The 72,089-nt window shown below is 42.3% G+C and overlaps 1 protein-coding gene across 1 annotated transcript; it reads left to right on the top strand.

Annotated features, from left to right (window-relative positions):
• Window positions 1-3,347: 3,347 nt before the first annotated feature.
• Window positions 3,348-52,119, top strand: zbbx (zinc finger, B-box domain containing). Its single transcript, XM_068715554.1, has 21 exons — window positions 3,348-3,501; window positions 4,707-4,864; window positions 5,380-5,493; window positions 13,963-14,065; window positions 14,643-14,694; window positions 15,378-15,472; window positions 19,378-19,473; window positions 24,260-24,397; window positions 26,076-26,253; window positions 27,582-27,741; window positions 31,439-31,539; window positions 35,380-35,501; window positions 35,696-35,754; window positions 36,166-36,368; window positions 36,799-37,473; window positions 39,593-39,819; window positions 42,385-42,550; window positions 46,076-46,237; window positions 48,549-48,707; window positions 48,872-48,941; window positions 51,909-52,119. The coding sequence occupies exons 2-21, from the start codon at window positions 4,800-4,802 to the stop codon at window positions 51,985-51,987; spliced, it is 3,024 nt and encodes a 1,007-aa protein (XP_068571655.1). The 5' UTR covers window positions 3,348-3,501; window positions 4,707-4,799; the 3' UTR covers window positions 51,988-52,119.
• The last annotated feature ends 19,970 nt before the right edge of the window (window positions 52,120-72,089 follow it).

Raw genomic sequence — 72,089 nt, forward strand, 5'->3', positions numbered from 1 at the left:
GCCACTTTCACAGCAGTTATTCTAAATTGTCATATAAAAAGCACTGGTGGAGGTTACTGTTATTGACGACTTTGTTCCATTTTAAGTATTGCAGTTAAGCAAGCGCGAATGCACAATCCTGTTCTTTTACCACTGTCACCTATCCAAATGTCTTCTGTGAAAAAGAACTACTGAACTGGGGTGAAGGCGGAAATCTCTGACATGGACTCAAACTTAAATTTGGATATCATTCCATTATTGGGAATGTATCATAGCTGAAATAGGTGCATTACTGTTGATTGCTAAATCTCGTTAATCTCTTTATTTTCTCACTTTCTTGCCACAGCTCAGCTCCATCCGGTGCCACATTAAAACATCTGAGGCTAGATTGGTTCTATTCCTTGTTTTGATATTTCTGCATCTAATTCTGCATGTCTGTCTTTCTCCTGTTCGTTTTCTTCTTCTTGTTTTTGGTTGGAGTAATGATTTGACTTGCCAGTATCATCACGCAGCCTGTCTTCACTGCAGGTTAGTTGAGTTGACTTCAATTACTACATTGCGCATTCCTTTGGAATTAGGGAAATTTAGTTTGATTTGGTGCGATAATTTCCGGTCAGGATCCAAATAGTATAATGCTAAACGATTTCCCAACCTTTAATTTTAAGTGAGGGGCAGCTAATGGGCTCAGCGGTTAAAGCTGTTACCTGACAGTCAAAGCAAGAAGGTCCTGGATCAATGGCCTGCTGTTTATCTCTCAAAGTCTCCCCCCCCCTCCCCTCTTTTTGTTGCTTGCCCTGGTTTACCCCCAAAGACATGCAGATCAGGTGAGGTAGAAGATTGAATTTGCCTGTATAAATGCATTTGCCTGGTCTTAATCCTATATGATGGACAGGTGACCTGCTTCCCTACCATTTGTGCATGCAGGGATAGTCTTCACCCCACTGAGAGTCTGAGTGGGAATAAGTAAGCATAGAGGATGAACGTGTAAAAGCGCCCGATCACCTTTTCTCAAGGTTATTTAACAATTTCTCCATCATTTGGTCAATATACTCCCAGGATTATCTGCAACCCGCCTGTCCATACCAGAAGTCACACAAATGCTGTTGATTCTGGCTGGCCGACGACTTTCTCTCTCTTTCCTTCCTCTCTGTCCCTGTTGCTACCACTCTGTCATTGCTAAAACGTTTTCCAACCATTGCCAAACAGTCGATATATATCCAGCATTAGGCCACGGAGGAAGGTTTAACCCAGCAGATGACATTCAGAACAACGCCATAATCATTGCCTCCTAATGAATTAAATAGCCCTGACATTTCACAGCACAACGCTTGTCCTTTTCCCGCAACTGCTCTGCTGTTGTACCCCTCTTTTCATGCATTCTGTCGCTCTCTTGTTCCTGTTTTTTCCATTGCATTGCTTTTTCATGTGGCCTCTTGCTGCCCCCCCCCCCCCCCTTCCACCTCCCCACTTTCTTTCTGTATCTCTCGCTCCCTTTCTTACTCCTTCCCTCTCTTCTTCTTACTCGTGCACTCATCGGTATGCTACAGCACGCTCAGCTGTCTATGCGGGCAGAGCTGAGAGAGAGAGAGAGAGCGAGAGAAGGGGGAGGGGAGGGGGGGGGGGGGTCACTGTTTAGCAGCAGAGACAGAATCCAGCTGGAGGGTCACGACCCTAAATGACCATCCACGCTCACACACACGCAGGCACGCTCAATAAGTCATACACTCGCACTTCCCTGATGGCAGGAGCAATAGGTCATATGCCAACAATGTAGAGAGAGAGAGAGAGAGAGAGAGAGAGAGAGAGAGAGAGAGAGAGGTGGAGGTGTGTTCGCTGCTTGCTGAGCCTTAATTGTCCTGTGGTTTGGAGGGGAGGATGGCAAAGAAGAAAAGGCACATAAAAAGTAGCAGTGAAAGGAGCATGGTCGGCTGCTTTTGAACGTTTGTTTTGTCCTGGAATACAGATGAGTGCTGGATGGATAACTGCCTGGCTGCACTGTTTTGGGACAGACAGAGATAGATTCATATAAGCACAAACAGACCTTATGGGTCTGTTCGATTTCCGTCTATTCGGCATATAGGCGTGTATGCAAGGACATCACTAAGACTTTGATTGTAATTAATGGAATAATTATTCCCTATGAAAATTAGTTTTTCGATGTAGTTCCTGTAGCACACTAGTAACATGTCATTTCATATTTCTTGTTGATTTATCAGCGTGTCTATGTAAAATCATTTGCTTTATATACGTGTTCAAGTTAATTCATATTTGTATTACTTCAATAGTTAAAACATTACCTAACTGTATACTTACTAACTGTGAAGGGAAGACATTTATTGTACTGACCCCTTAAAAGAGAGCGCTGTCGCTTTAAGAGAGTTTTCAGAGAATGTGATGTATGCAGGCTGAAGGCAAAATGTGCTTGTGCTTAACCGTGGGATTTGTTAATAAAAGTTGCAAAGCGAAGATGGACGTGTATTTGGACTGTTCATTTTAAGGGTGCAACATTCCCAAAGGTGTCTTGGGGAGGTGTACTTTTAAGAAATGATGTAGGTATAGGTCTTTGTATTAATTGAAAGGAATTTATTTCCAGAGGGAAAATGTTGTATAATAACAGCATTTTGTATAATCAAAAAGTTACTGTAGATATTCACTGCTGGTGTGTTTTTGGTGGACTGGTCAAGGAAGTATATTTACTTTAGGATTTGTTTATATTCTGACAGAGACACTGCTAAAGCGGACCTTTAGTCTGTTTTATGTATGTGACACATTGCATATTTGTAGCCTATTGTAAGGACACAGACAGTGTAAGTAGTCAATTTTAGTCAAACTAAACTATTGAAACATAGTCTTTTTATCTGTCCTTTTTACTGCTGAAGAATTAAGATGTATGTGTATACACCGTTTCCATTTATGTAATAAACAGACACATGGTTGCTCTGCTTTTCTGTACACAAACAAGCACTGTTATGGACTCACACATTTATTCTCTCACGTTGGTCTTGTCAAATTCATTCACATATTTATCTTACGGGCCGAAAGGAAAAATATTTTTCCTCTGATCTCTAAATCCTTGTCATCATGAGAGTCGAGGTTCAAAGCTTTAATCAGCTATAACATGATGCTGTGAGGATTTTAATCAGAGGGGAGTTCCCGCTGCCCATGATTACTGAGGCAATAGGGGACTTGATGACTTTGAATCCGATGTTTATCCCCCCGTAAACCGATACACTGTAGTGTAAACATAGACTGTAAAGGGGGGGGAGGACCAAACCACGTGTGGAACTATCGCGAGAGAGGAGTTGGTTTCCATAGGGACGACAGCCCAACACTAACAAACCCCTCGACTGGAGTGGAGACTGGAGGACGTCGCCGCCGGCGAAAACTTGAAATATTACAATCGTGAATTATTGTAATGTATTTCTCAATTTCATTACAGTAAAGCATGCTGAATTAAAAAAGTTAAAGTTGAATTGTGCCATCACACGGAGGTAAACCAGGGAGAGCACGCGGGAGCGTGAGGTAAGTTAAAGCTAACGTTAGTTGTCTCAGTAGTTAAGGTGAGTAACGTTACAAGGTTAGCGACAACAGTAACGCTAGTTAGCTTCGCGTTTAGCTACTAGCTTTCACTTAAATTCTTGCTGTGTACTTTTCTGTACAGTTGAAGAAACCTATATTAGACCAAACTAAAGTTAGTCCACATTTACCAGTTTGGAACATGGAACGTTATATTACTAACTAGTCAAGAGCAAATAATGACATTCGTTAATGGGCTCGCAATTTATCACTAAATTGTTTTGCTGCTTTAGCGAAGCTAGGTTTGGTTTTGACCAAGACAACTGTGCTACAGGAGTGAACTGGGAACACAAGGACGTACTATCAGCAATATTTTGTCAAAAAGCTGAAGCTGTCCACTGTGGTTGACGGGGGAGGTTGGTCTCTCAGTAAAGCTGCTGCTGTCAGGAAGAACTAAAAACCTCAGTATGCCACAGTGTGTCTGTCACCTGAATCTCAACAATAGACCCACAACTTCATGTCATGGCAGGAAAAGCACAGGTGTGATTAATACCATCAATCAAGGCTGCATCCTTGTGTTTGCCCTGTTATTGTGTATTACTGGATATAGCTTCAAGAGGCTCTTAAATCGAACTGAGCCGTCGTTAATGCACCTGTGCTTTCTCTGCTATGACAAGTAAAAATGTAAGAAAGTCTGTCGCTACCACGCAAGCTCAAGTTCAATAAAAGTTCAGCTTCTCGGCTGTAGGCTACACTGCACTGCTTTACAGTCTCGTGGGTGAAGGTTTCATATAGGGTACCAGCAGGTGAAATGTCAGGGTCTTTTTTTTTTTTTACCCACCTTGAGCGAAACTTACAGTAGCTAATCACCTCCACTTACTGTCACTTTGCAATCTGCTCAGTTCCTTGCAGGTGTGGCCCGCCGTGCCATTACTGTATAACAATATATTACATCTGCCGTACTGGCTAATTTCTTTAATTGGCTTTTACTGCCGAACCAGCCATTTGTCAAGCATATACACGTCTGCCAGATACAATTCAAATGCACACACGACTGCTTGTTTTAACTGCCTCTTTGTACGTTTGAGCAAATCTGTCCCAGCTATTTTGCACATTTCATTACAGCAGTATTCATTTATGGCAGTGTGTGATTTAGCCTAGGCCCAGTGTGATATCCAGTTTAATGCCATTACTGTTGGTTTTTATTGCAGCGGAGACTCTTTGTAAAAAAAAAAAAAAAAAAGAACAACGCAAGACGCAGGAGGAATACCTGAGCCCCCCCCTCCCCCCAAAAAAGAAGAGACATGAATTTAAATGACTTTGTGGTGCTTCCTAACAACAAGGCCAAATCCGTGAAGCTCAATGCCAGGTAAGATGAGATAGGATCAATGATGTGATTTAACACATTTGGTAGAAGCCCATTTGCTGCCGTACTGTTTCCATCTGTTTCCATTTAAATTCTGCCGACAGAACGAGCATTTCACAAAATGCAGTTTCAGGCAAGATAAAACCTTGGGACCTAGTTTCCGATCTGATTTGTTTTTAGTGCGGCGTATTTTGTTTTCCTCATAATACCCGATGCAAAATGAAGTCTGATCTCCTACATAGTTTCTCATTTGCCAAAAGGTAATTGACTAAATTGATGTCTGGCTTTGTTTGGTACCCTGATCCAGTGTCTAATTGATCAAACCATTGATCAGTCATGGCAATGGAGATCTACCAGTGCAGTAGATGATTTGAACATATTGATGAAAGCCAGGCTGTCCGATCTGACGGAGGTCATTTGGATGATTGTTGTTGATTGATTGCACATTATGTGTGTGTGTGTGTGTGTGTGTGTGTGTGTGTGTGTGTGTGTGTGTGTGTGTGTGTGTTGCCATATAGGAACATGCAAGTGCTGCAGATGGAGACGGTGACTCTGGGCCAGGAGAGCACAGAGATGGAGGAGAAACTGCAACAGCTGAAAGAGAGCATGAGTAAAGAGAAGGAGGAGAGAGGGTGAGTATCGGTGTTACTGTTACTGTTGTAGAAAAGGAGGAGAAAGGGGAGGGGAGAGGTGACCAGGAGGAGCAGACTGAGGTGAGAAGGTGAGAATGGAAGTAAGACAGTAGATCGCAGGAGGCAGAAGATGGTGAGTGAAGGAAGTGAGTGAGAGAGGAAGAGAGGATAGCGAGAGAGACACAGGCAGTTTTAGCGCTCCTTGTGTTGCTGCTCTCCATTACATGGAATATCTGTATTATTAGTTTGTTGCGGTTCATCTTGTGTAGCACAACAGGGCTTTAAGGATGAAGGTGTCTGTCTTTCCCACACTGGAGCAAGTTTTGTCCACAACTACACACCTGATTGACATCACATTGAGTACTGGGATATATACAGTATTTGATTTGATATTAGAATTATACCATTATCTTGGTAACGGTGTGTTCTGACTCCACCTTCCTCACACAACATTTCTTTTACTTAAATTCTGCGTCAGAATCTTCATTGAAAACAGACAATGGTGCTTATAACAGAGTTGTGCAACTAAGTTGAGAATGAGTCACTCTTATGAAATATGTTTCTAATGCTTTCCTGTTAACATTTGTTTCAAAACAGAAACAATTGTTTCTAATTCTGTCTTTGCCACCAAAACAGTGATTTCTCCATTGTAGAGCCATAACAAAAATGAGACAGAAATCAATGGCAGATCTAGCCACGCGAACCGGCCTGAAGAGTTGTGACCATCAACAGCCACACAAAAGCAAGAGCATATTTAATTTTGCCCTGTATGATAGTCTATATAAGCAACAATAACTGAGGAATGAATGGAGAGATTTGGGGAGTTAAGAGGCTTAACATATAGATGCTGAAATACATAAAGTCCAAACGGTCACTCGGTCCGCTCCATTACCATGTCGGCGTATATGCCTGTGGTAGGCGGAGTCTGTACACCATTCATAAGGCGTTTTTGTCTCTGTGGCATCGTGATCTCATCAGCGATTAATGACACAATAAACCTTGATCGCTTTGTTTACGGTGACGTCTCCTCCTACCAGCGAATGCTTTACCTTCCGTTCAGGAGACGCGCTCCTCCCTCACCGCTCGTCGTCACTTCTCGTCGGATTGTGTCCCGACTGTAGGAAAAGGAGCGCAGCCACTGAGTGATAGAGATAGATGGAGGACGGGACTAAATGAGAATTCGTGGGAGGTCGATGGCTTCTCTGCCTATAAAGGTCAAGAAAAAAGGTTGCCGTGGAAGTAAAAAGGGAGCAGTCAGAGAGTTGATAAAGACAGCCATAGATGAAGTAGGCTCATGCCCATTTTGTGGACTGCTCTAAAGGTCAGTGAAGCCATACAGAAATTGGTCCTAAAACCTTGTATGCAGCTTCGCTCATAAAAATATGAGTGTAATTTAATGGTAAACTAGGCCTTCAAGTAAACATAATGAAATGACTAGCACATGACCCAAATAGCCCCTTTGTTTTGGGTTTTTCTTACCAAATTTTAACCTAAATTGTACCTGTCTGCAATGTATTTTGCTTGACATGTTTTTGCTTGTCCCCAGTAATTGCTGCTATGTTTTAAAATAGGCTTACATTTGTTTGCAATGTACCATACATTAACTGTTGCAACTCTTTAGAGTAATTGCGGAGGATTTACAGAACCTCATGGATGCTGTGTTGCCCTAAAAATGATATAAAATAATTTAAATCCCTTAAATATATTTACTTCATTTTGAGTTGCTACGGCAAAACAGCTTGCACAGATGAACCATATGTTATACTGACCAGTTTGCAACCCTATCACAAGCAGCTGCCCTTCAGTTGTAAATTGAGTTTTTGGTTTATCATCTGAAAACAAGAAAATAAAACAGAAAAAGACATCAAAAAGTGCTCTTTTGACAAAGAATACAATATTAACTTTATAGAAATTGAACTCGGGAGTCAACTAGGGAGTCCAAACCCGAGCAGCTTGCCTCATATATATATATATATATATATATATATATATATATATATATATATATATATATATATATATATATTGTACATAAAAACATCACACAGAGGCAGTGCTGTTACCATCCAATAAAAACATGACCCTTTATCTTCAGATGAACTGGTATGGCAGCAACAGATATTATATTTCATCCCTGAGACCAAAATTTATCTTCCAAAAGGAGTTACCTCATTTATCACAATGCTACGGAGACATCAGAGCCAGTGGTAAATTACTAAAGGATGACGGCAGACATCGTCCGGCCAGTCATCTCGAGAGTTGGGCCACTAGCTGCCGAGATTACTGGCCGGTCTCCCCGCCTCGCTGGTCCTGACATCTCAAAAATATCTGAGCAAATTCCCAGAAAGTAATTATTTGGACATATTGACCACATATTTAAAATGTCAATGGTTTCTCTTTCATCTAAGAAGTGTCAAAAATGAATAAAGTGACATAATAGGAGTCTTAGAAAGAAAATTACAAAATCTCCTAAAATCTCCCTGATAAAACTGGTGAAACATGCAGACTTTGGTCATTTAGACTGTTCTGGGCTTAATATGGACTCTGAATTGAAACAGTACTCGATCTGTGACTCGTCCACATCACACCATTACAGAAAAGAGCTCAGGGAAAGGCCTCCCGCATTCACTGCACAAACTGATCGTATGCATTTGAAACAGACATGTCTGCTCCTCTCACATTTCATTCTATTTACAAGTTCTCAGTTTGTCAAATGACAAACGATAGGTGTCATCTCGACAAAAGAGATTATGTTTTGGTATGCGTCAGTGTATCAGCTGCCATAGGACCATATCTACTGTAACTGACGCATGGGTATCAAACCTGAATGAGTTACATAGAAAGGCTGTCACACTGAGATGACATCATCGCAATCTGACACCCACGCACTCATCTATTGTGGTTTTGTTTATGATTTGCAATAAAAGAAAACAAGTTGGATTTTAATTGGGCTTTATGGCATTCTTAAAGGGGACAGCAGACACACAGTGAACAGGCACAAAGAGACAAACAAAACACAAGCTACCAAGAAATGATACTGGCCCTAGTGTGTGTGTGTGTGTGTGTGTGTGTGTGTGTGTGTGTGTGTGTGTGTGTGTGTGTGTGTGTGTGTGTGTGTGATTGTTGTTGTGTATACGACTATTAAAAATGCATGCGGATCTTCAAATTCATTTAAAATGGATTGGATAGCTCTCACGCACACACACACACACACACACACACACACACACACACACACACACACACACACACACACATACAAACACGCACACACACACAAAATAGCATTTATTTTCTCCCCGCATGCCATTACAGCGTATGTACCTGGTCCATTACTATGACTATTATCCAACAAATTAAGATTGAGCGGCATCCCGGCCATGCGTGAGCAGGAAATTAATTTGCTGAATGCAAACAAACACTGGTTATTAATGTGATTGTTTTTATTTTCCATTCCCAGTTTACCTCATTTCATCTCAATTCATTAATAACTCGGAGATGTGTTATCCAATGTGAAGTTATGGAGAACAGCGTTAATAGGGGTGTATATCAAAATATATGAGCACATAACTCAGGAACAGCTTTAGGGAGATGCAGAGTACGTACATTACACATGGACCACTTCAAATAGTAAGAGGCAGAAACAAGGTTACACACACACACACACACACACACACACACACGCTTTCACACAAACACATTATCAGTGATTTAGAGCTGAGGTATGCTGAGAGTCACTCTTTCCACATGATTTAGTTCTATTAGTTGAAATATACATCATCAAAAAACAAGGAAATGCTTATTTTTAGATGATAATTGTAGATTAAGTTGTTTTTTTTTTTTTTTAGGGGATGAGTTGTGTGTCTTGTGTATGTTGTTGTACATGAGTACTGCTCTGTTTCTAAGTGAAGCCTATAGCTCTAATTAAGAAGCCATACATCAGTATGTAGGAGAGGGCCGTCTGGTCCAGGCTGCACCAACGATAAGCACATGAACACAGTGTTTCCTGTCACACTGAAGTACTGCAACATTTACCGCTCCACCAGCCCCAAGACACCACAAGGTGTGTGTGCGTCGGGCTGCCTGTGTGTGTTTTTGGATAGCAGTCCTCCATAAATAATGACACTTGTATTTGTGTGTCTTTGCATGTTACAAAGAGTGCCACAGTTTGTTGCTTCTGTTTTGCCTTGTGTTTCCTTAATCAGTAAAGACACACTCAACTGCGCCGCGCGATAGAAATTATGCTTAAACCCTATGTCTTTGAAATATCACCAGCTTTGGAAAATATTTAAGTTTTGCGTGTGTGAGCAGGCTTGAGGTGGACAGATACAGCGAGAGTTGTGTGTGTGTGTGTGTGTGTGTGTGTGTGTGTGTGTGTGTGTGTGTGTGTGTGTGTGTGTAGTGGAAAGACTCAGCTGGCTTAACTACAAAGTGTAAATAGATGAAATAATGTACGCTGGATATGATGTGGCTGAGAGGTCAGAAAAAGTGATGAGGTATTCAGAATTATTCCTTTTTTCCCTTTTTTCGACTTTCTGGTTGAGAATAGAACATGTCAGAAGGGTAGGAAGATGCATTTTGCTACTTTTATATTTTACTACTGCCAAATTCAACATTCTGCCACTCCTTTGCTCGTTCTTCTAAACCCAGTTTGTTTGTATATCTGTATATTTGCTGTTGACATGATAATACAGTCAACACATCGAGCAGAAGACGGTAGAAGAAAAGTTAGTAGGTGATGTGATGAAGGTGAAAACACATGAACTGAGGATCGAAAGGAGGCAGTCATGGAGTAAATTACATCGTTAGGAACTAAAATAAAACGGATACACATGTCCTGTCGGGCTTTTTACAATTGAACCGCACATCAATGTAGTTCCCTCCTAACTTTTATCTGAAGGCTGTTCAGCCATGCGGCCGTCTCTTCGATGTCAATTCCAAAAAATCCCAGTTAATTGGAACACCTCTAATGAAAAAGTTGAAACGGTTTCTCATCAGTTCCTCTCTGATTGACACGGGGAGAAAGCAGGCAAAAAGAGTGCTGGTTTGGCGGGTAATCAGGTGTTGTGGTGTATGATGAGAAGGTTACCTGGATCTTCTCTCAGCGCCCTCCCTGAACCAGCTCTTCCTCTCAGAACACGCCGGCGTCTTTACTGCAGATCTTCCAGCTGTGATTTCTGCTCAGGCTGTGCACTGTGTTCTGCTCCACTCTGTTTTCCTCTCTCTGCTTGTCTCTTAGATCGCTGAGCTCCCGCACTAGATGAATTGTTCATCTTTGTCTTAGAGTCGGGCTACACACACACACACACACACACACACACACACACACACACTAACACAGTTACGTATACACCCAAAGAATAGGCGAACAAATTCGGTTTGCTGAGAGGAGGTGCGGTATAATCAGTTTGGGAAAAGTATACACAGGCGATAATAAAGCTAGACCGGCGACTCGGGCCAAACGCAGTACATCATTCATTGTCTTGGCATGCCCCGAATCACAGATTTAATGCAGCTTTGTCTTAAGGCCTACATATCTTACAGACACTAGCTCCCGCTTTATCTAAAAGCACAGTTGAGGTTCGCTTTTTTTCCTCCTCCGCTGTCTCTCGCCTGTGTTTTCATTTCTACCGGCTCCTTTGCTCCCTCTTTTACTCTTTTACTAGTCTTTGTTTATTGCTATTCTGTGTTTTTTGTTCTCTACTGTATGTGTTGTCACCTGTTTCAGTGTGTGTGTGTGTGTGTGTGTGTGTGTGTGTGTGTGTGTGTGTGTGTGTGTGTGTGTGTGTGTGTGTGTGTGTGTGTGTGTGTGTGTGTGTTGACTCTGTGACCCGACACTGCTCATGCTAGACTGAAATGTGTTAACATTTGTGTTTATGTGATCCTATGTGTCAGTCTGTCTTGCCTTTGGTACAAGTTTATATCCTGTTACAACCCTCAACGTTTTTGCCCTGTCCTCTCGTCTCACAGCGGGGGGGGGGGGGGGGGGATTGGGAGAAGACTGGATTACTTTGGCTTCAGACTTCAGAGTTTGTGTGCATTTGCGCGTGTGTGTGTGTGTGTGAGTGTGTGTGTGTGCGAGGCAGATGTTGTCAGCTCTCCCTCTGGGTGCGACGGGTCAGTTAAAGGTGATAGCCGTGTGTTAGACACGAGTGTTTCGAGGTACGACAGGTGGTGTTTGCCTCGGTCCTCTCCTGTCATCGCAATATATCGGCTCATCATTTAGAAATATGAGCTCGCTCCGAGCTAACGTTGAACTGTGCTCCTCGCTGTGTTTCTCCTGCTTTGACGTTGATGAAGATGTGTTCTTTGATGAGGTGGCATTTGGTGTCGCGTCTGATGTTTGTTTTCAATATGCAAGTTGTGACTCAGAGGTTGTCGTCTGCTATCCATCCACTACACAACGCAGCAACGTGTGATAGGAGTGTGTGTGTGTCTATTTATGTGATGTTCTCTGTGTAACAGGTGTTGTCAGGTCACTTCAAGTCTCTCTCTCTTTCTCGCCCTTCCTCTCTCTCGCCTTGGCCCTCTCTCTCTCTCTCTCTCTCTCTCTCTCTCTCTCTCTCTCTCTCTCTCTCTCTCGCCCTGGCCCTCTCTCTCTCTCTCTCTCTCTCTCTCTCTCTCGCCCTGGCCCTCTCTCTCTCTCTCTCTCTCTCGCCCTGGCCCTCTCTCTCTCTCTCTCTCTCTCGCCCTGGCCCTCTCTCTCTCTCTCTCTCTCTCTCTCTCGCCCTGGCCCTCTCTCTCTCTCTCTCTCTCTCTCTCTCTCGCCTTGGCCCTCTCTCTCTCGCTCTCACCTTCTCTCTCTCTCTCCGTCTGATGGAAGTGTGTGTGTGTGTGTGTGTGTATTTCCGTGTTTGTGAGACAGAGAAACATTAACTATGCTTCTAAGAACAACTTTAAGCCTTTATTATTTAGCATTGTGTGTTTACTCACACACATGTTTGCGTGGGTGTAATTGAATGTGTGCTTGTCTGGATTAGATAATGAGATCTTTGCTAATGCAAATTCGACAGAGACACACACACACACACACACACACACACACACACACACACACGTTATCTCTCCAGGTTGCCTGTCCTGAGGGGACACCCTGTCATCCTGCACCGACAGAGGTGTGCCTCAACTGTCTCCCCCAGCGACAGTCCAGTTGCCAAGGTAATGTCGCCAGGGTGATTACCTGACGCCTACCATCAGTGTCAGCCCAGCACATCGATGGCGTCACACACACACACAACACACAGATGCAGAGAGACACACACTCACACACACAAATAGATTCTGACTTCCTGTGCCTTGACAGGCTGCCAGCTCAATCCAAAATAAACTTCTCTCAAAGACAGCCAGACATCACAATAGCATAAATAGCATAAATAATTCAACAACACAAGCATGAATAACTCTCGTCTAAATGAGGATCCCTCTCCGTTTCTTCACTCTCTGAAACAGGAGTGTCCTGCATGAGAGTGTGTGTATGTACATGTTTGCATTTATGTTCTTGTATCTGTGTGTGTGTGAGTACATATAGTTCCTCTAACCTTTCATGTTCTGTTTTTTGTGGTCGAGGTTGTAGATAATTGCAGATAATTGTCTGCAACATGACAGAAAATGTCCTTTTGGTCTTGGACTGATCTGAAGCTTTAGACCCATGTGACGTTGTATATGTGCTTCATTTATGTTGGTTTGACCAAATTCTTGTATGTAAAGTGGCAAAGTGCTTTTCCTTGCCGTTCTAATTACTCTTAACAACAGAGGGACAATGTTGTGATACATTAAACACTCTTTTTCTATTTAATGGAACAAAGTGATTCTTTAAATGTATTTATTCATCTAATTTTCATGGATTTAGGGATTTAGTTATAAGGTGATGTTGCACCTTTTTCACATTTTATTCTTGACATCAGTGTCTTCTCCTCTACTTAAAGCCTGTTATTAAAGTGCTTCAGTGTACTTAGGTACTTCAGTGGATTAAAAAAACATTAATCCTGAGTTTTGCTAAATCTATCCTGCCTCACTTTCACGCTATTGGTAATACAGGAATGGTAAGGTGCCTGCTTTGTTAACAGCCCTCAAATATGATGAGAATTGTCTCCTCGAAAAATTATTGAAAAACATCTTCTCTGTGTGTTTTGATGTGGGTGTCTGTGCCAGTGTATTATTATTATGTTAATCAAGGAGTCTTATGATTACGCTGCCATACCCAGATCTTCTAATAGAATGAATATCAAAGTTACTGTTCCATTTCTTGGATATGGAAAATATGTCTTGATGAACAAAAAAAGGCATAAACAAATCAAATTAAATAAACAGATGTAAACACTGTTTCTGAAATGTGATAGCAATTAAAACTGGTAGCTATTGGTAGCTATGATACTGTAATTGAGCTATGCGTGTCAAATTCAAAGGGATTGTATTGTTTACAATTGACAAAGACAAACTCTCTCTCCCTTTGTCTTTCACTCTATTTAGGCATTCGGGAGGGTTTAGATGGAAGTCTGGACAGAGTGGTTCTTTAAACAGCAACGCTGTAACAAACGGTGTAAAGAAGAACAAGGAGCACATACTCCAAAAGGTACAGGAGAAAATCAAACTATTCTTCTAAGGATGTGTGTATGGTGTGTGTGTGTGTGTGTGTGTGTGTGTGTGTGTGTGTGTGTGTGTGTGTGTGTGTTTACTTGATTCTTTAAATTCTGAGAAGCTTTGCCTTGCGGGTTGTGACCTTAAGGGTTACCTGCACTGTAGAATATTCTAATTCCTGTTTCCAAATTTGCTGTGGGTGCACCATGTGCCTGCATCCATGAAAATAAGTCCAACCACTCCTTAAGTGCACTGTGCATGGCAGACTTGAGATTGCCCTTAATTTGTTTTTTAATTTAATCTAGTGGCTGATATCTCAGGGGAGAACACTAGAACAAGTAACTCTTTTTCTAAAGTTTACACTTCTTGAGCGTAAAATGAAGAACAATAATAGCTGAATTAAAGAATGGATTAACACGTTATATATTTAAAAACCCTCATGTGTAAACAAGTTTTTAACATTAAAAAAATGCAGCGATATATCGATATAACATGAACACAGAGTGGCTCACATGTATAGAAACATGCTTCCACACAAACAGATGTGTTACGCCCCCCCGTCTCCTCAACAGCTGTCAGCAGGCAAGGTGAAGATCCGAGTGCTGAAGGATGAACCACTGACAGGTGAGTAGTTTACAGCCACAGCATTGGCTTCCTACTGTTAGTGTAGTTACCTGTACCAGGTGGACTTGACACAGATGTGTTCTCAAAGAACATTGGGTCCTTTGATACACTGCCCTGTACTGCAATTCTACTCTCCACGTGGAGGTTTGGCTTTGAAGAGCAGCTAACAGAGCAGAGCCCTGGGAGCTGGTAGAGGTTCAGTGTCTTGCTCACGGTTACTTCAGTGAGGTGGATACTCGGCATCACGGGGGGCCAGACTGTGGAGTTCTCTTGTTAAAGATTAATCTGTGTAACCAGGAGCCAACCTGGGCAGAATTATTAATGTTTCCAACATGCCTGAGGCACAAAAATCACACCTTTTAACCGGAATGTTTCAAAATGAGCTGACACGTGTTAAAGTCAACTTTTTAAGGACCGTCTAAATGATGCAATTTTACAAAAGTGGCTGAAGATTCCAACTACTTGTATAAGCATGCTATTTGTTCATGATTTTTGAATGAAAACCATAAGCAGTGATTCTAGCGAATTTCTGCTGTGTGTACTGTACTGTACTGTGTTTTTCTCTATACGTCTCTACAATATTGTTGGGCTGGGCAGGAAGTCTGTTCCATAAATATAATGTCTAAGATATGAAATGAGATCCCATTGCCAAGCGTTGACAACAGTATAACTGCTCTTTTTAGCCCCACCTCCTCCACCTCCTCCCCCTAGAGAGAGAAGAAGAAACCGTCTGAAGGGAACACACTGTGGACAATGTGAGATCAAGACTGCAGGACTAGTAAGCATAAACACACACAGACGACACTGTATGATGACACCGATTTGGTACTTTTGTATTGCTGGCTGTTGGGCAGTTGGATGATTTCCTCTCTGGATAGAAAGCTCAGTAACTCTCTTCAGACATTCACCTGGCAAGTTTTTCAATCGACAAAAAAAAGACACACACACACACACACACACACACACACACACACACACACACACACACACACACACACACACGCACGCATACATTTACGCACACTTAAATAACAACAGGATCCAGGTGTATACATTGTATGTTTGCACAAAGAACCTGCATATCATACACATGTGAGAATGTGGCATAACCTTTTTGTAAAACCAAGTTTGTTTGGGTTATTTACCAATTTCACTCATTGTGTTACTATTCTTGTCTATCTACACAGCGTTGTGCAAAATGTCAATCAAAGGCGCATTTATAAACTTTATGTTTAAGTATTTATGAGCAAAGAGTATTTAGCAGTCTTTTTATTTACATTTAAGCCATTATTTACCGGTGAATGATGATAAATATGAGTTCTATGAATTATCCATTTAACATCATTCTGATGTTTATTAATGATGATAGAGTAATCACCAAGATGATGGTTTACAGATACATGTGATGAATTAGTGGTTTAGGAGCAATAAAAAGCGCAGCCGTGCACAATGGACCAGCGTAATAACAGCTGTTCAGGCGCTATTGGAGAACCTCTCCAACGTGACACAATCGGTGACAATGCACTTCTTTACCGTTCTTATTGACAAGCCTAATGTCAATAAACTATTGATAAGCAAACAGATGTCTAAGGCATTTCTACATCACTTTATGTGTTAAATCTGTCTGTGGGTGTGGAAATTCCACGATGATTGAGATTAATAAAACAGAGTTATGAAGCTATATAAGTCTGCCAACTTAATGTGAATGCATATTTCTGCATTTTTCCGTACACAGAGTTTTAGTCATGAATCTACAGAGTTTTATGTGTGCGTCCCTGCAGTAGGAGTCACATAACTTGACTTACACTTACAGCTACAACTTGGAAACTCTCATTTTCTTTCTTTCTCTCGCTCTCTTTTCCTACCTGTCCATCACTCTCAATCTGTTCATTTGTTTCTGCTGCTGTACTGTCCCCTCTGCCCTCTGTGTCTTTCTATATTTCAGTTTTTTTTCTTCCTCGTGCATCCTCTGTTATCTTCTCTGCTATCTCCAAATGCCTTCTATCTTCCATCCACATGTTTACCCCTCCTTCTTCTCACACAACACATTTTTCCCCTCTGTCATTCTCACTTCCACATCCCCGCCTCTCCCTCTCTCCCCCTCTCTCTCCCTCTCTACCCCTCGCTGTGCCGCTGCTGTCCTATCTGTTGGTCTATCTGTGTGTTTGTGTTTGCACTGATAACAGTTTAGCTGGATCCATTCATCGATACCTCGAGACCTCTGAGTGCCCCATTGTTTATTCTTTCTCGCTCTTCATCCACTGTTGCTCAGGAGGAGGGACCCTGGCCTGCAACTATATGTGTGAACAAGAGGGAGAGAGAGAGAGAGAGAGAGAGAGAGAGAGAGAGAGAGAGAGAGAGAGAGAGAGAGAGAGATGAAAAGCCATACTGTATGTGTGTTTGTGTATTTATGTCTGTGTAAATTGCCATATTCTAGATCCTCAGCGACTCACTCGAGTAATTCGGCTCCTATTTCCGACTGGGAAGCCGGCAGAGTTTAGTGTTGAATAACTGATGCATCTAAAAGACAGTGAGAGAGAGAACGAGAGGGAGAGAGAGAAAGAGATAGAGAGAGAGAACGAGATAGAGAGAGAGAACGAGAGAGAGATAGAGAACAAGAGAGAGAGATATTGATAGAGGGATTGAGGGAGAGGGAGGAGCTGAATTAATTGAAGTGACAGCCAACATTTGTGTCATAAGTTATTTTAAGTAGACCACACACATGTGGTCAAATGCAATGTGCTAATTTGCTTGATATTGCATTTTATGACGCTGCCACTGAATTGTCCGATGAAGGGCCCGATTCCCCCAAATGCCCCATAGTGATGGCCTTAATGGCAATGCTTATCGTAGTCTGGGCAAGAACACACACACACACACACACACACACACACACACACACACACACACACACACACACACACACACACACACACACACACACACACAATCCACTCACACATACTCACAGCTTTTGTATAGCCCTATAATTATGGCAATAATGAAAAGTGTTACGACTCTGTCCCCGTCATTTTGTCTGAAAATGCACACACTCACACACACACACACACACACACATGCACACATGCACACATGCACACACAAATACACAATCATAAACACATCTGGGTTTATTTTGAACTATGACTCACATACTGGCGCAGACTTCACTAAAATCACACATGCACACGCACACACACTGCACGCCTGGACGTGTGCTGTATTTCAGAGTCATCCAGGCAAAAAAAAGGAGCTCATTTTGTTCTGTGTAGCACAGCAGAGCGCAGTGATATGCTGCTCGCAGCCTGATGGGGATGCCTCGTCCCTGGGGAGTGGCTGTAATTTATCCTCAGGCCTGAGAAGGGAAATGGGGCCCTGCTTTATGGGACCATTAAAGGGCAATGTCGCAGCTGTAGGCTTGCATGTAAACGCACCCACGCCCACACACTATAGGACTAAAATGGGGAGAAGATGAGATAAAAGAGTAAAATAAAATGAAAGGAGCAGGATTAATTGGTTAATCTGCTGGAAGAAAACTGCACAGTAAAACCTCTGTTTATCCACAATGGCTTCATACGGAACAGTGTATTGTTTTGTTTATTGTATTGCATTGTTTTGCTCAAAAACAGAAAGATGGGTCTGCAATATGCTCTTGAAGAATATATCAAGGATGTCAAACGAGCTGGAGCAAAGCCACATAGTTGTGGGACCCTGGTCAAAGCTGGCCGATGCTATGCTATGATTGGCCGGGCTGCGTTTGAGGGCAGGACTTAGTAAAGGGTCAATTATCTATTACAGTAAGCAATGAATAAACAAATAAAGAAGTAGCAAGAGAGGGACTAAGAAGGAAGATTGTAAGTCATTAGATCCAGAAAGACATTACACTGTCCCCAAAAACAGTAAAATGTGTGCTGTTCCTTAATATCAGTGTACATTCAGAATGTGACATGGTATTGATGATGAAACCGTGGCCCATAACAAAAAATACACCTGCATCTTAAATGAAGGGAAACAAACAAATGATGGCAGTTTGTTACTGTTTGTTGTTTATGAATTTTAAGAAGCCTTGGTCTTTTTCTCCCTCCCTTTTCACATATCCTCCTTTCTCATCCGCTGTCTCCTCCTGGCCTTGCCTCTGTGCGCTCCGTCCACCTGGTCTAGACCTTTCTCCCCAACCTGCTGACGCAAGGACTTTTCCCCACTAATAAGACCGGATTCTCATAGAATGAAATGATAATGAGTTCCCTTAAGATGCATTCACTCGCACACACTCACATACCCCCCCCCCCCCCCCCCCCACACACACACACACACACACACACACACACACACACACACACACACACTTAGCACAAAAGCATAGATGTACGCATACTGACAGTCCCTACAATTCCTTCTTTCTCTCATGCACGCACGCACACACACACACACACACACACACACACACACACACACACACACACACACACACACACAGATATGGGTAGTGAAGCATATCTAAGGTCACGTCAGTAACTCAAACGCATACCTGCCTGCTTAACTCTACCTAACCTCCATAGTTAACCTAGTTAGGTGTAGGAGCAGGGATTGTGTTGAGTGAACTTCTAAGGACACACACACACACACACAGACACACACACACACACACACACGCTGACTTCACTGTGTATCTCTGTGTTGTAGATGTGTGCTGAATGCACAGAGCACTACTGCATTGGCTGCTTTACCAAGTTCCACCAGAAGGGGGCACTGAAGCTCCACAGAATGATCCCTATTCAGGTGAGCGTGGTCCCACGGGCGTCAGGTCCATCTCCTCTCCTCTCCTCTCTGTGACGGTCTGTTTCTCTCTGTCTCTCTTCCTCTTTCACAGATACATTCAATGTCTCTCCTCATCCCATTCTCCTCATGCTTCTTCTGCATTTCTTGCATCCCCGACTACCGTATCTACTTATCTCAACCTCTCAACCTCTCCCCCTTTTGTCTTTGCTTCTGCACCCCATCTCACGTATGTATCCGTACACACACACACACACAACACCACACACACACACACACACACACACACACACACACACTGAACTGGAAGGCTGCACTGTACATGCCTGAGTCTGTGGTTTGCAGTGTTGCAAGTTTGCCGCGTCGACCTGATAACAAAATGGATGTCCCTCATTAGCAAATGCCCCTTATCACAAAAGCTTACTATGGTCACTTTATATGCACACACACACACACACACACACACACACACACACACACACACACACACACACACTCTAACAATGAGTTGTTTTAATTAGGCAATATCCTATTAAACCAAATTTGTATTGAAAGCATTTTTTATAGGGGAACTTAATTTAAAAAAAAAGATACCAAATACTCATAAATGATACAGTATGCTGATACATTTGAACTAGAGTGTTAAGCAGGCATTGCTCCTTTCTACTGCGCAGTTTTCGCAGCAGTGTTTGCCTGTCGCTTGAGATTTTTAACCAACTGGTAAACATACTGTCGCCTAAGTTGACATCCAAAGCCCTAATGTGCTCCTTTAAAACAGCTGCTTCTCAAATGAACTCATTCTTCAAACCTTTTCCTTCGCCCGGTCTCGCTGGCCAACGTGTTATCAGGTCCACTGCTGCATATAACTGCGTGACCCAATTGGTTGCGAGACCAAGCCGCTATGGTCGCCATAATTTACCGAGCTAAACTGATTGGATGAGGTCACGCAGGTGACGAGAGAGAAAGCACCTTTTGGAAAAGTCTCGCCACATTCACCTCTACTGACATGTATAATGGAAGTATGCATTTTTCTACACTCCTGTGTTTTTGTACTTTGTTCTTATTATGCTCGGAGGTCATTTCTATGTACATTATGTACGTTTTATGGAGTTACTCCATGTACTCTTGGCTTTTGTCTTGTTTTCTGCTAGCTGTACTGCTTCTTCCCCATGGATGTGTGTGATTTTGCTCGCTTCTCGTCACATGATTGTTTTCTCGGGTTTCTCTTATTTTAATCTCAAAGAACTCACAAAGAGATCGACTCTTCTATGACATGGGCTTTGTGATTTTGCATGGATATGGCGGCACAGCCTATAATTTATATGTGTGATAGTGTGTGCATTCGTGTACAAGTGTACAAGATGTGTACCATGTACTGCAAATTTGTATTGTAAGTATTATTATTATTACATTATGCAGTGTAGCTCTGCTTATGTACACAGGTCATACAGTACTCACTGATAGAGGGAAAAAAAAGCACACGCATTGAAACGGCTCAGTGAAAACAACATGGACACTCTCTATATCTCTGTATATCTCTTCAGTGTTCACCTCTGTTTCTCTCCTCACTCCACGGACTCCGTGACGCTCGGATGGGAGCTCACTCGCAGTTTTGAACGCACACACATATATACTCTTATTCAATCACACATGCAAAACTGTGTTTTGGCAGGACACTAAGACGGGAGATTATACACATGCAGCTGACGCAGGCTTCTCTCTCTCTCTCTCTCTCTCTCTCTCTCTCTCTCTCTCTCTCTCTCTCTCTCTCTCTCTCGCAGCTCTCTCTCTCTCTCTCTCTCTCTCTCTCTCCTCTGTTAATCCTGTTTCATTTGCCTTGGAAAGAACGAGGGCAGGAGGGACAGCGAATGCGAGTCAGAAAGACAAAAAAAAATGAATATTAATTTCATCAGTATGCTGTGTTGGGGTTTTTGTCTGTGCCTCATCAGCTAATGTTTCCAGCCAATACACACACACACACACACACACACACACACACACACACACACACACACACATGTTGGTTCAATTAATGTTTGCAGATCATTCTTGGTATTTCGCCTAACCTGTGCAGAAATGGGTGTGCTATGCTGTATCAAAACAATTCTGATGTCATCATACAGCAATATTTCAAAAATTACATTAGCATACACAATTTATATGATTTAAATGTTTCATTATTTTTTTATTGTTTGATGGCATTGTCTCTTGTTGCCAACACAACCCATCTCTCTCTCTCTCTCTCTCTCTCTCTCTCTCTCTCTCTCTCTCTCTTCGCTCTCTCTCTCTCTCTCTCTCTCTCTCTCGCTCTCTCTCTCTCTCTCGCTCTCTCTCTCTCTCTCTGATGGTCACATGAGAAGCATAAAGCCTGCAATGTTATTTCCCTTTGGGAACATTTTATTTCCCTTTGTCTCCCGTAAAAAGGCAAAAATAACGGTGCTGCTTCAACTGCTGCGCAGCATCCTGGAGCCGGTCTGGCACGGCTAGATTCACTGACTGAAAAATATATATTTTTTGTTGCACAACTTAGATTTGATATGAATGCAGGGAGTGGGGATTTCTTTGCTCATTAGTATGATTATGGTAGCCTTGTCTGAGGTCTGTAATTAATCCAAACGCTCAGATGGGTTTGTGTCCACAATATCAGATATGATAATGTGGCCCACTGTTTCTAGGAACTGTGGGCCTACCAAGTCATGGTAAACGGATAAACACAGACTGATGCCATGTGTAATGTGTCCCATTTGAAGTGTGTTGCAATTGGTTGTACAGACAAAATGTTGTCTGAAGAATGAAAGAACAAGAGCTTTGAGAGAGAAGGTTAAAGCCATTGCCTTCTCTGACACCTTTGTGGAAGGTGGTTTCCGGCACCGTTAGATGATCTGACGCGCTCTTAGTTTGAAGCATCCTGAGGCCTTAAGTGTCCATTGATGTGCACCTGTAAGCACAGTTGGCTGGTGACCAGAAGAGACGGAAAAGAGAGAGGAACAGAGCAAGAGAGAGACGGCTTCAGCAGTCGCACTGTTTAAAAACCTCTTGCGATGCAAAGATTTTCCATCAGAAGTTGTTAAGATGAGGAAAGTAATGTCCCCGGGCTTGAGGGATTGTTTGGAGATAAAGATTTGATTCTTAAAGATTTCACGGCCACGGGCGAGTTCTCTCCCACGAGGCGCTGAATAAACTAATTCAACACAGGGATAGAGTATCATTGAATGAACTACGCTCCGCTTTCATCGCCGAAGAAACCGGAGATATTTCAAACCAATAACGAGTCACTTGTTTTTGCCAGATTGGGCGTCTCCAGATTCATCCACCCTAAGACCAGATGCAGAACACATCACCGGCGTAAACAAAGAGCTCCCCGCCAGGAGACGACGAACATGTGACTGTGCGTCTGTCCTGCAGGAGAAAGACTCTGGTGCAATATGATCTCATGCTGCTAGAGGCCTCCTTTAACGTGGCGTAGTTACAGCGGTGCATATTAGACGGTTATCACACCCACGCGGTAAAAGTTTCATGGGTGAAACAACCAAGGTGACCACAAAGGTCCCTGGGCCGAAGGGGCTCATAAGACCAATCTTTATTGTGTTCCTTGGATTAAATTGATCCTATAAAGTTTCTCTATGCTCAGTAGGCTGCTTGTGTCCTGCAGAAACAGGCTAGATCTCGGCAGACAGCGTGAATCTCCGTGAAGGTGCTACAGGGCCAGCAATAAAAAAAAACACAAAATGAGCAAAATTATACTGTATAGCTTCCTCGCCTATTGTCCGAATTTCTGTCTTTCTCAAGCTCTCTGTGTCTCGGCTCCTCCACGATTCCCCGACACGTTTTCTTTCCGTGTCCCCGTTGGACACCCTCAAGGACAGGATGAAAGTCTGCAGACTGGTTAACCTCAGCAGCCCTACTGGTCCCCGGTGATTAATGGAACCGAATAATGAATTCAGCCTGTGGAATGGAGGAAAATCAATCAACACTCATTCAGCGGCCTTCACATTTACTCGTGTCCAAAAAGTATGGAGATATCTGATCACATTCTGTAAATGCTTTCATTTTATTTCCCCCGAGGTGATAAAAAAAGCGGCTCGGTGTATATGTGACACGTTCCTGGACCAAGTTTGTCAATAGATCCATATTGCTTTGTGGTTAAAATGGGATGTAACGGCAATAAAGTGATACCAGCTTGGATATATTGTGATGCACATTTGTCTTTCTGCACAGACTCTTTGTGGTTTCCTTTACATAAAACAAAAGTGCATACATTAACTAATAAAACTGAGTTCAATTGAGTGATTTTCAAGGTTATGCTAGTGATGTAGCTCTGAGCACTTAAAGTAATTAGGTTGCACCCTTCAAATGGGGTTCATGGCAGCTGTCTATAGCGTCATCTCATTTCCTTCACATCGTTAGTGTAAATGCAGTAGAACTTGCTTAATCGTATGTAAATGTATTTATTTATTGTCTACAGTTTGACGATTGTGTCGCTTTGTCTACCACCTCACTCTTGTTGCGATATTCTCTAACAAAATGCACAGCTTTGATAAAAAACCAACCACTTTCTTATTTTACGCAGTTATTATGTCTTGCTTTTATGTAATGAATGCAAATCGTTATTATCATACTTTTTCCACGCTTGTGATTCAGTTAATTTCCCCGCTATTATGTTTTATGTATTTTATATCAAATGTATCATATCTCTCTCTCAGAAAGTGCCAGCTGCTGCCTTTTCTTTCTTTTTTTTCAGCAACAACAATGTTGATCTAATCTCACACACTCCGGCCTTCTTCTACAGACAGACTTACAGACCCACGTGAGCACAAGAGATGTTGTCAGCTGCTTCCAGAGACGGATTAACCCTCGCTCCTATCCCATTACCTCGACAAGTCATGCTGCGGAAAACCCTATGCAGCTGAACCCTGATCCCAGCCAGGTATGGTGGTAATCTTATTGAGTAATACACACTTCTACAGCTCCTAAATACATGAGAAAGTGCTGAGTTAAGGTGAAAAAATACAATTGTGTTGACATACATTGACTCGCATCATTTAGCATATAGCACGGTCAATTGTATTGACTTTTTGATGAAACAAAAGAAGAAAGTGACAGAAAGAGATGTTGATAAAGGTGAATAATAATATGATGAGTCATTACTGTGACTGAAAGATGTTCTGCAGGGGACAGTCTGCTATCTGGTTATGTGGCCTTTAGTGTGCTTTGTTGTGGACAGGAGCACCGGGTCAAAGCTTTAAATGTAAAAAGGCTTAAATCAGCAGGTCAAGATTACGGATATGCAGTCCAGTGTTTTTTCTTTAACTTCTGGTCCTTTAAGCCAAAGCTTCTATCTTCCAAGACTGCTGTTCCTGCGACTGTCAAATGGATTTCACAATTTATTGTTGACTTTATATTAGAGAACAGTGTGGAATCCTAAATAACAAATTTTACTGGATGGATTTTTTGTCCACACAGTTGTATTTTCAAAACCTTCAAGACAATCCATAAAAAAATGTTGCTTTTACCAACAATTATTTTTGAAAAGAATAGGTGTTTTGTTTTTTTTCAAATGGTTATTGATCCATGAAGGAAATGTCTCTCCATTTATAGTTCACTTGCTGTGACACCACAGCAGAAACATGTCAAACAAGCCTTTGCGCCATGTGAGTTTTACCTTCACACCCTGTGAGTCAATTGAAAAGCCTTCAAACAAACCCTAATTGACGCCATATCCACAGGCCGAATCTACAGGCAGACTTCTGAACTGCACGGACCTTTGGACTAAAAATGGCCCCCCAACAGTATAGCTCTGGCAAAAACAGTTCGATTGACATTCCAGACTCTTTGCACCTCAGAGCTCGGTTGATCTTATTCTCACAGCAGTCATTTTGAACTGTTGGGATCAGAAGATATTGAGAAGATCGGTATATTGTATATATATATATATCTCAAACTGACATATCCAGAGTAGACTTCACTCAGCGACCAAGCGAGACCAAAAAGCCACAAACCTGAGAAACAAATACAACTGACTGACTTAAAAGTTAATATGTTTAGCTACTGAAGAAAAGTGTAAACAGGCTGCAAAATGCAAAAGTGTGTATATATATATATATATATATGCAGAACCACAAGCCCTTGAGCTCAGTCACACCATCCAAACATAAATGTATATTTATTCCAACCAAGCTAGGTTTTAGTGGTTGAAAGATGAAGATGGATATGTTTCCTCCGTCACTTTTTAATGGCGTCTCAACAAAGGTATAGCCAAGGTCACAGCCAAGCTTGTGTAGCTGTAAACTTTAAAGACATACTTTTCCTTGCCCTCGCCAGCAGAATCATCAGGCAGTAGTGCTCCTGCAGCATTCAAAATCTCATTAACTGTCCCTTCCGTTATTTTGCACTCATCAACAAATGAATATTTAGTCATGCGAAAGGGAAAGTACACAGGCATACAGATTAGATTTTTTGTTAGTATATCGGAAAACAAGTTTGTTTTACCGGTGTTCGATTTATGGTAGCGATAACTCTTACTAATGATATGCATATACAGGAGAGAAGCTTATTTTGGCCATCCATTACTAACGAAAGTCAACGGATGTTCTGTTTTTTCACAGGTGTTGACTGAGGATCATGGAGATGAGGAAAAGTCGGAAACGATTGAAGAAGGGCAGAAAATGTCTTTTCTTCAAGGAGACTACAATGAGGTGGAGTCTGCAAGCTCTTTCCAGGAAGCTCTGCGACAATGGAGAGGAGAGAAGAGTGAGGATGCAATGTGGACACCCATCCACCCAGGTGAACTACATACTATATACACGGTGCAAGGCATACACAGACGTACTCACAGGATTAGGCCGAGTGAGGGACTGGGGCGAGCTAAAAGTAGCAAACCCTACTTCATTAAAAGTCAAAGCTCTGCATTAAAAACATACTTTAGTTAAAGTATAAACTGACAACTTTATTCTGATAGGTGGTCCCATTACATATGTGGTGGTGGTCCAAGTTGTGCTTAGTCCAATGCTCTATGTCGTGGCGTATATAGAGTATCATATTTAATGAGTTTCCCTTTCTTTTTCACGTAAAAGCTAATTCTACCAAATAACTTTGGCTGTCAGATGAAAATATGAGTAAAACAGAACTACTTAGGTAAATGTTATTTCTTTCCACCTCTGCCTGTACATCCTCCTCTTCTTGGCTCTCTTCCTCTCTCCCGCTCTCCTCCATCTCTCCCATTTTCACCTCCTCCTCAGCTTCCCTGCTCCCCCTCTCCCTGTCTGTGCTCTGATCTGTTAAGGCCTCATAGAAAGTGCTTACCACTGCAGTCGGAGGGTAATCCACGGCTGTTGCATATTGAGATAATGAGAGGAGTGTTAGGGGTGGCCCTACTCCACACCACAGCACTAACCAACTCAGCTGTGTGTGTGCGAGTACGTGTACAAGGTCCACTGCGTCAGGCAATTTTGATGCCTTTTCCCCAAATACTGTGTTTCTACATGTGTGCATGTGCAACATTGTGTGCGTGTCCAGGTGTATGTGGGTGTGTGTTATTAGTGCTATTATTCCAGCTTCTGTGTGTATGTGGCTAGGTGTTTGTGCTTTTCATTAGGCCTCCTATTTTCTCTGCTTTGCTGCTTGGACAGACTCTGCTCCTCTCTGCCTTCGCTCTGCTCTGCAAATTACTGCTCGCCCCTCCAGCCCTAATTATTTCTGTCAGGCCAATGGCGCCCGGGCCCAATTTAAAGGCACCACTGTGTGGACTGCCAAAGTGTCTGGAGCACAATCATAAATTTCTCTTTCTTACCTCCATCTCTTCTTTTCTCTCATGCACTTACTATGTTCCTTTTGTATTGTGTACATCTCTTTCTTATTCCCAGGGGGCTCTCTCTTGTCTGCTTGTGTTTTGGCACTCTTGGCGTGGTGACAAGGTGTTTTCTCACTTCATGAGGGGAGGTGTTTTGAGAAAGGTGTTGAGAAGCTGGCGAGTGATGTATTCCTGCTCCTTTTTCTACCTCTGTTTGGCTCCTTCTTTCTGTTTAGCTGCATTTTCCTCCTCCCTCTCTTAGCTCTCCCTTCCCTTATAACTCTATTTTCTGTGCGATCTCCCCTTCCCCATACTTCTCCAGTATCTGTGTCAGCTATGGCGACCCAGGCTGACCTCTCTCCAGACAGAGGAGCTGTAGGACGAGGAAGCGGAGGGGGAGAAGAGAGGGTACCTGTCAGGGTGGAGTTCACAGAAAACGGCCTCACCTACGTGGACAGATTGCTTCTCAAGAAGCACCGCAGGTACACAGACGGAGAGAAAAGTGTGCATGCAACACACATACAGTACATGTTCTGAAGCACGCAAAGGCTTTTTCAGGCAATCTGACCCATGAGAGATGTACAGCAACTCACAGTTGTATACAATTATGTGCCTTTAAAGCAAAACCATGTGTTTGCTAAGCAACGTATAACAGTCATGTTTAGAGACATGTACGTATGTGTTCATCATGCATTTTACACAACTCATCCAAACTAAAGACTGTGACTATTCCTTTAATAATGACTTATAGTCATTGTTCCACTTTCACTTAGATGGTGTAGGTTTGTCACTGCTGTGTCAGAATGATCATATGTAAATCATTTTACATTCTTCACGTATGTACTAAATACTACATACTGTCCGTACTCAGTATGCAGTATGCATTGACAGCTTCTCTAAAAGTGTCTACACTGGATCCATTCAGACAGTGTCTACCAATAAATAAAGAGGTATTTTTGTCTTAACTCAAAAGTTAGTTGTGCCAGTCGCCTTTCTACCCATCAAGAGATCATGAACAGCTCCTCAGTGGCTCCCTGCTCTTCCATTACCTCGGTTTCTTCCTGTTCCCTTCCTGGTGCCAACTGATGCTTCTAAGCCGCTGCAATTGCTTCTTCACAAAATGGGTTGATTTCTAAGTATTGTAGGAAGGATTTCTTTTATTAGAGGGTTTAAAGGTAATAAACTTACTGTTTTCATGATTAGTCAGGCTAAAGGGTCCTATAGACAATGGCGAGTTCAGACTGTGATGTGGTATATTATGTCATTTTAGTGCCAAAAGCAGTTTCGTTGTTGACATGTACAACTTGTAGAACTTGAATCAGTTGTGAATTGTGAGTAATACAGTATTTGTTCCTGTGCTATTTACAACTATAACACCCCACATACAGTATGTTACTGAGAAGCTTTGGGTGGACTTAACATAATGCAAGATTGTGATTTCAATTCAACCGTTCTGTGACATTTATCATTTAATAAGAAAAACACCAATGCATGTAAGGATTTGTATTGTTTTACTTTTTTATTTCCATTCATTTTGTTTTCTACATTTTTTCAGACAATACACCATTGTGTTCTGTTTTTACAATTTGTTAAATCATCTCTAACATCAGACCATTATAGCATACATGCCATAACTTAATGAGGTCGCTCTGCAGCTGGGGACTTTGATACAACCACATGCACAAACAGCTTTCACAAGCTCTCCTTCTCACTTCACACATATCTGCTCTTTGTTTCCACTTCCTTTACGGTGGGACACAAATACATCCACATGTGCGCACACACAGTTTTGACATCACACATGCCGTCTCTTGCCACCACACATCTCCTCTCCTGGCGCTCTGTAGTCAGCCTACATAAGCCACCGGTGTACAAAGCAGTTTCTCAGCACTTATTGTGCCGTAGACTGCCTGAGGGCCTGGCTTCAGCAGGTCCCATTATTACAGCCCTTTATTTAAGCGGCTCCTTTTGGGCTGAGTTGCCCACTGGAGAGCAGGCCATGAGGAGAGGAGAGCAGAGTGCAGTTTTAGGCCCGTTGACTGCCTGGGCTGGAATGCTCTTAGTCCCCCGCTGTAGCAGCCTTTAACTTTGCAATAGACTCGAGAGCCAATCTAGAGTGCAATAAGCCTGCAGCGGTGATGGTGGCAGAGCTTAATGGAGAGACGGAGAGACTGGCTGGCTGGCAGAAAGAAGTGGGAGGCTGAATTTTAACAAGCCTCTATAATGATGGGGGAGAAAAAGTGAGGGAAGGAGGGAGTGTAAGACGAGGGGTATTTTTTTTGTCCCAGAACTTGAAGAATTTGCTAAAAGGGCTCGGCGATATTAGAGTCATAAACTCTATCACCTGGTTGGGTTTTTGGGTGGCCTACATGCTCCAGAAGGCAGGATTGTGACCAGGGGGGGCATCAATCTGATTTCTGAGCTGGCTGGGCAGCGTGGGTCGGCCCTTCCATCAACTGCCAGAGTCAAAGTATCTGCGATCAAAGCACTGAACCCTGAAATAGAAGTCTGCATGGGCATAGAACGGAGATCTGAACTGGCCCATATCCACGTCTGTAAGAAATGACCTGACTGCACCCGACTTGTACTGCCAAATTTAAAACCCAGACCTGGTCCAGTGTGGTTTTAGTTATTTCTCATCCAAGGAAAAAGATGCTTATTTTTTATTTTGTATTATCACTTCAAGGTACAGGTCGTCTACAAAGCATATACATTTACTTTTGAATCATGAAAAGGCTTTCTTAATGTAAAAATAACTAATCTTGTAGCCACCCTATTAGGCCTACACAAGACAGGTCTGACTGATCTGAAGCAGATCATTTGATCTGTGCCATACGGTTACATGGAGCCAAAGTTTTAGCTTTGAGGACAAAAAATAGAAGCTCAGCTGGTTGGAGTAATGGCCAAAATATCACCTCTAATAGATGTGGTGACTTCCGTGAAGCACTTTTGGAACTTATGTCAAATTTGATGGAGCTAAGCCGCTGTCCGCTGTGCAAATATAGCAGCAATAATGGTCCTCTTAAAGGGCTCATTGCTATCATATCTCTCTGGCTTTAACTTCGCTTCATTGCAGAGGGCATCCAACAAGGGTATTTCCATTAGTCCAAGGGACATTTAGATAATGCTTAAACCAAAATGAAGTATTGTTTCTGATGAAGTATCATAAATAAAATTGACATACTGAGAAACTGCGTCCTATACATCACTTAGCGGTGTCTCACCTCCCGGTCACTCAGTAGTACAGTTCCATAATTTGTCTCTGAATGGCATCGTAGTTATACTGCTCCTTTTTAGAGAGACTTATAAATAATTTGCCACTTTATTAATTACTTGAGGGACACTCTCCTCTCGCTCTTCCTTACAGGATGCAGGCTAATTTGGTAGGGACTCAAGAACACTTCGCCAGGGTTAGTTTTTGCCTCTGTGGATGAGTAAACCTGGCTAAATTGGTTGAAGGTCGCTTTTATCAAACGTGTATCACCAAAGGGAGGTGAAAATGCAAAGCCTAAGACGAACCCAGAAGAGCAACATGTTTCCTCTCCTGCGCTCGGGCAAAAGCCTAAATGCAAACAGCCTGAGGCTAGAGGAGCTACTACATGTAAAGTACTGTATGTAAGGGAAAAGGGAGATGGATAGATAGTGTAAAGGGATGTGAGGGACAGGATTAAATATAACTCTCTAAGTACATTAAAAAGACTGAGAAAAGATAAACCTTGCCAAGTTTGAGGATATGGACTAAGTAAGAGGAAAAGATAGAAGTAACTTTCCCAGTCTCACCTTATGGACAGCCTGGAGCTTCTCATAAAGTCTCTCACGCTGGCCTTGAACTTTGGCTTTTGACTTTTATTAGACCAGGAAGGAGGGAATAGAGGTAAGGAGGGGGAATGAAGAGAGACTGTGTGAAGGACTGTTTAAGTGGGGCTGCAGCAGAATGAACACAACCAGAGACTGTGCATATATCCGTCAATATGTCCATCTATCCATTTAACAATCCAGGTTTCAGGATAAAGGAGTTGAAGAAAGAGTGCATAAGACTGAAAAGAGGAAAATAAGACAATTGTTACTCAGCCAATTACTTTTTGCCTTGGGTCTGGCCCTGAGCGTTTGGGTTTAATGTTTTATTTTTGTTCATTTAGTATTTATTCATTCATTTGTATGTGATTTTTTTATTTCTAGAACACCAGTCGAAACTTACCGTCCATTGTTGGTCTTTGGTACAGATTTAAAATCAATGCCTAAAGCAAACACTGGGGAGGAGACTGCAAGCAGCCTAACAGGTAATACACGAGGACTCACACACACACACACACACACACACACACACACACACACACACACACTCACACACACACTCACACATCCCTGCACACTCTCACACACACACACACACACACACACACATCCCTGCACACCTTTCTGATATACATACCCCAAACAGGCTTTTAGACCAAACAAAGAAATGGCTACGGACAGAGTAGTTGGACAGATCACCTGCACACTCAGACACACACATACAAACACACGATAGCAAAAAGTAAAAAAACCTCTCCCTCTCAGCGGGTCAGACGTATCAGTGCCTGCCCATCCATCCGTGGCGGTGTGATGGGTAATCACTGGCTGTGATTGTGTGGGCAGAGGGCCGTTAGAGGCGGCTCATGCCTGACAGGTTGCACTCTGCCTGGGAAAGGAGTGGAGCAGGGAGAGGGGGGTGGGGGTGGGGGGGTTGGCCTGGCCTGTAGTCTGGAGCTCAGGGCCCGGAGCTCATCAGTCAGGGGATGGTCTGGGCTTTCAGGCCCCCAGCCGAGGCTGTCGGGAGACGGGTAGACCGCGGTTATCGCTCCCCTTCGAAACCTGTGGACCCCGGGGCTTCCAACTGCCTCTCATCACATCAATCAAGATTCACTTCAATCCCAACCTTGTTTGGATCTGCAAGTCCTGGCTTGCCCCCTTCCACATAGCTGTCGATGTCAAATAGATGTTATTTTTTTCAAAATCTTGGAGGTTAAGATGTTTTGCTGTGCTCCCCACAGAAATGTTTGATATGTGACAAGGCAACCACCCAAATTTGAACTCCGACTCTCCGTTGCTAGTTACATTATTAACTGTTACACCGTCAAACAGCACACTGGGTACAGCTCTCAGGCTCAGTGTTCTTTCAAGCTTTTGCCCCCAAATGACACGTATGCTCCAACACAGCTAGGGAGGCAACCGTGTCATGTAAAGTTGTTTGGATGAGCGGTTCTCGGCAAAGCTGCAAGCAGCAATACCGGAGGCCAAACCCGTTCCCAACAGGCACCTTTTGAACGGGCACTGGTATTATGAATTAACAATATCTCTTGTAGCTCTTCACTGTGCCAGATCTAATAAATCAGAGATGCAGTCTTAAAAGTAACACCATACAGCTTGAAAACAGCTCCCGTCTCCTAAGTATTACAACTTTTATAGATAGGCAGCTTTGTACTTTTCTCACTTCTTGTACTCCATGCGTCAGCATCTTTGATAACGCTGACCATCCAACCGTAGGACGCTCTTTTTCACATCCCATTCCAGACGTAGTAATCACTCTCTCTCTGGTTGATGCTTCAAACAAGTTTTCAGGTCCCATAATGACCTAGAACAAAGGACTTGGTTACGCAACAATGACTACGTTGACATGCATACTTACATTCCACTATTATTCTGAATATGACAATATTCTGAATTTCGATACACGTCATGTAAACAGCACATTCTTGGATATCAACAGGTTTTTTTGATATGTGTAAATATCGCAAAGCCGACCTTTTCAAGAAGGTGGTTGAAGGAATGAAAGAGGAAGGCTGAACAAGTCTGCAACAGGTTACATGAATAGTATGCACGGCTGCATGTAAACTGGAATGTTAGTGGTATATTAATTTGCATTAGCCATGCAAACAGCTTAGTAGGATTAGTGTCTTTTTTTTGGGTTGAGGGCAAAAAAAGGAATATTTTGTGCATGTAAATGTAGTCAATGAACTTAAGGTGAATTTCTTGTTTTTCACTTGACACACAAAAACACATGAAATTCCAGAATAACCTCTAGATAATTTACAATGGTTAGAAAGCTACTTAGGGGACCAGACTGTTTCTGTCAGGTATTGGTATTGGAGTCAGAAGGCTGAAGTTCAGTGAGAGTCATTGAGGAGTCATTTTGGATTTGACCATTTGCTGCAAGTGGTTTTATGGTTATAGTTAGTAGAAAATGCTCCTCAAAGGAGGGATCCTCAACCTTCTCTGTTCCAAGACCCAGTTTTCTTAGTTGCAAAAATCTTATTAATCCAGAAAGTTGACAATTTGTTATATACAGTTTTGTCACACATTTTAAAAGGGCATGGAGACACAGACACACACAAACAGACACACACACACACACACACACACACACACACACATATATAGGGCTGGGTATCGTTTAAAAAATGGTGATGCCAGTACCAATACTCTTAAAGTAATACTAATACCACTAGAGTACTTCATTCAATACCCATCATGCTAATGGAAGCTGTGTGTGTCCCACTGGCTAATCACAGCGCTCACACAGCGATCACCGCTGCTGACGCCGTCCCCCGACTCGCGCCGGAGAGACCGTGTCGTCGTCATGCATTTCACTTCTCTGCTCACAGTTTAATAATTAATATTCCATTGGTTCAGCAATATGCAGACGTGAGGAAGACATCAGTGTGTCAGGGAAACGTAGAGCTGCTCAGTGGCTGATAAACTATTCCTTCCACCTGCTTCAAACTTTTCCAGCGCATGCCAATTACAACAGGTTGCAGAGTTTCTCTTCCTCTCCTCTCTGTGAATGTGAAAGAGTGGGCTATGTGTTTGTCTCTGAATTATTAAAGACTGTTTTCCGGCATCATGTGAGACCTCTCGCTTGTTTTAGATTCTCATTTTCCCAAGCTGTCAGACCCATGTGGGGATGCTATAGAAGGATTGTTAGCATGGGAGAGGGAGATAGGGAGGTGGCACAGACAGAGGTAAAACAACGATGGAAAGACACAAAACAAATGAAGGCAAAGAAAATGTCAACATACAGTGTGTTGAAGAACAAATGTCTTAAATATTTTGAATGTTCAATATGTCTTATGTGCCTATCAAGGAAAGAGGAAGCATCCTTATGATGCAAATTGAAAAAATGAACAACAGGAATGTACTGTTTTAGTTTAGTTTTGTTTGTCACATTCCAAATGGGCTACAACTGAATTAAGTTGTGCATCCTTGTATCTCCACATACAATATGTATTGCTGCTTAAATAACCATATGAGCTGAAATTATCCGTAGATATGTGTTCAATATCTATACGTGCACACAGATTACCACATGTCATCAGAAGGGAAACTGCTGTTCATTCCCTGCTGTGTCAGCAACATCTTTCAACTGCAACTAATGATAAATTAGACCCAAGTGTGCAGCTCCGACCCCGACCTCTGATTCCTGGAGGAGGAGGATGTAGGAGAAGGAAATGTCCCTGTTGGTATCAGTGGTCCAGGCTTCTTCACAGGTAGAAAAGTGCTGACAGGTACTGGAAACAAGCGCCTGAGTCAACACTCAGATGCACATGTTTTTCTTTTTATGTTGTTACAGTTTTTCGACTTGGTTTACGCCATTGTAAACAATCACATTTCCCTTTTAATCAACAGTGACAGTGAAGTGCCTCTCTGAAAGTTGAGGTGATTTTAACCTTCAGCGCTGCCAAAGCAGAGCAGAAGCTTGATAGATAAGTTGGCTGGATGCCGAAAGCTGACAGTCGACCCGAGGGTCGGACAGAATGCTGAGGGGTTAGATTTTAAACTGTGATTGATACAGTGACCGGTGTGCATGTTTAATGATAAATGTCAATGCAAACTTTGAAGGATTCTTTGAATCCACGATCATTTCATCATTAAAGAACAAATAAGTGAATGCGTTATATCATTATTTACTGTTCTTCTCACAATAGCAAAAAAATAAAAAAGATTCAGAGCTCTGAAAAAATGCCAGCATCCACAAAAAACAAACAAGATCAAGTGCTCTGAATTCCTCACGTTGAGGCACATTACACAACTCTCCTTCCCTGTTGTCCTGTCTTGATTGTTGTGTTTGTTTGCGTTTACAGCTCAGGAGGAGGATTTTCGTCACTACTGTGCATCATTGTTTGCCGTCCCGGTCAGCAGGGGCTCGACTGAGCCTCAGATTACCACACCTGAGTCGTGTCTTGTCATAGAAGTCCTGGATGAGGTGAGAATGACTGAAGCGTTTTATTTTAACAAACGTGTGCTAACACACAGAGAAACTAGACAGGGCAAATGGGGGAGTAGACACACACACCTGCATACGATGCTTCACAGACTCCAGCGTGTTATTTCTTTCGATTTCTTTTTCTTTGTCTCATTTGTATGTGTGACAACACTGTTCTCTTTTGTTTTCTACAGAGGGACAGAGACATAAATGGAGTTGTTGTTGCTGAACGGAGGACGGACAACAACAGAAAGTGAGCCTAATTTAGAAAAAAGTATTTGTTGTGACTTTCAGGTGCTTACCACATTCACAGGGGCCTGTGTGAAAAAGCTTAACTGGCTACGTCTCTCAAATACATAGACTGTAAGAGAGAACAAGGCTTTTCATCTACAGACAAGGGAATCAGGTGAACACTTGATTTAATTCACTTTCTGTTTCCTTTGAGACAAAGGAAAAGAAGATAATTATCATCACATTCAGCCGCCTCATATTATATGATACATTACTAGCATGCATTCAAATTGATTCAGTATTTAATTAGGAATTTGTTTTATAGAAGTAAAATCTGTTCAAGGTTGCCAATATTTTTTAATTATAACAATGTGCCATGAAGTTCTGTTTAGCCATGGACTCTCTCTTACAAAGCCTTCGATTTCCCACACAGGGTTCCCTCAGTTGAGCCGGTCCTCATTAAGGGAGCACTAGCGCCCCAAACAGCTTTAACCACGGGGTCCTCCAGAGTCAGCTGCTCCTCTCCCGGTCCAGCACAAGCATCCAGGCAGTCTAGACCACCAGCACAACCCGAAGCAGCTCAGAAGCTCCATCTATCTAAGCCTCAGACTTCACAAGCAGAATACTCAATGAAATGTGAGCTTTGTCTTCTGTTTTCGCTACCGAAAGCAGATGTAATGTTAGATATTATCTTATGGCATAAACTCTAAGGACCGGTGGTGGTGTGTGATGACACAATGTGGCCTCAGTTTTGTCACCCAACATCCCAGGTTTTAGAACATTGTTGTCTTCAACACACACAGATCAGTTGCAAAAGGTGATTTGATCATATGTATTGAAAATTGGCCGCACTAAAAAATACAGTGAAGAAATTGGATGTTATTGGTAAATCAGTATTGTGCATTTAAGGCTTGTAGCGAAGCATTAGTCAAGGACAAACTCAATAATCCCTATTCCAGTGAAAAACTCCCTTGTGTGTGTGTGTTTTTTGTTACCGAAAGAAAATGGTGTGACCACATGCCTGCAAAAGCAACTAATATTCGTATTATTGTTTTCTTTTGCACAGCATCGTCCTCTAAAAGTAAGCTTTCAGCATGCCCCGCTGCTGAGACTCCAAGGACTTCAAAGACATCAATCAAGACGCCAACCTCAATGTCACAAAAGCCCAAATGCCCCCCAAATGTCCATAAATCAAACCCTGACCGTGGATCAATACAAGTTTTGTCCTCTCCCTCGTTAGTACATTCCCAAACTGAGAACCCTAAATTCTCACACTCCCCGGACTCATTTCCACCTGATGTTTCTCCTTTGTCTCCTACCAGGCCTACAATCCCAAAAGACCATCTCTCTCCTTCTACATCAATGTCCTTCTCCCTTAGGTCTACATTCACAGTCTCACCATCAAGCTCCACAGAGTCAATCTTATTGCCCAAAGTTTACCAATCAACCCCATTACAAAGAAGCTCAGACTCATCTCTTTTACTAGAACAACCCCAATCTTCCCAGTTATCCCCCGAACCAATTTCGCTGAAGCTCTCTCAATTGCCACCACACAATCTGGAGTCCCCAAGGCAATCCCAACATTCCTGCAGTGACCCAGAGTCTCTCCCATCAGACAATCAACTCCAGCTGCCTCTGTCACCCCTGTCTTCCAGTCCAAACCCACCACCAAAATCTCTGGAACGGAAAAGCAAATCCAGTTTCTCTCTGTTTAACGCGGAGAAAGGGGAGCTATCCATAGGTAAGTGAATTGTAATAATAGCCTCTCTTTGTGCACTGATGGTTACTGATTACTTGTTTTGATCATGAAATGCCTGACAATAAGTTGACTAATCATAGCAGATGGGTAAAGGCAGGGACATACATTACGACTGATGAGCCGGGTATGTGTATATGATTTGGGTTGCCACAATGGAGCCAGGTCACTGTAAAGATGTGGGCCACTCAGTAGTCTTTGACCTTCCATTGGTGGGTTAGCCTGAAGTCTTATTTCAGCCCGACATCAGCCAGGAGCAGGCTGGGTAGTGGAATGGCCTTTGGTCCGATAGCTGGATTAGTTTATCTTCCATCTCTGCTCTCCTCCCTCTCTTCCTGGGGGGCGGTCAACTCTGTTTTGGGTTAGTTTTGGTCCTGCTCGTCTGCCATGGTGGCGGGGAGAAGCAGTGGGCGGTAATTGTCTCGAGCTCTGCTGCACTTTATCCATCACCCACGCTTTGATCAGTGCAGCTCTGTCATATGCCATAAGTGCTCCAGTAAAAAAAGACAACATGAGACCAAATTAAAAAACAAAAATGTAGCAAAGTTCATAAGGAGCTGCTGGCCGCCGCATATGTGCGCCACCTAATTTCGGGGTTTTGGTTTAATTTCACCTACTTGGAAGCGTGTAAACTTAAGCAACTTGTTCTATTGTGAAGAACTTCATTCTCAAGCCTCGTGTTTGGCTGGACTCAGTCACTTAAATTCTTTATTGGAGTGTTTCCTCATGTTATTGTGTATGCATATTCTTCATCATTAAGGCTCTTACCAGGGTGATCTCTAAAGAGGCATGCAGGAATTGTAAACAGCCAGGTTAAATAAGGGTTAAAAACAGCTTACGTTAGTGTATGCTTGTATGGCTAGAGTTAGCTGTATAGTAGCTATATCTTGAAGGCAAATGTACACATCCATCTAAACATCCTTACTTTCCTCTGCACTACTACTATGTGTATTTATCATACAGTCTATACACATTGATTTGATACATTTTGTATATCAAGGCAGTATTATTTGGTGACTTTTCCAGAGACCAAACAATCATTTTCGTGGGACCAAGATTTGGGTAAAAAAAAAAGAAAAGAAGAGAGAAACATATTTATGGCTTTGCAGTAAAGCGATTCCTGATAGGACACTTTGTCATGCAACATTTTGCCTGAACACAATTCTCAATGGCCAGGCAGTTTATATGAATACAATGCCCGTGGATCTCAGCAATAATGGCTTCCTTTTATTCCACTGCGCTGTCAGAGCCAATTTAGATCCAACCATAAAAAGTATTCTTTATTTATTTTTTTTAATATCGATTAGGGATTTAAGTAAATATGTGACATAACGCAACAACAGACAGGAAAGTAATTACACTGTAAAGAATGGCACTTAATTCCCCTTAGTATGGCACACACATTAGGATTCACTGATGCAGATACATGCTTCTTTCACATGCAAACACACACACACACACACACACACACACACACACACACACACACACACACTATTCACACTAGAGTAGTAGATACACATGTGAGCAATTCATTTCAAGTGTTTTTTACACATACATATACATATACATTTATACATCCTGAAGTTTTGACTGTGTATAGGGTGGTTTGGTCAGGGTATTTTTTAATTCTTGTTCTTATTTTATTGCCTTTTAAAATGATAAATTCTGATAAAATACGGGCTTGAGGACTGTAAACCTTTTTTAAATGGCCCCATTCCTTCCCTACTTTGCCTCCTCTTACGTCTCTCAGTCACGATTCACACCCCTCGCTCTCTTACTCTATTCATCCATCATCTTTGTGTTTCCCTTCATCCTTTGCATCCTTCTCACCCTTCACTTCCTACATCTCTCTGACCAGTCTGACACTGAAAGTCTGCTTTATGAGCTTGTTAGAGCTTGATGCACGTGTGGCAATTCCAAGGACATTTACATCACATTTGCATTTTTCACTGAATGTTAGAGATGAAAATGTTGCGTCAGGGATTCAAAGTATGATACATTAACAGTGGTCAATGTCTTCATACTGTTGACCTTTTAAAAGTCAGATATTTGTTTTCAGATTATATATTATTTTGAAAACGTGTCTGTATTTCTCATGAAGACAGTGGAGATGAGATGTCCACTGATAGCCTGGGTCTGGCTCCACACGAGGAAGACTCCTCAGACGAAGAAGCACAGCTACACGGACGCTTAACAAGAGGGGGATCCAGAGACGAGCAGGGGAATCCTGCCATACCTCATTCAGAAGATCCCTTTGTTCCCGCAGATGCAGAAAGAGAAAAAGATTTGCAGACCCATGAGGAAGAGCAACTGTCAAACCCATCCATGGTAACATGTTTCCAAATTCCCAAATGCTTTTTTTTTGTCTTCTTGGAGGAAGAACCTTGTGCTAGAGAGCTGTAATAGCACTATTTTCTGGGGAGCACAAGGAATATTACGCGTTTATAGTGCTCAAATGTAAGTACATTTCACAAGTGGTTGTCAAGCTGACAATCAGGCAAAGATACAAAAGAGGTTTCACTTCAAACCAGTGTTACTAATATAAGCCGAGCACATTTAATCCATTACTTAGTCCATTTGCAACCACTAGGAAGCACTTTCAGAAGAAGATGCCACAAGAAAACGTTTTTTCCTCAGGAGGACATTCACAAAATGAGTTCAGCAGCACAGTAAATGTGTAACACAGAGTTTATTAACAAGCAACATATAACATACATATTTATACTGTGTGGCACATGTGTGCTCTTTCGTGTCCAATTATCATGTGAAAAACAGTGGAGGACTGTGGAAGTGGAAGACGTTGTTGTCAGCCGCCCGGTCGTTACTAGCAGCCTAACGTCAACACGCCTCAATTAGTGCAAAGCCTCGTTAATTGAACCCTGAGAATCCCCTTTGCTGGATTTCTCTGTCTCGTCTCTTTTTACACTCAAAATAAAAGTAAACAGGCTTCATTTTTAGCAATGTTCACACGTATAACATTAACTGGTAGGCTATAACCCCCGATCCTTTTTCCAGTGTTGTTCCCTCTTCTCTCACTGGTCTCACTTGACACTGGCTGCGTCGTCACAGGAACCTCTACTGTGACTGACGCATTGCAGCTCGTGAAGTTGTTGGACTTCTTATTTTTTTATTGCATACAAATTGAATGCCTTTTTTAATTATTGAGGGCTGCAGTAAACTCCTTCACTTGATACAAATATACTTGATACGACAGCGGGGGGACATATTTGATTGCTAACAAATGAATAAAAGAATTACCAAATAGGCTGTAATAGTTACATCCCAATTTGCTAAAGTTTGTCTTTCATGCTGGGTGATAAAATGAATGAATGAGCTATAGTTTTCGAAGTTGAAGAGAACTACATCATTACACTGGACATTATCACTCCATAGAATTAGAAGACTTTCAGTTAGAGTTTCTTATTGTAGCTGACCTGATCCATCAGATAACATTTGTATCGCACTAATTACTTTACATTATTCATCTATAGCGCAGAGACCCCTAAGGCAGTGGTGTTAAAGGTGCACACCATTGTAGGAAGAAAGGAGAAACAGAGTGGATTAAAATGACACTGCTTGAATGGTCCCAAATGACCTATCAGCCATTTAATGGTATGAATCCTTTATACTGTGACAAGGGAATGAATAGAATAAGGGGGCCTGGTGCTTTATTAAAAAGCTGGAGCAAAATGAGCTTCATGATTGTGAAGATGGTGGTTATCTGTGGCCTCTGGACCTGAATCAAACTGCTCCTAAAAATATTTGAGTCATTTTTTTCCCCAGCTCTCTCTCTCTCTCTCTCTCTCTCTCTCTCTCTCTCTCTCTCTCTCTCTCTCTCTCTCTCTGTCTCTCTCTCTCTCTCTCTCCCCCCTCTCTCTTGCCCCCTCTCTCTCTCTCTCTCTCTCTCTCTCTCTCTCTCTCTTTTTTCGGAAACTTTTTCTTTCTTTGGTCCATCTTTTTGTTCTTGTCTATTCTCTGTACCCTTTTCTTCTGCTATTTCCCCATTTTGTTTTACCTTCATGCTATAGTACAGGCAGCAAGTCAACTGTTTGCATCCTTTTTGTTACGAGGAGACATTGGTCTGCATAAACACAGCTGCATTTCTTTCGGCGACGCAGTCCCATTGTGTTTGGTCTCTCGCCGTTTCATTGTTAAGCCTTCTCTTATTTCTTTCGCCCTGTCTCCCTCTTGTCATTCTCCATTCTTGCTCCTTCCTATTTCTTAGCAAAACTATTCCCACATGCATTACTTTCCATTTTCTCCCGGCCCATCGACAGTGTCTCACAAAGCTATACGGCTAGCATGCTAATGCAGCAGATCTAATCTTAACTAAACAGAGCTTCCTTATTTTACCCCCGTCTCACAGGAGGACACTTGCGCGGGAAGAGCGGCTAACCCAACACGCCGTTGTGAGATGCTCTCAACAGCTCCAGGGGTTAATTAAAAATCAATTCATCAAGTGGAAACAGAGGAAACAGGGAGAGAGGGGAATAATCTCCAGTGAAAGACACCGGCTTATTAATATGCATTCACACAGTAGAAAATGGAAAAACACAATTTTGTGCACGCTTACCTGTCTTAATAAAAGTTAAATTGATATTGAATTTCAGTTTGTCCTTTGAACTGATTGTTTTAGGATAGAAATGGAACTGGAGAACAAACTATTAAATCCTTATTCCCTAGCTCTTCACTCTATTCCCATGTCCCCCATGAACCCCTCCCTCCTGTCCCCCTCATCAAGTCCCTTCATAATCTGTTGCTTTGTGCATCGTCTCTCCACGTCATCCTCACATGATCTGTCTTTTATGCCTCACTCTTTTGATTCATTCCTTTTTATACCACTTACCCTCCTCCTTCCCTCCTTCTCCTGCGTCCCTCCATCTGTCTTCATAGATGCACAACCAGAGTGCTGGGCCCAGATCAGAGCAGTTCTGTGATCCGGATGGGTTTCTTCCTCTGGGTTTGGACATGAATCCTGGTCACTCCGACACACCAGAACACCCTCACTGTGACCCTCTGCTCACAGGCCAAACTTCACCGCAGGCTTCAGACCCAACAGGTGGGTTAAAGAAGGGATCTCTTTAAGTCTACATGCGTGTGCATGAATTTTAATGCTCCTATTTTATTGACTTTTTTTGGCTCATGTTTTCCTATAGACTACATCAGAAAGCGCTGTTGCTGTTTTGGTGCTTCAAGAGATTAGATTGTGAAGATTACCTCTGTGTCCAACTTTTGCCTGGAGATACTTTCCAATTTGCAAGCGTTATTCATATCACAAAGGCCTCATAATAGGATTTAGAACAAATATGTAAAAACGAAGAGCTTACAAGAGAGATGAAAATGAGTTTTAAACCCAGAGGAGCGCTGGCTGCTTGGTGGAAAACGAGAGATGGGGGACAACATCGATAATTTACTACTGCTGGGTCCAAGGGGAGCTCTCCTGAGTTGCCTTTTTGTTTTGTGTGGTTATGTGTGTATGTCTCTGCCTGCTTCTTTTTTTAAATTTAGTGCCTCCATTTTATTAAACTGTAGGTGAACACAGTTCACCTGAAACTTCTGAAAGTCCCAACCTGTTCTCACTCTTAACTTCTCAAATACTGAAGCCGGTGTGATGGGAACAAATGCAGGACTTCTACTGCAGTTTGTGTCCAGTGTGAAACCAACTCAACAGTAGTGTTGTTACGTAATGTATATACTCGCCAGTTTAATTTACTTTATATTAACAAACATACTTATTTTCACCCAAACCACGGTAGTTTCCTGAGCAAGTGGGTTTGTGTGGAAGTAAACCTAAAAACAAAGTAAACCTACGCTGGCACTTTGTTTTGAAAAGAGACTGGATGAATGTGAAATGTGATATTGACATGAGGAGTCCAAACCTGAAGCTGGAGGGGAAACCTATAACGTCATGGTGTGAAGCAAAGGGCGATTGACCAAGCTGGGGAGTGTGAATGTTTTGCAACGTCCATATTTACATTACATTACATTACAGTCATTTAGCAGACGCTTTTATCCAAAGCGACTTACAATAAGTGCATTCAACATTGGTAATCAAAAGAACTACTAGTCACCAGAAGTCATAAGTACATTTCCTTTTCCAAACAAGCATCTAAGAGCATGAAGCAGAGCATAACTCAGAGCCAAAGTACAGTGCAGAAACAAGAAAAACAGTTAGTGCTATAAGTTTCACCAAGAAACACTCAACACAGCTTGTTCTTCATGTTTCTTTCCCGGCTGAAGAGTGTAGATAATACTGCCTGTGTCTTTCACATGCCACTCAATATTTACTTTGTCTTTTGAGAGCGATGTTGAAAGGCATGCGTTGTCTTCTGAAAACATATTGTCCCATTAGTCATTATTGCTAGAAAGTACTTATATGTCATTATTATAAAACACAATATATTACTACACTTTGTCTTTGAGAGAATAGTTCATGGTTAGGATTCTTTTTCCTCCTCATTTCACCTTGAACGGCACCAGACAAATCCTGCTGTGACAAGATCTTTTTGTAAAACTTCTGACATTAACTGTGACTCTGGTAGACCATTATATTGCCATAGAGGTTTGTATCCCCATATTTCCTATTTGTAACCACAGCATGTTTCTTGAGAATCATTTTTGAACACTAATGATGTAAACTGGCCATGTCTTCGGGGTGATCAGACTGTCCGACAAGGCTGATGGAAGTCCAGCCTTCACCTCCAAATTGCATCAGAGTTAAAATAATAATACTTGGATTGGATCAGGAGCTATAATTTATCTTGGGGCTCATTACACCTTCAACTCTTGTCCAAGGCTGTTGAATACATGCATTTCAAACAGGGGCCGCTGTTTTGATTCGGCTGGGATATTCCAATTCATACTAAGTGAATCGCTATACGGCTCAAAAATGATCCCATCAACCTTTTTCTCTTCACTGAGGCCTGACGTCCAGCTTTTCACTGTTTCATTGTCAAGCTCGTGTCAAACGAATGAGGTTGACAGGGAGAGACTCCCACAAGGGCACCACTACCTTCCTCGCACCAGGCAGCCAGCCGCTCGTCAAACGCCGCACTGTCTCTGCCACCATCGTTAAAACTCCAAAGTTAATGAGAGAGAAAGGTTAGAGAGGAGGAATATCACCTTGACAACACTCCACACTCATTTATGTCCCTCCATCCCTCCATCTGTCTCCTCTATTTTACTCTTTTTTTTTTTCTCTCCAGCAGGCAGGGCTGAGATCCAACAGGTTTTATATGTCTCCTGCTCTACCTTTCCACCTCTCTCCTTTTTTGCTCCTACTCCCTGTCACCCGGTCAGTCAGAAAATGAGGTTGTTAGAGTGCAGTTTCTGTCTCGTGTGCATCCAGAGAGAGAGAGAGAGAGAGAGAGAGAGAGAGAGAGAGAGAGAGAGAGAGAGAGAGAGAGAGAGAGAGAGAGAGAGAGAGAGAGAGAGAGAGAGAGAGAGAGAGATGCAGCTGTATGGGCACACTAACAGTAAAATGTGCTAAAAAGCAGATGAACAGGTAGAGGAACAAGCAACAAGAAGATCAAAGACGTGCAGACAAATAAAGGTAGAAAGAGGCAGATAGACAGACTGTGTGGAAGCTTTGTATTCATTTCTGAGTATTTTTTTTTGTATTTCAGTCCATCTCTTTTCCTGAGTTTAGAAGCTGGCTGTCTGACTCCTCTCCTCCTTTCCTCTTTTCATTTGCTGCTGATTTGGAGTAGTTAGTAGATTCTCCACCCAGTCAATAGTATTAATTGATTGGCTAACCACTGGGGAGAAAGAAGAAAACAGCAGTAATTGCATTGCAGCTGTCGGGATTGGCTGAACAGGCTTGTTAAGCAATATTGGTTTGCTGCTGCTCAATGGACAAATGGATTATCGCATCACATGTAATTTGATAAATTTGCATGAATTCAATTAGTATTAATAGGCTAATAAATTCCTCCCAACCATGGTTACTTTTTTATTGCTTTATATTGGATGAGTCGGAATTTTCTCTTTAACTCATGACTTTTTTTTACTTTTGCCACTTCAAGTGGATGACTTCAAAAGAGATTAATAACAGTAATATGTTTAAATGATTACAACCATTTGTAACCATGACCGAGTTTTACTTTTCAAATTGATAATCAGCCGTGAAAATGAATAACTGTATCCTATAATTCACACAGCAGCTTTAGACTCTGTGTCTTATTGACACACTGTCATAGCCAAAAAGTTATTCCATGCATTGGATCTATACAAGGTCACACTCCGTTGGAGTTCGATAGCAAAGCAAATGCATTGCTATTTCCATTTGCCAGCCATACATCCAACTGATAGCAGCGTGACATTGCATGATCTGTGTCCTCGGATATTATCTATCTTGAATCCAGATATTGCAAATGTTTTTTAGAGCAGGTAAAGGGCAATACAAGAACGTGAACGTGAATAAAGAGATGGGATGCTTTAAAAAGAAGCATCAGCAGAGACGTTTTGGGGAAATGTAACAGTATACTCTGCAAATGTTGACTTTCTTCTGTATACATAACTTTTTGTTTTTTTTCATAAAGATCTGAATGTGCCCCCTGTCTCAGTTTTTCTCTCACTCTTTTAGTGTCAGAGGGTTATCGGCCAAGCAGCAGCCTTAGTACCCGCACTGGGGAACACCTGGTTTTTAGAATGATGAGCAACAACCGCATGCAGCCAACTGCAAATCAAATTCACTCAGCCAGCACCAGTAGAGGACAAATATCAGTAAATAAACGAGGAACATCTGGTAAGTGTATATATGTGTGTGTGTGTGTGTGTGTGTGTGTGTGTGTGTGTGTGTGTGTGTGTGTGTGTGTGTGTGAACACGATTCAACTGAGTTATTTACTTTCACACACGCAAAACTCTATTTCATACACAAATAATACACCTAACTTGTGCATACAGCAACACTTTCTTGGCACTGAGTATGCAGGTTTCTTATTAAAGAGATTATACTGTATCACTCTCGAACACAAACAGGCACACACACACACGACATACACACGCTGACTGTACACACGCATGCAGGATTGGGACTCGGTCCAGAAATGTGTTCTCGCAATCACTTCCCTCGTTCAGATCCCACAAACACAGCAGTAATCTGTTTATACTGATGCGCACGCGCACACACACACACACACACACACATGCACACCTGAGAGACAAGACGATAATCTGTTTCATGCAGTGATATATTTAATATCCTCCACTCCTCATTAATTCACAGTATTCCCTTCCTCTTATTGACCATCCCTCTGTTCTTTCTACACTTTCAAGCCGTCTAGCCCTGCTGTCTTTAGTTTTCTTCATAAAGTTTTTTCCTGCCAATCCCTTTAACTTTTACACATTTATTGAATTAATTATAATTGTTCTGTTTGATTCCTCTCCTTCACTCAAATCATTCTTACTTTCACATCCAAAGCAAACTGCTTAAAGCTCTGTCAGCACTGTTGCCCCTGGTTGCACTGCTCGTGCTGTTAGCACCATTAGCTGCTAGCGGGCGGGTCAGCTGACGCCGTGTTGAGAACCGTGTGGAGTCAATTTGTCAAACATAAAAAAAAGTTGAATACTTCGAAAGGAGGTCCACACCTCACAAACCTCTCAGGAGCTCAAAAAACCTTTTCAACATATTTCATTACAGCATCAAAAAGACTCGTTGGTGCTCAACATGTTTTCAATATCTTTAATTCCACAGGGGAACCTTAGCACAGATGTTTCGGCAAGTTGCCTCACTCGTGTGCCTCATTGTGCCGTCTTGTAGGCGTGCCGCTCCACTGTGCTGTCTGACAGCACGCAGAAGAAGAAGAGGGCTTCTCGCCGAAACATCTGTGCTTTGGCTTCAATGTGCTATTAATTAATGTCTGGAAATAGCTTTTGTTCCGAAGCATCTTTGTGAGTCGGGACCTCCTTTTCCTGTTCATAGTATTTTTTTTTTTTTTAAGCTACATGTGTGTTGCCTTGATCCCAGTTCATGACATTATAATTCGTCATGTGAAAAAGACACAAATGTCACTGAATGCATCTCAACATGACTTCAATCTAATATGCTGTACACAGAAGTACAAACAACACATGCAAAATAACGAAAGATTGAAATCTGACTTTCCTAAAGAACTTCAGAAAGAGGTCATCTCGAGAGATGAGATTTGAATCTCACTCTCATTTTACCCCAAATATGTTTTAAATCAGACACAGAGCTTTATCGGTAACCACAATCTAGATTCATGTCCCGCCTGCTTTGAAATGGAAGTCAATTGATGTATGTGTATATGTGTGATTGCACATGTGTTAGCAGCGCTGTACTGCATGCATCATTCCTCCCATGCTGCTTAGTTTGACAGTGCAGGTGGTTATGAGGCACTAAGTGGAGGTTCTGTGCCAGTTGAAAGACAGAGCCAGGCGCTGAGGGGGGGGGGGGGGGGGGGGGGGGGGGGGAGAGGTAAGGAGACAATGGAAGATTGAAAGAATGAAAGACTTAACGCTGGAGCTGAAACTGGTTAGACAGCACGCAGCATGAGGAATCAGTGTGCCGCACGCACGCACATGCACGCCCACACCATCATAGCTTCTCAATGGGGGCCTCGATGTAATTTACAGTGAGCAGGTGGGGATGGATGTTCAATCTGATTCAATTTGATGTGGCTCGCGGTGGAGTGGGATGAGACACCACTCATTCCTCTGACTGTTGTGATAGTTTCTCTGTCTCTCACTCTCTTTCCCTGAATCCCCGCACTGCATACCCCCCCCCTTCTTCCTCTTATTTTCTCCTGTCTTCCTCTACATCTCCTCTTATCTCTGTCTTGCACTTACAAGACAGAGATACTTTCTGTAGCTGCTTTTGGAAGATATCAGTATGTCCTCATATCCATCCGTACGTTCAACCATCTATCCTTCTGTACATTGATATATTTATCCTGCCTTATTCAGAGTTAGGGTCTAGCCTGTCTGGCAAGTGTCCACCAACTCTGTTTCATGGTGCAAAGACAAAGCTTTCACCTGTCTCTCCTCCCCTCTCTCACACACTCTACCTGTCTGTCCTGTCCTACATTGGGCTCAGAATTGGGTCCAGGGTTTCGTCCGTTGTCCCGGGCAGCCATGGAGATCATGGAGATCTGTAATGTGGACCACACCGGCTGCGAGGACCCTGACCTGGAGTCTGACACGACTGCACACGCACTCCACGGACTGGAGCAGGAACTCAGAGTCATGGCCAAGGGTACAGACACACACACAGTGCATCCACAAGTCATGTGATCAACATATTACTCTGGATTTGATTGTTTTTTGTGATAACGATGTTTGATGGATTATAAGACACTTTGGTGATGATGGTTTCAAAATAAGGCCATAAGCATTACCCTTCCTCAATATCTACTTCAGAAACATGGAAGCAGGCGTCACTATTTGCTACGGGAGACTGTGGAGGTCAAGATCAGCAACAGGTCACACGGTGGGTAACATAAACACAAACTAAACCCACTCCCACATAAGGGTGAGGAATGTCACTGGTGTTGTGGTCCCCCAAATTTTATAGTGAGGTTCCCGGAAACCAAAAAAGTGTGAATTACCAGGGTCCTCTTTTTGTAGCAACTACTAATCAACTGCTAATTTTGCATGTAAAACAGACAAATCTACAAAATCAGCGCATTTCCGCTGGGTTCACAAACATAAAGCCCCATATAGGTGTTGTTACCGAACCTAAAAAAGTTAATATATTGTGTTCCGCCCTCTTAAAAGTACTAGCTGCAGCATAGGTAGCTGTTCTATTTTGATATCCTAAAAGGCAAATGTGTTTTTTTCTCTCTGTGAGAATGTGAGTGTATCCTCATGACTTCCTGTTTTCCTACTGTTGTCTGTGTCTTTGCGCCATGATCGGCATGTAATCCATTGCTCTCGCTCCCCCTACGCTTCTCGACACTTCTCCACTATTCCAATGGTCGCGATGGGGGGTAATCCCTTTTTTTTGTGCTCCGTCAATCCCTCTTTCTGTCGGATATGTGGTGTGTGTAATGGATCGTTAGCCAGCAGAACGACTTTAGCTTTGACAGCATGTTGGTTATCGGGCCTTAATGTGCTGCTTAATGTGTGTGTGTGTGTGTGTGTGTGTGTGTGAGTGTGAGTGTGAGTGTGAGAGAGAGAGAGAGCATTAATGTATTTTTCTTGTATTCCCAAAAGTCTGTGTGTGGGTGTGTGTGTCTGTATGTTGTTTATTGTGCGTGTGTATGTGTGAGTAGTGGGCATAATCTGCGCTAGAGGCCTTGTGCTGAGCAGAGCACTGTGAATATCACATTGAGACGTGTAATAACCGGATTAGCACATACTACACAGAGGGCTCCCAAAACAGCTCCTTGCATCCTTCAAACACGCACACACACACACACACACACACACACACACACACATTAGGACTGTTCAAATTGGCCAACATGACGTTCAAATGTTTGTTCTTAAAAATCATGTGGGATCACACTTTTCAAATGTCACTTTTTTCCGCTGTTTTTTCAGTGTCCTAAGTGGCGGTGAGCGAAGCAGCACTTTGCATTCATAGAACAAAAAAACAAAGTTATATTCTTCATTCTTTTCACTTTTCCTCTCTAAAAGCAATTTGTACGGTAAGATTTCAAAAGGTTTAACTCAACAACTGCATCTTGCACGTGTGTTTACCGTACCATCCCCATGGGACCTTTGATTGAATCGTATCCTCTCAGCCACCAGGTACTCACAGAGGCATTATTGCTGAACAACATAGACATTTTTTTAGATTATGTTGCATTGCAGAGTAGACGCATGACAATAATGCATGATAATGGAGTTCTACTGTAGAGTGGTCTCTGCTGCCCACCATCATGTAGTGTTATCAGGAAAACTCGAGTGGGTTTATAATTTATTCTTGGATAAAACCTATAAAATATACATTTATTTTGGTGACTTTTCCAGTCATAGGACTCTCTAATGTACGCCTGCTCAACACTCGAGGGGATTCTGTGAGACAGAATGTTACGTGCAGTATGCACGCATCGATCGATGTGCGTGTGTGCTTAGGCCTAACCTATGTTTACCTCAAACGCAGACGGCTTTTCATCATCTATCTCTGACTCAACTGCTTCCAGCTGTCGGGCTGTGCTTTAGTGTTGCCTCAGTCTATTGGCTGTCTTTGAGCTAACCTTTAATCAGTGAGTACTTGCACAGCAGTATCACATTAATATTTGGAGAATGGACGTATTCTGAATTTTCATGTTCAGTTTATACAGTACAATATTAACAAGAAACTTTATATTGGTTTTAAAAAAGCTGAAGTTAGACACCGAGGATTCGCCATCGTACACTGAGAGATTTACTCCTCTATCTGTGTTTGCTTCCCTGGTAGCATAATGTGATTTAAATGCATGCATATATTAGCGCACAGACATCGGCTGAACTGTGCTTTTATTTTGAATACATTTTACAATATGAAAAACGTGGGCTGTAATGGGTTCTTCGTGACTATTTTGACAGACTTCCTGTAAAGCTACTGCTCTCTTGTTGACGGTTACACTCAGGGCTAGAAGCCGAGACACAGCTGTGAATGTGTTAGCAGGTACCACATTGGCATGCAGGCGATTATTTACAATACTGAGGGTTAGGATACAAATGGTGAGTGGGAATGCTGAGTCAGTTGTGGACTTTATCAAAGATCCAGCTGTCAACAAGCTCATTAAAGCAAAGCAAAGGAAACTTTTGTGATGCTTCCAAAGACATACTCGGTAAACTAATGAATATCAACAAGCAAGCAACACATCCTGTTTGGACACCTGTTTTGAACACTATTATAAATTGAATGCTGGAGTCACTCATCAAACATCTGAGGGAAGAAATGTAATGCTTGATTTGCTTGATGACATTAATAGATAGACAAAAAAAAACTGGTTTTATAATTTAATTATATAATCTGTTTGAGGATTAGTATCACTGCAGGCTGAGTTGACACCAGTGTTAGATCAGGTGGTAACTGTGGATGTCATTTGATATGCTGTCTTTATAGAATCCAAATTTAATTTGGCCTTGTCATAGTCGGATGCAAACTGGAAGAGGCATCTCTAAAATGTCTCAATAAAAAAAGTATGCGCGCTCCATTGGTGTGGTTGATTGTACCTCCTCTATGTGAGGGTTTTAAAATGGTCAGTGCACTCTTATTTACAACATTTCCCGCTTCCTGTTCTTTAGTGGCAGAGACATTTCACACACAAATTATATATTAATAATTTATTACTGGAGTCAGTATGCTGTCAAACCACACGCCTGTTGCTGACCACTGCAGGTGTTTCTGGAGCTAAAAATGATCTGAAACTAGTTACAGAAGGACATCTGTGCTTTACCTTTATCTCACTGCTGTGCATGCAGGATGTTCTGCCTTTGATTGGTTGATTTGGTCTTGCAGGGGCAGAGCCAGCGACGAGCAAAAAGATGAGGAGGCCGCTACGCAGAGAGACCGGCAGAGTGTTCTCTTACTGCCCTGAGATATTCACACGCATGCACATAAACACACGCACTTGCTTGTTAATTAAAGAAACATACATGCACACGGATGTAAGAGACTAAAGTGGGAAAGAAACTGTTCATGCGAGGTACAGGCTGGTGCAGATGCCCCTAAAACTAAATCTGTGGGGAACTCATGTGCAAATAGATAACAAAAATGTAACCAATTAAATACAGTTTTGATTTGAGTTATTCATCTTCTCTTTTTTTATGTGTCTGTGTTTTCAATGCACACTTTACAGTATGTTCCACTTATACGTGAAACGTGGCTGTGAGATACATGCTTGTGGATGGATAAGCTGAAGGTATACAGCAAATGGACGTAGACAGGAGGGGGGGGGATGGAAAGATGAATGGCGAGTTACGTTTCATTTTCCGCAGGAGTCTGCCCGGATCCCCTCGTGTGTCTGTCACTGTGTGTGCATGTTTGTGTGTGTGTTAGGTGACAGACGTTGAGGGACAGAGTGCTGCAGTGCCAGCTTGACCCACTGGGATTGAACGCGCTACATTTTTCCCTGTTGTCATCTGTTTGTTTCTTAATAAGGTTAGGGCGCCATTGGATCAGGTCAGACTGTCTACACACACACACACACACACACACACACACACACACACACATACTGAAGACGCTGCTGCAGGTGATGAATTATGTTTGTAAGGGAGGGAACAAGGAGCTGTGCCAATGGCCGCTGTTACCATCTGTCTGTATGTGTGTGCAGGAGCTGGGGAAGATAAACACCAGGCACTGGAACTGGTTTGTCGTCTCTGTGGTGTTTACATGTTGGTGTGGGATTATTATTTTTTCTTTCTCAGCTCTGCTGTTTTGCATTACTCCCAAAAGCCAGGCCTAATCTATCATGGCTGCCACTGTCCTCAACTGAGTTCAAAACCCACCATCCACTGCTTTATCTCTAGCTGATGGGCATGCGAGGACTTAGGTAGATGGATGTCAAGGGTGCCAACATTGTGTGTGTGAATATGAGTGTGAGTGCATTTGGCCCCACTCTACCTCAGTCACTGTGGAGGGATAGAAGGGTGCTTTATTTGTCCCAACGTTAATCGCTAGAAGCGGACAGCAAAAGCCCTGTAATCCAACAGCAATCACCACAAGACTGATTGATAGCACAGCGACAGAGGGAGAACGACAGAGAGACCAAGATACAGACAAGGAGAGAGAGAGAGGTTAAAAGGTAGATCTTTGTTATTGTGTCCTTCACTGAGTTTATCACACACTGTTTAGGAGAGAAAAATAACAGAGACATAAATCTGATGGATATCGAACCACTATGGCTTGGTTTAAACAACTCTGAGATCTTAACTCTCCCTCCGTCTCTCATTCTTTCTCCCTCACCCCCACATTCACCCCCACATGCATACAAACAGGGAGAGAGGACGGCAAAATACAGCTGACCTTTGTTAGATTTGGAGCTGTCTGTGATGTTGTCGATGCTGTCAGAAAGACAGTGAAACTGGAGGAGTTGACATTTAACTGCGCTATATTAACTGACCCTTCGCTGGAACTGGAGTTCAGACTGGGTGTGTTGTGGAAAAAGCAGACAGAAAAAAAAATTCTGCGTTATGAAACTAACTTTTATTATTTATTTTTTTGCTGTTGAGGTGAATTTTGTAAACTTTTTCTTGCAGTAGATACTTTTCAGAAATCTTCATTTCTAAACAGAACACAGTGGACATTGGTGGTAAATCTGATAACAGAATGCAGTTCTCTGCCCCCCCCACTCACTGTGATTTTTTTTTTTACTATATTACTTATTTGGGTTTTCATGGGTTTTGGCATTTTCTTTAACAGCAAGTTGCACAGTGGAAACATTTTGTTTTGCCTTCGGCTACATGTCCATTTAAGTTTCCTCACCCAGAATGCCCTGAGAGGACTCGCTTGCTCACAGTCTCACAAGTCACCTGCTGGGAGCTGCAAGGGACAACAGCTGCGTCCATGTGTGACAATTTGAGTCCACAAATAAACTGTGAAATTGGTGAAATGGAAGAATGAGCAACCCTAATGTAGAAAGGCATTGTTTTCACTATACTTGTGATTTACTTTTTATGAACTCTTAAAGGAATATTTGTGTGAGCAAACTTGTAGTCTATGTTATGCGTTTTCTATAGGAACCCATCACCAAAAAATGATGTGTTTTACTACTAAACGTTTTTTTTGCCAAGTTAGTTTTTGAGAAATTGCTGCATGGATTATGCTTTCTGATAACATGCTTCCACAAATATAGCCTGTTAACCATGAAGTGCAAGACAGGTTGTGGCTCCATCCCACATGTAAGAGGGTTAGCTTACTGAATGTCTTTGATGAAGGTGAGTGAAAGATGGTGGTTTTGGTTAAACATTAAAAAATGGCCGGTCTCTAGGGCTTCAAGTCGGTTATCAGTTGCCACAATGGAGTATTGAATAAAATGTAATGTTTCCTTATTTCGATAGAAAAAACGTGTCTGCATCATATTCATTTCAAACATATTGACTGCTGCAAATTAGTGTTGTAGGCCTACAAACCTAATATTCAGGCAACGGGATATCTGTTGGTTTGGATGTATCGGAAAATGATATATTGTGATATTTCTGACCAAATACATTTCTATAGGCCTACTGTATAATGTGACAATATAATGTAGAGATATTGAATATATTTAGAGTCAAAAGTAATGGCAACGTGTTTTTTTTTAAATATGTTGTCAAAAAAAGTGTGTATATATAACTTTTTTTTTTAAGGAATAAAACAAGTATTTGATTCGTGGAAATGCTCCTTTTCCTCTGAGTCAGCCTGTGTCTGGTAGGCCTACCCGTCTGTGTTTGATTGACTGCAGGTGTCATGCTGCGCTCTGGAAGTGGAACTAAAGACAAAGTAAACGAACTAACGCTGGAGCCAACATGGTGCAGCGCGCCACACGTGGTAGGCTGCTGACGAGTGAGGCCCGCACCTGCAGCTAACCGGACCGAAGCGACACGTGAAGGTAGGTTTACAAGCTGCAGCTGAGCAGCTAATTAGCTAACTTCTCCTCCTGCGACTGTTTGCTTGGTGGCTCGTTCAACACGCTGGGGGTGAAGCGGATGCTTGTAAATTAGATGAGAGGGATGTTTTTGCATTTAAGTTGATGCGGGTTGTTGGTTCAAAGTCCGCGCCTGCTGCCTGGCTCGGTGTGAGAAAGCAGTCTGCTTGCTGTCTATGATAGATATCTGACCTCAGGGGTTGTCCTCAGTGAAACAACTTTTTTTTATTATAGATTTTTTTTTTGTCTTACGGGACAGCAGACTATTCTGTAGCTGAGAAAAAGAGCAATCTAACTCAGTTGGATAGTGTAGCATATTATAAATAAAAATCCAGGTCTGTATTTGAGCTTTGAAGATAAGGGAAAACACACCATGATGATCAAAATAACAGGGGAATACTCTATTGTCAAGTTCTAGTATCACGTGTGTGTGTGTGTGTGTGTGTGTGTGTGTGTGTGTGTGTGTGTGTGTGTGTGTCCGCACGGTGCAGAGAATGCACTTCTGCTTATACTTGTCTTTACTGCTCGACAACAACAAGATTACTCTTGACCCTGACAAAACACCACGAGCCCACGCCATCAGTCTTTTTATATTTTAACCTTTACGCCTCTCCGAGCTCACCATCCACACCTATGAATGACTGCCTTCTTACCCTCTGTGGTTGTCGGGGTTGGAGGCACATTTGCCGTGGATGTGCCATCTAATCGGGTCCCATGTTGTCTATTGTGAGCCCTGCTGCCTCATTACAGGAGACGGAGAATACCTGTTGTGTCTGTCATCTGTGAAACATAAAAAGCCTCCTCGCTACTTATAGTCTGTGCGGGCCGTCGTATGTGTCTTCCCTATTATTCCCAGGCTCCGAATAGAAGGAGCAGCGAAGTGTAACACAGGTGTGAAGACTTTGGCAAACAGCGAACGATAATAAGGGGATATCTCGTTTTGTGCATGTATGAGCGCGGTGTATTTCTATGAGCATGTATGTGGTGTATGTGCTCATAGAAATACACTGGAGGTTTAAGTTCACTAGATGGATGGGTAGATAAAAATGCCTCAAGCCAGCTATCTTAAAGTTTTATTGCACTAGAACCCAACGGATTCCATATATCCTTGACTTTAATCAACACAAATCCCTGTTTGGTGGACATACAGTATTATTATTTCTCTCCTGGTCGTGTCCCTGTGGCGTCCTCGCATGTTGCAGCCTGCACAGCTTTAACTTAGTTGTGGCCTCGAAATTACTTTCAAGGGTATAGCCCCGCCTGTACTTAAATGACCCCCGTATACGCTGGAGATGGAAGTACAGTACGCCCTGGACAGAGAGTTCAGGCGGAGAGAGAGTTATAATGGAGGGGAGAGAGAGAGAGGGGGAGATGGAGTGAGAAAATACTAAGAACAGAGAGGTTGAGGAAGTGGAGGATAGAAATTAAAGAAAGGGGAAGGGTGGACATGAAAGAAATGGGGCGGCACATGGAGGGAGAACGCTCTCTAGTTTGATAAGGACATTCATTTGCCTCTCTTTTTTTCCCCCTCCCTTCCTTTTACAAGTCTATATTTCTCCTCCCCTCCTTCCTTGTCTCTTATTTCCACCCCTTCCTTCTTACACTTACTCTGCCATTCTTCCTTCAACCATTTCCTGCTACCTTCACCACTTCAGTCCTCCCCGCTTTCTCCTTTACGCCCCTTCTTCGTCTTCCCTTCCTTTCTAACGTGCCCTTCCCGATTCCATCTCTCCTTTCCTCATGTCCTCCTCCAATCTCATCTTCCCACCTCTCCATTCCTTTCTCCTTTTAATCCTTCCATTTGTCCCCTCACCCTCCTGTTCGGCGGCGGGGTCCCTGTGCCTTGACTGAGCCACTGGGACCTGCTGACAAATCGATACATCACTGTAATTGATTCTGTCGGGCCTCAAAGTGTTTAATGAGAGCCCCTCCCCCCTCTCCTCCTTCTCTCCCTCCTCCCCACCCTTTTTTTATTTTGGCACGTGGGCTTCGGCACAGTCCAGCTCAATGGTTAATGGAGCGGAGGCATCCATGTGCAGCGAAGTGCTGCCGGTGGGTGAGGGAAGGGCGCTGGGGGGGGTTTGAGGCAGGTGAGGGGGTTTGGGGGGAAGGAAGGCAAGTTGGAGGGTTGAGGGTTAATCAGAGCAGTAACCAAGGTAAAGGATCGGCCCATCTGTTTAATTAGGACAGGTAAAGGCTCGCTGTAGAATGTGTGGACATGGGGGAAAAAAAGAACCGTGTGTGTGTGTGTGTGTGTGTGTGTGTGTGTGTGTGTGTGTGTGTGTGTGTGTGTGTGTAAGCATGCAGTCATATGTGCTTTTAGTTGCTCACAGCTCCTCTTTGACGACATCATGGTGATAACCTGTTGTTTGCAGTTCCATCAATTACAGCCTATTCTATGTTTGACCAACTGCTGCAGGGGATCAACAGATGCACACACGCTCACCCACAGATGGCAGGAATAGCATTAAGCAAGAGTGAACCATAAAAGAGAGGCGGCAGCAGAGAAGAAAGGAGGAAATAATACAGGGGGAAATATGAGGCTAAATTGGAACAAAACAAAAAGCAGAAGCATCCTAGATTAAAAGACATATTTTTTTATTATTATAATTTTTTTTTAGATGCAGCTCAGGAGGTCAGGGAGCGGAGGAGAGAAGAGGGAGAGATAGAGGCTGATATAGAGTGTTTGCAAGCCTGAGCTTGTCTTTCGTGTGTGTGTGTGTGTGTGTGTGTGTGTGTGTGTGTGTGTGTGTGTGTGCGTGTGTGCGTGCGTGCGTGCGTGCGTGCGTGCGTGCGTGCGTGCGTGCGTGCGTGCGTGCGTGTGTGTGCGCGCGCGCGCGTGTGTGTGTGTGTGTGTGCATGTGTGTGTGTGTGCGTGTGTGAGAGGGTGGGGAATCTTATGGACAGTGAATCATTAATATCAGCAGCCTGTAAGACACTAATGAATAACACGGGAATATATCAGCTCATCGTTTGCTTCTCTCCCCTTCGCTCTTCACTCTGCTCTCTCTCTCTCTCTCTCTCTCTCTCTCTCTCTCTCTCTCTCTCTCTCTCTCTCTCTCTCTCTCTCTCTGCACTAGATTCATTTCTTCCAGCTTTAATGAGAAACACCTGTTAGAACTCCTCGTTAGGCATCCCTTGTTTAGGTCCCTTTAGACTTCTAGTCCCTCTTGTCTGTACCGTGTGTGTGTGTGTGTGTGCACCTCCTAGCTTTGGTTCAATATTCCCTTCTGAGGACAACATTTTGCAATCTTCAGGATACAGAAGGTGATGTTTTGGTTTGGAGTTAAAAATGTAGTGGATAGAGAAAGAACTGACTGGTTTTGTCAATGCTGGAAAAGCGAGTATAAAACGAGTATACTGCATTAGAATGTTTTTGCAGTGCAGTCAAATTTATGTGCATACTATGTTGTTTTATTTACATATGATTAATTTGGTTTGGAGTGTGTATGTGGGTAATATTTCACCCCAACGCTGTGTGGCTGATAATTAGCTTGTTTCTGTTCATGTGCCCATGATGTGGGTTCTGAAGTGTCCTTTTTTTCCTATGCAGATTTAAGTATTTTTATTTGCAATAGACACAGGCGATCATCTGCGAAGCAGCACTTTTATGCAACATTTGCTCTTTTGAATGAAAGATATGGGCGTCCTCATGATTACTGTAGAGGGGCGTCCTCAGAATACTGAATGTCCATGTCTATAATAGACCATATCCTGCGATTTCACGATGAGTTAAATGTCCGAGGAGCACATTTCTTTTCCCACCTCTACCTTTTAATACTAATCCTGTCTGAGTGGGGCTTCATTCACACGTGTGTCCTCTTAGCTGGCATGCTAAAAGTGTAGTGAACAGTAATCCTGCTGTCGGGGGTCACTTGGTTTCGGAGGGCCCTGCAGCTTCACTGTGAGGACCGAGTGTTGGTAGTGCTGTGTGCGGTCACTGAGGCCAACATTAAACTAGCTGTTGATGGTCAGTAAATGCCTCTAATGCTGGATGGCTGCTTGTTAAACCCTGAGGTCTTGAGCCCAATATACATGCATGAAGGTGCGTTTCATTAGAAGTGTCAGAGGTAGACAGAAACAGAGGTATGTGTGAGTGAGTGCTATATTGAGAATAATGGTCTATCTACACAGATAAGGATCCTGCTCCTAAACCACTGGGGCTCATTAACTTCCTCATGGTGATGATGATGAATGTTGGTCTATACAACACGAAAAAAAGGCAGCAGCATAACACTAAACTATATTCAATTCTCCTTTTTGTCAGGCTTCTATTTGTTTATATTTATATCTGTTAGATTTCTCTGTTTTCCAGCCCTCTTTCATTGTTCCCTGCTTTTGTTTATTATTTCACTAACCCTCCTTCCCACTAGCAAATGCATTCTCAAGTATGACATGAGAAAAACTGTATGGAAACAGCAAAGTTCGATGCTGACACTTCCTTGTTTGCGCAAAAAACCTTTTTGTGCTCGCTTAAGGTGTTTTTATTTCTCTTTGTCAAAAAGAGTTGTCGTGCTTAATGGGTTATGGAAACGCTTTCGCCAACTATGTTGTGACGCAGCAAACATTTAACTTGCATGACTGATCAGCTGTTTTACATGGCTAGAAGTTCCTCGCTCTATTTTTCTCATGTAGTTGGGATGGATGGCCATGAGACTCATTTGGTTTCCGGCTCACAACCTTTACTTCGTTTACTGAAGCGTAGCCGACACCGCCACCTTCTGACAAAACTACATAACTACGTGACCTAGTTTATTTGTACCAAACAAAGTGATCTAAGCGCACCTAATTCACCTTTCCTTTTAGCAACATTTCAATAATTCCGCTTGACAACAAGGGAAACACGACTGCTGCCTCTCTTAGTCACTACATCACTTGACCTTTCACCGTGCTGCACATTATCCATCTCTTGTTGTCTCTTTTAAATGTGTTCTCTTTCCGTTATGTCACCGTCTTCATCAAGGTTTCTCTCAGAATGCTCTCTTTGTCTTCCTGACTGTTATTCTCACTTTCAGTCGTTGTCCTCACACGCACCCACACACACCTGGCTGCTACTCTGCCTCTTTAATATATGTGTGTATGGGACCGCCAATGAGGTGATTAATGGCTTGTTTGTTTGACTGTGTGACTAAACCCATGGCCCTCATCCTAATTAAAGATATTTCTGCTGATTTGGCTGGGCCCCACCTGTGTAGTGCGGTTTATACAGCTGATTCTTACAATACAGTTCTTGCTTAGGGCTTGCCGATGCTGTACAGTGGTTTGATGAATGTTTCCAAACGTACTTTTTGATGGGGATGGGATGATTATTTTTTTGTGAAGTGTCGACATGCCCAGAGTATTAACGAAGCTCCCCATGAATGTGTTTGTGTGTGAGAAAATGCAAGCGTTTGTATATAAATTCAGTTTGTTGTCCTAATTATCTTTCCCAGAAATGCTTACAGATTTATTTATTGATTCAGTTTTGAATAGTTTTCTTTTCTACTTTACCTAGCCTGGGGGAGCTTTCAGGAAACTCAACAGAAATTGTGACAGTTGACTGGTTGCCACGCAGCAGAAGAAGTGATTAACTCATTCAACACTGCACGTTATTGTTTGTGGTGCAGCATTATACAAAGCTTTGAAAGCGAGCTGCCTGAAATGTTTGGTTTTTTTTGTCCCCCCTGAACCTTTTTAAACCACTTGTCCTGTGTTTTGGGCCTATCTCAGTACGTACTGGGTGAGAAGCAGTGTGCACACTGGAGAGAGTCCTGCGCGCCATTCATGTTGAGATGACCAGTAAGTTCTAGCGGCTGGCGTCTTATTCTAGTACTTACCTTCACTGTAAAGAGCCTGTTTGACAGGCTCTTGTTTGTAACTTTATATGTTTTATCATATTTTATTCATACCATGTAGTGTTTGTCATAATTTAGTAAAAAAGCCTGTAGTCTGATATGCTCCCGTTTACTGTGTAAATTTGTTTGTGCCGCTGTTTGCTGTTAAAGCAAATTTAACACTACGTTCATGTCAAATATTCATCTTTTTGTTTGACAATAGAGTTGTAAGGCTGGGCCTTCTGATAGAGCAAACACAAAAGCTTCACATCTCAAGGTAATTCATATTTTCCAATTTACTTCACCTCCATTTTTTTTTTTCTTGCCCGTGGAAAGAAATCCACAAAAACAAATGTATAACATGCAAAGTACACACAGAAAAAATCCCCAGCCAAGCGATTTGCTGGTAGGCAGCCATGCTAACCACTGATCCACCATACCAACAGCTTCAAAACACAGCAGTGAGAGTGCACCTGAAGGCAGCAATGCAGCTGCATGTTAAACAGAGCACTGTGCGCCTCGCTGACTGAACTCTACTTAAACATAAAAAGACTTTTTCGTGTGTGTGTGTGTGTGTGTGTGTGTGTGTGTGTGTGTGTGTGTGTGTGTGTGTGTGTGTGTGTGTGTGTGTGTGTGTGTGTAAGCCGCCCTGTGCCTCTGTGGGACCACCCTGTGGAATACAGTGTGTGTGTCTGCGAGAGCGCGTGTACAGCAATGTTTGGTGCAGCGCTAAGGCTAAACACACTTAAGGCTAAGCAATCAGCGAGTAAAGTTTCCTCGCCGCTGTCATTAAAGCTCCACATAAAAGCTTAAGCTGCTTTTATCCTTCTAAGGAAGAAAGGGAGAGCACATAATTAAATTAGATGAAAGGAGGGGAATTAGAGGCTTCCTCCTCTTTAAACACAAATGACTTAATCAGAACCTTGGGCTAAATGAGAGACAGACGGCTACATGATCATGGGGAGGATAAACATCCCCCTCCTTGCCTCCATTCTTTTTGCTGTCTCACTTTTCTTCATGTCTTTATTATCTCCCCAAACTGCTGCATACTGTATCTCTTACCGTCTGTCTGTCCGGCCTCTCTGGATCTTGCTTTCTCTTACACGCCTTTGTCTACCCCCACATGTTTACACACTGCGAATATCATTTCCTGTTCACTCAAAATGATGCACAAGCATCCTGTTTTCCACTTTCTTCTTTCTGTTTCCCAATTTTCACTCCTACTCCGATGTCTTTAACTGCATTTTACATTTCACCTCTCAGTGTCACCATTCGCCTCCTCCGACTAACGATGAGTATCTTTAGGATTGTATTGATACTAGTGCTCTTATCGATTCTGCTTATCTGTTCGGTTTCCTATTGATTCTCTTATCGGTTCATTTTGGATTATATTGTGAGAAAAAAAAAAACGATTAAAAGATTTTACATTGCTTCATTTTCATTTTTCTTTTATGTATGTGTGTATATATACAAATAGTCTTTCTTGAGCAGCAATAGAAGAAGTTTCAAAATCCTAAATATACATTGGCAGCTAAACAATTAGCGAAATGATTAGCTTTCATTTATTAGCGTATCCGTATGGCATCGCTAACGTTACCTACAATGGACGAGGATGAATGGCTGCTCGCCAAACGGCTGAAAACTGAACATTTCTGCAGCTTTATTTTTATGCCTGTTTTGATAAATTGCTGTTATTACCTCCCTTACTTGTGAGGGTTTCATTTGGGACAACGAGAGTTGTCAGCATCTACTCGATGTGCGTCTTGCGTTGTACTGAACCAGAGAGTGTGTGTGTGTGTGTGTGTGTGTGTGTGTGTGTGTGTGTGTGTGTGTCTCAGAGTAAAGCACGAGTCCACCCCTCGTGCAAAGACGGGCACAGGTTTGCGACGCTGCCATTTCCCGCAGAGATCTTACTCCGTAACTTCTAAAGTACCGATAGCAGAACTCCGGACCTTATCAATACTCTGGGTTTTTCCTCATTTGGAACTGATTCTGAGTTTCGGGGGGCATCCCTACCTCCAACACTTGATTTCCATGCCACAATTCATTCTCCTAGGGTGAAAACTGTGGCCACCAAAGATTTCTGTGGAGCGGTCGCAGCTAAAAAAGTCAGGAGCTTGAATGCACCACTTGAGAAAATAGAGTTTTAAGTGTTAGAAGCTGTTGTGCCTTGATTTATAAGCCCTTATTGATTCAGAATATGAAGCCTATCATACCTGAGACAATGATCTGTTTCAACATGAGCGCCCTCAGAGAATGGAAGTTTATTTTTTATACGATCTTCATAAACACTGGTTTGAAGGAGGGCATGATGCAAGGGAGCGCATCAAAGGAGGAAAAAAAACAACCTTCTGAGATCTTGTTTGTTAGATTGAGCTCTGCCTTTAATGTCGGGTAAGGGTTCGTTCTGAAATGAGATCCAGCACTGCATCAAGCTGACACTAATAGATGGTAATGAGGTTATTAGTTATCAGAACAAGGTCATACATATTTTAGGATGTGACGGGCTGTAAATACTGAGCTTTTAATAGACTAATAGACAGTGGAATAAGGTGTTTAATTAGTTCAAAGGTTTTTTTTTTAATTCAATTTGATGTATTTTATAGTTTGATGTTTTGGATAATTTGCTGTATTACTAAGATTTAGATGAGGACTTTAATACCACTCATGTCTTTACGGTAAATATGAAGCGAACCCCAGCCTGTTGGCTTAGCATACAGACTAGAAACAGGGAAAACAACAAGCCTGGCTCTGTTATTGCAATCACTTCCTTAAGTCTCAACTGACGAAAAGACGGAAGGAAGTGACTGCGTGCGATTGGCCAAAAAATGGTCTGACTCTGGTCGACATATTTTGCTTTCCTCTCGATGTCTTTATGCTAATCCCAACTAATAGGTGGTTGTCTTAGCGTCATATTTATTGAACTGAAATTAGGATTTTTTTCTTTTTTTCCCCCTAAATATTTGTTCCCTTGTTCCCAAGTATTCAAGCGTGTGTGTGTATATTGATTATACACACACGCCTCAGTTTCACATTCGCACAAAGCTGCATCATAAATAATGAATCATTCCCCAATGCTTATTACTGTTACCGGAGTACTGTAAAATATGTCCCTGGAAACAATTTGCCGTGTTTTTAATTTAGCCCACAGTAGCATGAGAGGTGGAAAAAACAACAAAAACTCAATGCTGTTACAAGAGCAGGAGAGAAGCAGAGTACAGGAGGGGCGAAGAAGAAGAAGAAGAGGAGGGGGATGGAAAGAGGAAAGTGAACTGGGAGTTGTAGAGCGAAAGTGTGTTCAAGGGGAAAGACGAGCAGATGAAGGGAAGCAGCTGCATCATAGAGTGAACCAACAGTGTCTTTTTCTTTCTTTCTTTTTTAGGACATACAGTTTCCATACATTTGCAATTGGAGTTGACTGTTTTCCAGCTTTCTACTCTTACAGAGTGGAAGAAGAAGACATTTGTGTTTTTTAAGTTGATCTCGCATGCTACTCACATGATGGGGAAGCTGTCCTGCTACACCGCACACACCATACTTGAGAAGAATGTGTGTGTCTGTGTGAGAACATATTTGTGTGTATACGTTTGTGCAAGCCAGCTTTTTTCCATGTGTGTGTGTGTGTGTATTTCAGTATGAAAGCCTGTTGTCCCACTAACATCACTAGAGACCCGAGGGAAGCCATGAGACTTCTAATTAGCAGCACAGAGGGAAGCAGGCCGAGCAACCAATCATATCTGCTTTAGAAATCGGTTCCCCGTGAGACACCATGGAAACGGGGCGACTGAGTAACCAAGGCAATGAGATATGATGTCATCTATTTAGTGATCCGGCATTACTGTAATTCATATCTAAAGTGAGATGAAAGAAAGATTTTTTTTTGTGTCTGTGAACATGTTCCACTCACTTTTCTTTCGACGGCTCTTGGCTGTTCTCGACTCATTTGCCCACCGAGTGTTTTCAAAGGGGAAATGTTGAGGGAGGAGAGAGAGAGAGAGAGAGAGAGAGAGAGAGAGAGAGAGAGAGAGAGAGAGAGAGAGAGAGAGAGAGAGAGAGAGAGAGAGAGAGAGAGAGAGAGAGAGAGAGAGAGAGAGAGAGACGGGGTTCATGCAGAGTGCGTATTGTAGATGAATTGTTTGTCGCCACAGACATGTTTTGATTCACGCAGCATAGATGGCAGCAGACAAATCCATGTGATGCTGCGTACATTTGAAGTACACTTAAAGCACTTTACTGTGAGTGCCGACGTTACCTACCTTGGGGGGCTGGGGGTAATGGCAGAAAGAGATATAGTGGTCCTTTTGAGTTTGTAGTCCCGCACACCTTTTGTGCATGTGTGTGCATGGGTTTGTGTGATAATTAACGTGAGGAGTCAGGGAATAGATCATTTCCAAACATAGGATTGAAAGCACTTCGTGGATTTGCTCTCTTATCTATTAATGATAGTACATCTATCTGCCTCTTACAAAGGTCAAGCTGTCCTCATATGTACTGTACGTACACACACACACACACACACACACACACACACACACACACACACACACACACACACACACACACACACACAGAGGGAAACTCATTTATAAGGATTAATGCATTGCTGAATACTGTGTGTGTGTGTGTGTGTGTGTGTGTGTGTGTGTGTGTGTGTGTGTGTGTGTGTGTGTGTGTGTGTGTGTGTGTGTGTGTGTGTGTGTGTGTGTGTGTGTGTGTGTGTGTGTGTGTGTGTGTGTGTGTGTGTGTGTGCGCTCTACAGGCTTCAGTCGCCGGCCAAAGTGGCAAGGTCAAATTAACTTGCATGCTGCGGCCAAAAACAGACTGAGCAGGAAATAATGTCGGCAGGGTTGTTAGCATAAGCTGCAGAAGCTATAGGCATGGCTGTCAGACTCATTTTTTATTATACCATTTTAACGATCTATTGTCAGTGCCCTCATTGTCCTGAAAGATCACAGCCAGCCATGCAGCACTCCTTCTAATACACAGCTTATGATAATATTTAACCATACAGTTATAGACAGTTTTTGAATGACGGCCAGAAGAACCATAATCTCAAATTGGCTGAACATTTTGCAGGTTCATTAGGCTTGACTCTTATCAAGGAAAACAAGGGGAGATGAGCACTTTTTTCACATCGGATGACTTCATAGGTCATCTTTGAGAAATATGCTTCACTTTGTTGCCAACAGTTAGATTGGTCCCCTTCTCATGACTAAACGGTAACGGCAAATAACTCCAACTTTGTACGGTCTGTTTGTGTATCTATGGATTAAACAAACAAGAAAAGAATGTGTTAAACAGGCAATAGACACGTTATTTGCTTTGACTATCATTATGAAGTACACTTTGATTGGACAATGTAGTGGCTATAGAATAATGACACCATCGGCCTTTAGATTAGTTCCCTTTAAGCCTTGATTTTCACTATGCAATATTGGCTGCCAGCGGCTACGATCTGCCAAGAGAATAAAGGCTTGATTTACGCCACAATGCCGCGGCAAACAAAATGCACCGTGTCTTGTGCAGTGTTGACAAGTCGTTGGAATTAGCTAGCAGCAGTTCCAAAAGTTGCCATCATTGCCGCCATTGACTAATTTGCATATTGGCAAAGCTATCACGATTTAATTTGCGTTGGAATTTGTGGTTGTGTTGGTTAAAGCGAGGGAGAGACTGGCTGTGCAAGAGGAGAGGGAGGGACCCTGTGCTGTAGGCAGATGAGCTGTGGACTGCGATTACTCCAAGCAACAGTGGGAATGAATTACAATATGATATATTTGATTGAATATATTTCTTGCTTTTTTTTTTTTCCTGATGGTCAGAATAAGTTGCTGAAAACTTGAAAAGTTGTCCGTTGCGTCTTTAATTTGTGAGCTTTAGAAGTGCTGAACAGAGCCAGACTAGCTGTTTCCCCCTGCTTCCAGTCATTATGGTAAGATAGTCAGCTCCCAGCTCGAGCAAATAACTGTATTTCCATTCATGTCCATGCAAATCTGTCACATTTGTGATCTGTGAAATCCAAATTTGGAGGTATTCCAACACAAATGACCCATTTCACCATCAGCATTTGTCCCTGTGGTCGCGTTCCTTCTTTTTTGACTATCCTTTTCTCTTCCTCGTCTGGTTGAGAATTATGGAGGCTGCAGTGGAAATAATTACGGAGAGCTCTGATAGTATTATAAAAGCAAATTCACGAGGCTCATCCACCCACTCAGCATTTGGAGAAAGAGCGAACTCAAATCCCGGGAAAATGCAAATGATAATGAGATGGACGACATGCATGGCAGCATGCGATAAGGAACATTACATCTTTGAACAGGCTTAAGGCAGAATTCTTAGGGATACTAATTTATTACACTACATTTCAATCACATTTGAAGAAACACTGACTTCTGTTATCTGGTGTGAATGCACTGCATGGATCTAATCACAAGGAGGGTACATTTCTACATCATAAAAGTCACTTGGTGATACAAGTCAAGTGCAAGTTGAGCTTACATTTTTTTTTTTTGCACCAGTCCCCTTTGCGGTAGAGCTGCATTGAATGAGACAGTAGTCTAGGTGTAACTTTGGCCTTGCCAGTTTCTCATTCATCCGCTTTACATTCTGAAAAAGCTGGAGGAAGGATGTCATTTACCACCAAGAGAGAAATTAACCGTCAAATGAAAGGGAAAGAAAAACAAGTAGCTGAGGAAGTCGATAACAATTATTCTGCTTAGGATGTGAATATATTATGAGAGAATGCTGCTTAATTTGAGCTGGTAAACAAACAAGAAATGTAATGAAGTGACAGAGAATTGAGTAATTGGACTGATTCAATAAATGCTGATGTAACAACATAAATAGTTTGATTCTTACAAATAGACATTGTGTTGTTAATTTAAAAATCCAAAAGCCATCAGAGACTTTGTACATGAGTTACAGTTAAGACTGAGTCAGTTGCTGTTAAAGGTTTGCCTGCGATTTAACAAATGAATTATACATAGAGCATATCTTCTCAATATCGCCTGACATCGTTGGCTGGTTCTGTTTTTTTCTCACTCCGCTCCACTCAAATATTTCGTCATCACCTGTGGACTTAAAATGACGTTAGATTCAGGCTGATATGTTGGTCTTCATGGTTAACTATGTCCACCAGCTTTATGTGTGTGTGTGTGTGTGTGTGTGTGTGTGTGTGTGTGTGTGTGTGTGTGTGTGTGTGTGTGTGTGTGTGTGTGTGTGTGTGTGTGTGTGTGTGTGTGTGTGTGTGCTGCTTGGTGATGATCAGTATGCGTAGAGTACGCTATCACAAGGTAGATACACGTTTAAACATGTACATCTTTTTTTGTTAAGAGGCCACAACAATGGCTAACTTGCTTTCTTAGACACACGTTGCACTCAAGCCTGACCACTTACAGAGTGAAGCGATTGCTGCAGATGGAATGCTGGCTAAATGCCCCAATGGGGAGACTTAATCTTGATGTGCAGAATTGCCAGAAGGCTTTCCCTATTACTGACTTGTGCACAATCCATGTCTTTGTAGCCTTAAACCTTATTCATCCTGTCTCTTCTACTTTACCCACATCTCCCTTTGATTATCAAAGTGGGTTTAAACTTAAAGCAAAAAGAGATCCACCTGGATTCACCCGGTCACCCTTTTATATACTAAGAACTCTTGCTGTTTGTGGTTGGCACTGTCGATTGTATAAGGTCACGATCAGCTGTGGACAACTGCTCTGTTAAAAGTGTGCTGTCCAAAGAGAGAGCCTCTTTCATTTATTAGAGTTATGTTCTGCTTTTGTGAACCGTGTTTTGTTTTGCGGTTTGAAGTTCAAGGAGTTATCACTTTTCAGAAACTTTCAAGGTCTGTTAAGTTTTATTTTATCCCCTTCTGCTTGTGAACCGTGAAGTGGTGGCCGTCGGCATTTCTAATGTTTTTCTTTGTGTCAACATACAGGCATGTGCGGAATTACTGTCTGTTTGCGTTTCATTACTTACATTTCGTGTGTGTCAAACTGCTGTGTTAATTAACTCAAAACTAATTTTGCAGTATGTTCAGGACAAGTACACTCTGAAGACTTGTCTGCATATTGTTATGTCTTGTGTTATATGGTTGCAAATCTTTGATTGGGGAATTAACAAATTTCTTTTAAATCATTGCAGAAAATCATGAAAGTCCCTATATTATTGCCTAGATATATGGATGTCACAAGCTCTTATCTCAATCATTCTTTATTGTTTGCTGCTTTAATAATTGCCTTCTAATTATGAACTACATGAACAAAATCCACCTGTTCTAACGACATAGCAGTCGGGGGTGAATGGTCCGTGTAGTTGATTTCAATATGCCATCAGGATAGAGGAGGCCAGAGAGAACCTCTCATTTATTGCTGATGTTGTGTCAAATCAGTGAAAGTATGTTGACATGAGAGCACATCTTGACTCGCATCAACTCAAGTAAAGCATGAACACCGCACAGGTGTCTGCATAACAGCATGACCATCACGGTGCTCATCCGTCATATTTAATGTAACCTGATCATCATCCACATCGATGGCACATGCTGCTGCCGAACGACTGGCGCTGTAACAGCTGCCACTGCCACAACCCACTTATTACAACAGCCATGATTCAGGGAGTCTGAACAAGTCACCCTGGCGCATTGAAATTATTGTCCTCTTGACTAATCCTGAGCTCCAGTACCATTATATTGAGCTTGGTTTTGATGAGGGGAGACATTGCCCTAACAATGGAGACTGTAATCTTTACGCACTAGTGGTGGTTCATAATGCTTCTCTTTATCTATTCCTCTGGCATCTCTCTCTTAACACTGTTTAAATATGCAGCTGTTCAATTTTGCTCAGGCCTTGTCCACAATTTTGGATTCTACAAGGTTAGATGTAGGTGAGAAGTACAAATAATAAGTAGCGTAATTCAGCATAATACTGCATTCATGTGATATGGGATGGATGGCAGAGATAGGAAAGACTCCCACTCCAATTTGGTCCGATATTTGCCTAATAAGTTTGCTAAAAGGTAGCAATGTCTGGGTGTTAATCCTCTCTCATCCCGGACTCTGGCTGCTTCAACTAGAAAACGTATTGCATTTGGGGGGATTTTCATATAGCAGCGGCGCTCATCATTTAACATATACTTATGGGGTAAAGACAGTTTTATCTTGGAAAGCAGGTGAGACTTCTCTAAATGTATTACTACAAGGCAATAGATATATAAATGATGACTGATGACCACAGTTCTCAGTCAGAGAGCGGAAACCGGTGAGAGAGAATCACTCTCGACACTGAAGCTTACTTACCATTATATTATGTCCAAGCCACTGAACATGATTTCGGTCATCATTTGTCCTTCCTGTTGTAAAATTTCTAGCCTGGAAAATGCCTGAGCTTTCAGCCTGATTTCATTTCCGATCCTGTTTGTTCCTGACCGGAGCTGATTGTCCCTCACTAACGCTCTGTTCTGGAATGCTCTTTAATGTTCCGCTTGCATTCTTCCAATCTGTTCATCTGAATCTGTTCCAATATGTTTTTATTTTCTACATTCAGCCACAGCAACGGATGCTCCACTGAGTTTCCAAGTGCTGGGGGATGGCACCCCTCCTGCTAATGAATACGCCTTCATGGGTGCGTGTTGTGCTGGAGACCGGTTGAATGGTTAGATGCATATGTCTCAGACAACAACCCTCTGATAGACGCACGCACGAAAGCACACACACACACACACACACACACACACACACACACACACACACGCACACGTGCACAGTTGGTATCCTTTGCGGAGGGACATCCAAACTAATGAAGGGTCTATCTTTTAATGGCAAGTCAATGAGCCATCCAAGCTTAAGTCTGAGAGATTCATGAGTGTGAGTTTGAGTGTGTGTGTGTAAGTGTGTTTGCTGTCAATGAAAGTTATGGTAACAGACAGTTGCCCAGCGCTGACTGTTAGTGCTATGAATGACATGTTTATGCTGATTAACATACATTACAGTAGCATAAGGTCACAGTCCATCTATCCACAAACCAAGCATCATCTATATTACACCCGGACATTGACAGCCTATCACACGCCTTATAGCGCTGTGTATTGGCAAGCACCTGTCACGATACGATATATTGCAATACGATACATATCGCGTTATATTGCATTACTCTATTTTTTTTAATGACTATGTAAAAAATAGAGCTGAAAATGCAACTTACTCTGTACCACCTGGATAGTCTATCAAATATTGATAACTCAGCGGAAAATCGCATTCAAAACTAAAAGGTCTTTGCATTGCACATAATCTGAACTGAAATGCACTTGCCATAGAAACAATTATATGAAAATAAAGTAAATATTGTAATCCCATTGTGTCACTGAACACTTTTTTACTAAAATGTACTTGCCACAAATTAATTTGAAATTAAATTACATACTGTATTATTTTCTTTTTGTGTCACTGACCACTTTTAACTTGCATGTAGATGCCATGAACATCATATGAAATAAAGTGCATTAATTACTATGGCTAGGTCCTTCCCATTTATGCCCCATACCCCCATACCTTTAGTTTCAGTGCCTCTGCTATGTTACTGCCTGTACGGCTCTCGTGCTGAGGTGTCGTGATGTGGTGCGACGTAATCGTAACATTCGACTCGGTGGTCTAGCCGTCCATCATCGCACGTCTCTACTTCTCTCTCTGCAGGAGCGATGTTTTGTCATCTCTCAGTAAATCTTGGACACTACACTACACTGCTGTATCTATTATGTGTCGGCGAGTCAGGATCTCATAGTGCGGCTCTACAGTATACGGCCGCTTGCTCGTGAGAGGCCATGTTGTGATTTTGGCCGGATCATGTGACAGGCCGGGAGGTCACTGGCCTTAGCTTAGAAGGAAATAGACAGCGACATCTACATATTTTAATGTACTTATCTAATGATTACTTTTTGTGAAACTGTCATACAATAACATATTTGCGTAAATGCAGAAACATAATTTACAAATTTTGCCAGAAGACTGAATCCTGGACGGAGGATCTTGTCGGATGGTGGAAGGAACACTTTGAGGAACCCCTGAACCCGACTGACACATCTGCCGTAGAGGAGGCACAGCTGAAGGGCTCAGGGGACGCCTTGTCCATTTTTCTAGGGAAGGTCATTGAGACTCATTCAGTCTACATGTGTTATTTGGACTTTTAGAAGGTGTCCGAACATGGCCCTCATGGTACCTTGTGGGTGTATACAGTTGTGGTCAAAAGTTTACATACACTTGTAAAGAAC

This window comes from Cebidichthys violaceus, unplaced genomic scaffold, assembly GCF_023349555.1.
Source record: "Cebidichthys violaceus isolate CVI_PGR_0920_01 unplaced genomic scaffold, fCebVio1.0.p SCAF_1, whole genome shotgun sequence".
Lineage (NCBI taxonomy): Eukaryota > Metazoa > Chordata > Actinopteri > Perciformes > Stichaeidae > Cebidichthys > Cebidichthys violaceus.

Coding starts and splice junctions, on each gene's coding strand:
- zbbx (XM_068715554.1), top strand. CDS start 4,800: ATGAATTTAAATGACTTTGTGGTGCTTCCTAACAACAAGGCCAAATCC. Junction 19,474..24,259: donor ACAGAATGATCCCTATTCAG/GTGAGCGTGGTC, acceptor CTTCTTCTACAG/ACAGACTTACAGACCCACGT. Junction 35,502..35,695: donor TCATAGAAGTCCTGGATGAG/GTGAGAATGACT, acceptor TGTTTTCTACAG/AGGGACAGAGACATAAATGG.